At 36.8% G+C, this 72,089-nt stretch overlaps 4 protein-coding genes and 1 long non-coding RNA gene across 8 annotated transcripts; 1 reads left to right on the top strand and 4 right to left on the bottom strand.

The window, feature by feature from the left end:
• Positions 1 to 13,020: 13,020 nt before the first annotated feature.
• On the bottom strand, positions 13,021 to 26,856 carry LOC140837285 (DNA replication complex GINS protein SLD5-like). 3 transcript variants are annotated; one of them, XM_073203398.1, is made up of 6 exons: positions 25,667 to 26,853; positions 25,187 to 25,341; positions 24,843 to 24,925; positions 24,659 to 24,757; positions 13,556 to 13,631; positions 13,021 to 13,470 (listed from the first exon to the last, which is right to left on the bottom strand). In XM_073203398.1, exons 1-6 carry the CDS (start codon positions 25,835 to 25,837, stop codon positions 13,398 to 13,400), a joined length of 657 nt encoding a protein of 218 aa, XP_073059499.1. In that variant the 5' UTR covers positions 25,838 to 26,853; the 3' UTR covers positions 13,021 to 13,397. The 3 variants fall into 3 exon arrangements, with proteins under 3 accessions (XP_073059499.1, XP_073059500.1, XP_073059498.1); XM_073203399.1 differs by having other exon boundaries at positions 13,021 to 13,460; positions 13,545 to 13,631; positions 25,667 to 26,852; XM_073203397.1 differs by lacking the exons at positions 13,021 to 13,470; positions 13,556 to 13,631 and adding an exon at positions 14,200 to 14,527 and having other exon boundaries at positions 25,667 to 26,856.
• LOC140837308 (uncharacterized) lies at positions 19,384 to 23,662 on the bottom strand. The gene is made up of 3 exons (XM_073203438.1): positions 23,446 to 23,662; positions 19,730 to 21,003; positions 19,384 to 19,642 (listed from the first exon to the last, which is right to left on the bottom strand). Exons 1-3 carry the CDS (start codon positions 23,660 to 23,662, stop codon positions 19,388 to 19,390), a joined length of 1,746 nt encoding a protein of 581 aa, XP_073059539.1. The 3' UTR covers positions 19,384 to 19,387.
• A 1,314-nt stretch (positions 26,857 to 28,170) lies between the features above and the next one.
• LOC140837284 (uncharacterized) lies at positions 28,171 to 31,832 on the top strand. 2 transcript variants are annotated; one of them, XR_012119279.1, is made up of 3 exons: positions 28,171 to 29,565; positions 29,675 to 31,108; positions 31,187 to 31,832. It is a non-coding gene; the product is annotated as an uncharacterized lncRNA (long non-coding RNA). The 2 variants fall into 2 exon arrangements; XR_012119278.1 differs by having other exon boundaries at positions 29,675 to 31,832.
• Positions 31,833 to 54,633: 22,801 nt separating this feature from the next.
• On the bottom strand, positions 54,634 to 55,158 carry LOC140835745 (uncharacterized). The gene has a single exon (XM_073201151.1). It carries the CDS (start codon positions 55,156 to 55,158, stop codon positions 54,634 to 54,636), a length of 525 nt encoding a protein of 174 aa, XP_073057252.1.
• A 345-nt stretch (positions 55,159 to 55,503) lies between these two features.
• On the bottom strand, positions 55,504 to 57,072 carry LOC140835744 (uncharacterized). Its single transcript, XM_073201150.1, has one exon. It carries the CDS (start codon positions 57,070 to 57,072, stop codon positions 55,504 to 55,506), a length of 1,569 nt encoding a protein of 522 aa, XP_073057251.1.
• Positions 57,073 to 72,089: the final 15,017 nt, after the last annotated feature.

Here is a 72,089-nt window from a genome sequence, read left to right as displayed (position 1 = left end):
CTTACCATGTTTTATACTGGGATTTATTCTCACCGGAGTTATCCGGCTGTTGTCTTGTTTTGTATGTGTGCATGACAACAGGTGGGGCTGGTTCAGGGTCATGAGGATGATGAGAGAAGACGAGTTAGCGTGGTGATTCCGGACTTGTAGCAGACTTGGTTTATTACTTGAACTTAGTAACTGAACCTTAGACTTAAATTGTACAGTATTGTACTTTTATACTGAAATGTAGTTGTTTTTATACAGAGATGTATATTGTTAGATTCCATTACCTTCCGCAATTATATTTCAAAAAGAAAAAAAATTTTTTGACCCTGTTTATCAGAATTGATAATTGAATCCCAAAGATGATTAAGAAAATGATTAGCATCCGGGTCCCCACAACAGGTGGTATCAGAGCAATAGATCCTTTAGACTGAGATAGTCAGAACTGATAGAATTTACAGATTGAGTTAGAAGGGAATGAGCGGGGTAGATTGCATTTTCTTCCTTGCATGTGATTGCAAGCATGAGATTTATGTCAATGTTGACTTACATGATGTGTGCTAGCATGGTTTATCGCTTTCCCTAGTACATGTTGTATTATATCTGAATTGATTTCAGCATGTAAATACAAAGCCTGAATCAGAATCGATTCCAGATCAGAAGTATATGTTCAGAAGAGGGCTGAGATAGATTGTATAGATTGCGTACTAATCTGTTTGATATTCAGATATACCGCCTAGGAGAATTCCCGAAAGGGGCAGTACTTCGATTGAACAGATAGATGTATCAGAGACTCCGATAGAAACGCAAATGAAGAGATTTCAGTCGTTTCAACCGCCGATTCTGAAAGGAACTGAGACGTCAGTAGATTGTGAGAATTGGCTTGAGGAGACAGAAATGGTGTTTGAATTCCTTGGTTTCACAGATGAGTGTAGAGTTAACCTGATTGAGCACCAATTGCAAGAGACTGCAAGAAGATGGTGGTTACTAACCAAAGGAGCTTTAGAACAGAACCGTTCAGTGATTTCGTGGAAGATTTTTAAATTTGAATTCTATCAAAGATTCTTCCCTACATCGTACAGACAGGATAGAAGTGCAGAATTTGCAAACCTGAGACAGAATCAGATGAGTATTGATGAGTATTTGGCTCAGTTCTTCACCTTATTACGTTTTGCCCCTCTTGTGGCTAGGAATGATGATGCGATGTCTAGCCAGTTCATTCAGGGATTGAATCCAGAAATACGTACATTGGTGAGTGTGAAGCAATCGAATAGTTTTGCTGATACATTGAACAGAGCCAAAAGAGCAGAAACGGTTCTGATAGGACAACAGGGAGGATCGTTTGATCTTCCAGCACCGAATCCACAACAACTGCCTTCCAGAGTTGAGATTGGCAGTAGCAGTGGTAAAAAGAAAGAACCATTGAAGATCGAAAAGAAACAGTTTAAGAAATTAGGAGGTGGACAGAGTAGTTCATCTAGCTCCAGTGTTTCCAGTCCGAGTTATACTGGAGTATACTGCAGAACTTGCGGAGGAAGACATTCCACAGAACACTGTCAAGGAGTACTTAGTAGATGCAATGTCTGTAAACAGCCGGGACACTTTGCGAGAGTTTGTCCTCAAAGAAGTTCCCGAAGATTTTAGGGAACAGAATTGTCAAAGAATCACGACTGAGAAGTAGCTTCAGAACGCACAACATGTACTATTCTTTTATGATTATGATGCATATGTATTGATATATATACTAATGCATTTCATATGATTACATTTGATGGGGTAGCATGGAGATATGATGTATCTGTTGGGTTTGTTTGTACTGTAGTATTGATGTCCTTTCTTGTGGAGGAAATGATGATATCAGAAATTTCTGTATATATTGTATACTACAGTGAGATGAGAATGAAATAGAAATAGATTGTGATGTACTTGTGTTTCTGATTTGAACGCATTATTGATATGCATATGCTGAACAAGTACAGACATATTGTAGAATTTTTCCCGAAAATGGTAAGAGTCAGACCAGAGATGACTGATCAGTGGAAATACCACGATAAGGATGTTAGATTTAGAATTCCTTTGATATCTGTATTGTATATGTGACTCGATTAATGCAGAAAGGAGCAGATTGCATCCTTCTGTATTCAGTAGATCTACTGAGATCGAGCCTAGCATTGGCAGATTTGCCAGTGATATACGAGTTGGCTGATGTTTGCCCAGATGAGATTTTGGATTTGTTGTAATCTCAAAAGATAGACTTCAGAAATTGAATGTAGATCAGGTAGTGTGTGTATGTTAAATTCAATACAGAATGATATTGAATATACAGAATAATACATACCGAATTGAAAGAATTGAATATTTGAAGATTGTAGTGAATATTCTGAGAAGTAGGATTATTGTATACAGAAATTATTCAGATAAGAATTCCGCTTGAAACAGATTGTATTCAGAGTAAATGAGATCTGATGTTAGTATACAGATTGACTTTGACACAGTTGAGATTGCAATCAGTGACAGATAGGATATCGATATTAGAAAGGTCAGAAATTTCAGAAATGTCAGAATTGTCAGAAATGTATTATGTCTGATTTGACAGATTATCTTATTCGATTATTGCTTTATATCTGCAGTGTATTGTTATTGTTCTAAATCAGTATTCGTGATATCTTGTATTGGTTGGGGAGCATATTATATTGGCAGATGATATATAGCAGTTGATCAGAATGGCATGAAGATTTGATTGATTTGTCAGAATCGATAGTATTGTTAGAACTTACAATCCTATATATTGACTAGATTAGTATAGATTAGTGTTATTCTGAATCAGTATTGATACAGATTTTATGAACCGTTAAGAGTATATACAGTTCAGCTTGTATCAGAGATGAATTTGAGAATTTCAGCAGTTCAGAAACGTGATCAGAGTGGTCAGAACAGTATTTCGATAATCAGAGCAGAGTATCGGTCAGAGAAACCGATATGTGATTTTGTGGTCTGTATTAGACTGATTGTGTCATGATGTCAGAATGTTACAGAATTGATATTGATAGTCAGAGCCGAATACCAGGTAGGTATTTTTTCTTTATTTTATGTTATTAACTGATTTGTTTATACCGAGTCTGAAATCACAGATAGTGTCAGAAATGCATTGTAGTGGATTCAGTGTTCATTTTGCTGACTGAGAATGTAAAAGATTCGAACAGACAGGTATGATATAGACAGATTAGATCAGTCGTGACAGAATTTGTACAGAAATGTTGGCAGAAATTGTACTGATACGTCTGAATCGCTAACAGAGAATACAGAAAGAAAGAAATCAGAAGATTTATTACAGACTTAGTATATTTCTGATTCGACATGGGGAGTATATTTCGATGAATTTCGTAATAAGATTATCCCAATATTTTCCAGATTGTGATATAATATGATTATGATTGACAGATTGTTCAATCTATATCTATTAGTTTGTACAAGATGATGTACAAACAGAACCAAATGACACAGATTGATGTCAGAACATAGTCAGAGTGACTAGAATGTAGAAGTAGACTATATCAGATTGTGATTGTGATTAAGTTTGCAATTATGGCAGACCATACCATAAGTTATTTTGCAGATTATTCACAGATTGACAGACAGTCAGAGTGTATGATCCAGATATTGGAAGATATCCAGAGAATTGTGATGCTGGATGTTAGCACTAATTGATATGACTTATTATCACTGCGTGACAGTAACTATCAGCTTATCAGATGGGTAATGAGATAGTTATAGGCAAGACAGTATACGGTGAATACTACAGATTTCGTTTGAAGAAAATTCAAAAGAAGATAAAGATAGTTCAGAATGAACAGATTGAAGAAACCAACGTCGGATGATGACGATTGGTATTTGAAGCTGAAGATGGTATATGTCCTTGATTGGGATAAACAGACTGGATAACACTATTGGCATTGGGTTGTTATGAACTGTGATTGGTTTATACGGATGTTGTATAACCAACATGGCAAGATTGATTTTGTCAGAGTTACTTGAAGAAGTATTATGATAGCATACTTCATGAATTCGTATTCCAGATGGGGATCAGGGAGTTGAGTTTTGATTTAAACTCTAGTATACATTTCTTCTCGTATATCTCTAAATTGATTGTTTATGAGTTCGAGGACGAACTCAGATCTAAGAGGGGGAGAAATGTAATGCCCGAGAATTATCGAATTGATAAACCAAGATTAGTAATCTTCGTTAACGTGAGACTCGGAAGATATGAGACTGCATGACATGCATTGAGGGAAGAAAAGACAAGATTATAAGGTGTTGCAAAGATCAAAAAATTAGAAATTTAGAAGTTTGCAAGACCGCACCCGCAGTGCCAGCACGACCGCACCCGCAGTGCATGTGAAGAAAATGAAGTGCAATTTCCGTAGCCACACCGCACCCGCGGTGTTAGACGCAGCGCACCCGCGCTAAGAACACCGCACCTGCGGTGCAACCAAGACCGCACCCGCGGTCGATGCTCTTGATTTTGGATAATGCTGCCGAGAGCATGGCGCACCCGCGCTCATTAAGTTACCGCACCCGCGGTCTTACGTGCAACAAGAAAAACTATGCCACGTTTTATTCGGTTGCATGCAGTATATATATGATAGTTACACGTGGTGTCTCTCAGAATTTCAGAAAAGGGTCGAAGGTTGGAGAGGAAAAATCCTTACGCCTTTTAGATTTGTGATTTCGAAGAATCCGTGCATCAGAATTCGAATCCGAACGCAGTATCGAACTCCTCTCGACTCGAGCTACACAAGGACGTAAGTTTTATTACGTTTTGAGATGTTTTGTAATTATGATGTTGTCAGAATTGTATATGAATCAGATATGACGTTTCTGCTACCGTAAATATTGTATAATCGAAGTCAGACTGAAGAACAGATTGTTTCTGTATTTGTTATGAATTTCAGAGTTGAGTTGACTGAGATTTCATGTCAGATTTGTATTGTTATTGAGATTATGACTGATATTGTTATTGATTACGAAGTTTGATATTATACCTGTGATGTTTAGACTGACGGGGTTATCGAGACAGTATTGTTATGCCGTCGAAACATCAGTTAAATTAGATTGTTCAGATTCAGATATGAATTCGATTATATTGTGATATCATTGATATGAGTCAGATTGGATAGTGTTCAGATATTGATCAGATTTTGTACGGAATTGAGTATTGATCAGAACAGATTGTGAATTGAGTTAGTCATTGATACTATGTATTCGATATTGTCTTTTCAGATTGGATATGGACAGATTTGACTTCGAGACTTCGTCTTCGTCAGACCGGGACGACAAAGGTATAATTCATGTGATATCTGGGAAGATATAACTCAAATCAGATCTCATTTGAGTTTCCCAATAAAATCACATACTTGATTATTGTTTATCTTCTGAAATGATTATGATTTGTTTATAGACTTTATATTCAAATCTTTTGAAATGAACATGCTTTGTTTACAGATTGTTATACATTGCATTTGAGATAAGAAAGTTTGACAGACAGTCAGACTTCTAGACGTTCGGTGTATCGTTACATAGGAGCAGATACCCTCCTATTGTAGATTATTCGATACAGATATGATCGAAGTCTAGGAATAAGACGTACGTCGCCCCGATTGGGAGGGTAGGTGACAGACAGTGACGTCTTATTCACCCCGAGATCCCTAGAGTTATATTTGAGTCGAGTCTAGACATGATTTGACTAGAACTGCATGCGTTTATGGTTGTGATTTCATAGACCATGAAACCCATGTTTATTGCTTTCAGTTATGACAGCATGTTTATATGATTTGATTTAAATTGCATGTTTATCTGAATTGAGTTGCATGCTTATTTTGAGTTGATTTCATAGATTATGAAATCTATTACTTTAGAATATGATTATGATAGCATGTTTTAAGATTTAGATTGTTTCTATACATGCTTACCATGTTTTATACTGGGATTTACTCTCACCGGAGTTATCCGGCTGTTGTCTTGTTTTGTATGTGTGCATGACAACAGGTGGGGCTGGTTCAGGGTCATGAGGATGATGAGAGAAGACGAGTTAGCGTGGTGATTCCGGACTTGTAGCAGAATTGGTTTATTACTTGAACTTAGTAACTGAACCTTAGACTTAAATTGTACAGTATTGTACTTCTATACTGAAATGTAGTTGTTTTTATACAGAGATGTATATTGTTAGATTCCATTACCTTCCGCAATTATATTTCAAAAAGAAAAAAATTTTTTTGACCCTGTTTATCAGAATTGATAATTGAATCCCAAAGATGATTAAGAAAATGATTAGCGTCCGGGTCCCCACATGCTGTGTGAGTGTGTGAAAACTTATCTCTGAAAACTACCCGAAAGTGTTCTCAGACACTGAGGGAAATATGCTTCTAATCTAAGCTGATAACACGTTGAAGTGTTCCCTCTAGGCCGATTGCTTCTTCAAAGCTGATAAGCATTAAGCGTGTCCTTTCTTTTCTCAACTCTCCTCTTCACTCATCTTTTCACACTTTTTATCACTAAGCTTTAGCTTCTATTTATAGGCGTTTGGTTCAACGTTCAGTAAAACTCAGTGAATGAATCCGTTGCAGTTTGAATTTGTTCCCCCAAATAGATATATGGAACTTTTGGCTTTAAGCGCTGCTGTAACGTCACTTATTGTACCTTGGTTTTACAATAGCTTTTGTACCTTTGTTCACAGCTGGATTAAGCTTGTCGTATCTGCAAACTGGTTCGCTCCTAACTGATGTTCTGAACTGGTCAGTTGAACTGGCCTTGAACTGCTGAGGTGAAATCAGTCGACTCGTCATCTGAACTGATTTCACTGATTTAGTTGAACTGGTAAGTTGGGCTCTTCATCAGTTGAAAACTTCATCAGCTGGCCAAGCTTCTGAAGGTTTTCTGCTAAACCAACTATCAACTGGACAATCAGTTGAACTGTTCTTGATGCTTCAGTTGTATTGGTTCAGTTCGATCAACCAGTTGGAACTTTTAGTTAGCGTCTCGATAACTCCAGTTTAAGCTCGGTAACTGATCAGTTCGAAGCCTGATCAATTTTAGTTTCTGCGCACTTAGGTAAACTCATTAGAAAGAAAATAACAAGTTTTGTTAACATCAAAATCAAGATTGCGAGCATTAAATGTTCCAATAATCTCCCACTTTTTGATGATCACAAAATTTAAGCAATTAAAGAGAATTTAAAACTTTAAAATTTAACTGATTCTCCCCCTTTGTGAGAATCAAAAACATTTAAAACAATTAAAAATTGTAACGTCCGAAAAACCAACCTACGTAAACCACATGCATGAAATTATTTTAATTGCTTAATTGCTTTATTTAATTGATTTTAAATGCTAGCGTGATATTTATTAAATGATTAGAGGTATGATTGCATGATTAAATAATTATATGACATGTTTTCATGAAATTGAAGGATTTTACCTGAATATTAGATAATAGGCAGGGGAAAGGAGACAGGGGACGACCATGACAAGAATAGTTATTTTTCATTAAATAATTGCAAGGCTTCCTAATATGATTAAAAACGATTTAATTTTTCTAAAAATAGTAGAGTTCAAATTATTTTACGAGTCGAGCTAGATTTTTCTCGGGAAGCCGGTTTTGGGCAAACGACGAGTTATTAAAATACACAGTAGCACACACCAAAACTTCGAGATTTGGAGAAGAAAGAAAAGCAAGGATTCTTCGTTATGAGCAGCTTTCTCTCATACGTCATGAAATTCGAGATCCAGGGGGAAGGTCGGGCGCAATATTCGAGCGTTTTAAACGCCAATGCACGTTTTCTAAACTCTTTTATGCATCATTCAAATCATAATATGATTGTTTCAATTTTGTTGCACTAAAAATATTTATGTACGATGGTTTAAACGATATGATAATTATACTCAAAGTTTTCAAACATTTTTACGTATATATGATCGTATTATGATATCCAACGAGTACGGTGCCAAAGTAGGATGAAATATGAATGGAATATGATTAAATTCAAAAGAAAACAAGGCTGGAATTGTAGGTGACTAAAGGAATAACTTGCATAGGGTTTCTTGTTGAATTATTGAACCGGCTAGGGTGCATGTGGTGTTGGGGCTCGGCCAGGGCTGGTGGGGGCTTGGCTAGGATCTTGTACTAGGGTTAGGTAGAGTCCTAGCATGGCTAGGGCTCCAGGGGAGAGGATAGGGAAGAGACCACACGCACAAGGACTCTCCCCATGCATGCTCGCGGCTGGTGTGTTTCGGGAGAGAGTGCAGCATGGATAGGGGCTGGCCAAGCTGGTCAAGTAGGGTCTAGGGTAGAGGGGTAGGGTTCGGAACATGGTCTGGTGCAGCTAGGGTCGTGGTGGCTCGAGGGAATAAGGGTCGAGACTGGAGAGGCGCGCGACTCTTTTTCTGATGGAAGGCTTGCAGCGCCTATGTGCATGGTTCAGTGGCTTGGGCTAGGCTTGGTTGGGTCTGGGCGCGGTCCAGGGTCTTCAAGGGTCTGTTGGGCTCGGTTGTGGCTCGAGTATAAGAGTCCTAGTTGGCTAAGGAGTCCTAGGCGTGAGGAAAGGGTACACGTGCAGCTTTGCATCTTTTGTTCAGGAGAGTTTGCGTGAGCTAGGGTCAGGTTATAAGTGTCAGGGTTGGTCAAGAGGGTACCTAGATTGGTTGGCTAGGGTCTGGCTTGAGGTGGCTCGAGAGTGGCTCGGTGGAATTAGGAGATGGCTACGTGAGTTTTTTGCATGGGTCAATATTTCAAATTTAATGAACAAAATTGGAACCATGGGTCCACGGGCGTGGTTCATTGTCCACAAGGGTATTTGAGCTAATAAAAAGTCTATATTTAAAATTTGGGATCAAAATATTAAGTTTTGAATTTAATAAGGATTTAAACTCCTCACGAATTGTTAATTAAAGAATTAATTGAAAGCCTCGAATTAAGCTGAATAAATTATGAAAAATTATATTTAAGCTTAAATAATTATTTGGGATAAGCTCATGTCATTAAAAGTAAGAAAAAATTAAAATCGAGAAATTTTATGTCTAGGGGTAAAACGGTCACTTTTACACTTGGGAATTACATAAAAGCTTGACAGCGTCCCGATAGATCATAATGGTTGTTAAATGAATTAAAATGATGATTTTGATGAAAATATGTTATTTTATGATTTATGGTAAAGCTGTGTAATTTTTACTGCTAAAATGTTATTTTTGGAAAGCTATGATATTTTTCGGTTTAAAAGAAAAGGGAAAAATATTTTGAGGGATGTGAATTGACTGTGACCAATGATATATGATATGTTGGCGATCAGTTTTAAGAAAGAACGGTGAACTTACAATTTTGTGGAGATGTCGTGATGGAAAAGGCCCCAGAGGGAACCCATTTATGGGAAAAGGCCCCAAAGGGAGCCCGTCTATGGGAGAAGGCTCACAAGGGAGCCCGACGATCGTATTTCCATGGCGGAGCCTAGTGCCCGCCCCCTTGTGTCATGTGGAGCTGAAGACTGATCGGTCGACCGGAGGATAAAAGCTAATCACTTTCAAGGATCAAATTTCACCCAAAATGATAAAGAATTGAAAACTTTACGATTTTACGATTTATGATTTATTTATGCTTAACATTATTTTAAATGGTTTATTTATGCTCAAAATTTATTTTAAATAAAATTATGATTTTTAATGTATGTGATTGTATATGTATTATTTGCTATTCATGTTTAGAACGTGGTGAGTCATTAGACTCACTAGGTTTTTATGATGCATGATTTGATGATATTATGGGATGAGCTGATGATTGAGTAGATCGAGTGCGGCAGTACACTCCTGAGGGACATTTATTTTCCACACTAGCTTGTTGATTAAAGATTTATTTTAATGATTTTATTATAGATAATTGTATGCTTTATGTTATTGTTAGTTGATCTTTTTAAATGTCGACGTAGGATATTTTGGTTAGTTGACGATTTAGAGATTTTTCAACACTTGTGATTTCAAATGTTAAATTATTATGATTTATAATATGTTAAGTTATTTTGTTTAGTAATTTTCGAGTTCATGATTTATGCTTTAAAAAAAAAGTAGTGGACGTTTCAAAAAAGTTTATCAGTTCAAAGGATAAGAAAGCTCCCCCTCAAGAACTGACTTTAAAAACAAGTTAAAAACGAGTTTAAAACATTTTTCAGTTCGATGGATAATTTTAAAGAAAATTACCCCTCAAGAACTGAATCAAAAACTCCACCTCAAAAATATAATCGTTGCGCGGTTTTAAAGGAAGTTTAAGTAATAAACACTCAACAGTTAAGGCAACTATAAACTGGAAAAATCAGTTCAGTTACATTCAAACTAATTGGATACACAAGATGTTAATTTAATCCATTATGCGTCCCTTGTATTGATATGAAGCACACCATCTTATGTAAGGGCATTGCTACTACAGTTAGCAAATATCAAATATCATCAAGTGTCAGTCAGTTTATATGAAATAGAACTGAGTGTACCAATAATTGGTCGCCTAGAATGCTTGGAATGATGCATCGATTTTGAGTTTCTTTTGCCATAAGAACAACTAATTGCCTTGGATTTGATCTCTGTATTGGCTAACTGGTTTAACTGATGCAAATTGGACTCAACTGATGTTGAACCACAATGATCAACTACTAGGATCTGGTATGGCAATGAAGCGGCGGCACTTCTGATAATTAAGCTCCACTTAACTCATCAGTTTCAGCTGGTAGTTGGGTTTCTTCTGTTGATCAGTTGAACTGGTAAGCTGGCAACTGAAATCTTGTCTGCTGATCAGTTTAGTTATCCTGTTGTCAGTTGAACTCAAAAATCCTGCAAACAGCTAAACAATAAAAAAATCACAGCAAAAAAATACAATATTATCTGAGAGTTTTGAAAATCATTTTAAAACACATTTAAAAAGAATATCAGTTTTCAAATGTCCTTCTTAGAACAGCTAGCTCTGATACCAATTGATGTATCATGTGATGGGCACCTTCGAGGTGCTTCGAACACAATACTTCAATGAGCTGCAATAGCTCGTGTTCTAAGAATATTAAAACCGATTAATTAAATCGAGTTTGGTTTTAAACCAAGCAGAAAATACTCGAAGTAATCCTTCGTTAAGAAAACAGATCGGTTTTATATCATGTGCAACTGTATAACGGAAAATTACATGGGATCAGTTCTAGATTATATCAATTCAGTTTTGGACAGAACTAAACTGATATCAGCTAAACTGGTCAAATCAGTTGAGAACAAAAACAAGAAGTTAAACAGAAATAACACAAGATATGTTTATGGATGTTCGGAGACTTCAACTGCTCCTACGTCACCCCTTCTACCACCTTGGGAAGGATCTACAAACCCACCCAGCTTAGCACTTACCCACTTCCTAAATGAACTTCTAGTCTAGACTGAAGGCAGCACCTTCCAGCTCAACACTTCTTTAGCGTCTCTGTGTTAAAGACTACATACACAAGTTTAATGTCTTTATGCAAGACTATATTGGTATGTGTTTGTGTACAAGAACTGAACAAAGATGTTCTCACAAACTGAGGTAAAATAAGCTTCTAAACTAAGCTGATATGACTGTGAACAGTTTCCTATGGCTGATTGCTTTTGAAAGCTGATATGTAAAATGTGTGCCCTTTGTTTTCTTCACACTCTCTTGTATTTTGTTTTCTATCTCTTGAGTTTTCAATGATCTTCATCTTCTATTTATAGGCGAGAAGTTAGATCGTACAGTGAGACTCAATTATTGTATGCGTTGCATTTTGAATTCGTTACTTGGACTTTGTGTCTCGACTTTTCGACCGCCCTTCTGAAACGTTTGTCTTTAATATCTGATACAACGTTCATTATTGTCTTTTGACTGGACAATTGTTTTTTACATTTGTGCATAGCTGGAATCCACTAGAATGAGCTTGTCTTGATCTGCAACTGAAAGATTCTAACTGACGCTCTGAACTGGTTAGCTGAACTGATCTTCAGTTGGGTTAGTGAAATTCGTTGACTCGTCAGTTGAACTGATTTCACTCTCGTTCAGTTTGAACTGGTCAGCGGAGCTTTTCATCAGTTGAACACTCCTTTGGCTGGCCAAGCTTCTGAGGTTCTCCTGCTGAACCACCTATCAACTGGACAATCAGCTGAACTGCTTGTTTGACGTATCAGTTCGACTGATTCAATTTGTTCGATCAGTTGGGTCTTAAATTTGCGATATAAACAACTCGTAACTGATCCTAGCTTCTGCACACTAAGATAAATTATCATTAACACAAAATAATAAGTTTTGTTAACTTCAAAATCAAGATTGCGAACTTGAAAAGTTCCAACATATTTTAACACTTATTACAACATTCAGAGCACTGCCAAGAAATCTAACATTTTTCAGGTTTTGGATTAATGAATCTTTTGTTTCGAGCTCATGGAACAAAAGATGGATTGTAATTTCAACATGAATGGGTATAACACGAACTTGATACATAAAAGTTTTGCTTTTATTTTGAAGAAAATATGTGGACAGTAAATTTGCTAAACAATGTTTCATTTCAAATAAACCATGTCGTGATTAGTTTTAAAATAAGTTTTTTCAAGTTTAAAAAAATAATTTTTTTCAATTTAAACAAATTAGAAGACGTGACGTAAAATATGAAAGATAATAATCAAATATCATTTGATTTTAAAAAATTAGAAATGAAAATAAATTATCAAACAAAAATATCTATTAGTCAAAATAGGTAATATTTTTAATTTTATTAGCGTATTTCTTTTATTGCTGTTATCATTGCTGTGACACAAGCCAAAAATAATTGCTAGATTTGTAGCCATTTCATTTTTCTATCTACGATCTTATTTACAAAACTTACATAGTCCAGAACGTAGAAAAATATTTAAATCTAGTGAACTCCTATAAACATATAAGCTAAATATAGAACAGCGAAAAAAAAAAAATTAATGCATATATTCAAACTAAAATTTGTTTGGAGATATATATCAAAACAAGTTGAGCTAAATTTGGGGATGTTCCATTTCCAGTTTGTATAACGAGTTATTTGGTTACTTCCCATGAGGTTCAAGCCTACAAATTTTACATCATAAAAAATACAAAATAGGGAAAAAAATTCAAACCAAAAATTAAGAAAAACCGAGGAAAACATGGTCTAGTATCCAAAAAAAGCAGAACCATGAGGCCAAGTACATTACAAAATATGTCATGGTGGATAACAGTGGCTGAATACAATATCTTGGGTAGAAGATGCTGACTCGTCGCCTATACATCACCCAGTATTCCTTGCTTGCATGATAAAGTACCAATCTGCTTCCTCCCGAGGAACACGTAAGACACTTGATCAAGTTAGACTAGATCTATTTGCCCACTCTCTACAAGCGATTTAATAGATTTATAAGGCAAAGCATACAAATCATCGGCTTCAATGTTAACGGCTCTTCACCACTGTTGTGTTTCAAAAATTTGGACATATTAGCAAACCTCTAAACGAAAAACTAAAAGTATTACAAAAATGCTACCGTGGAGTCACCTGTCGTCAAGTAGGACAGCTCCTAAAAACTTCTTGCTTCTGCAGACAACGTATGTATCCAGCTTTGGCTTCGGAACTGAAAATACATATGTAAAAGAAACTGACCACTTGATTTACAACGTCAAAACTTTGGAAAAAACCAAAAGAGGCAAAACTGTATATAAGAATATAGCTGCTCTCTCACTAAACCTAAATGACTTATTTGGACTTTCGTATAAGATTTGTATTGTATAAGAATTGTCATCTACTCTAATACAACTTTTCGCCTAAGCCTAAACAGAAAATCGGTTGAAACTGTTACGTTTTATCTGAAGCTCCTCTTCAAGTAAAAAACACATATCACGATCAAAACAAACGAAACACAAGTTTTTCTAATGCTTCAACTGCATTGAAACTTTAAAAGTACTTCAACTACAAAATCACATAGAGTCAAGTTAGTATTTAGAATGGTCTTTACAAAACTCAATACAATTGTTTGTGGACCTTGAAGAACCTTTAATTTGCAAAGTGAAGAAGTTCAGTATGTGTACTGCAGAAATTAGGAGTAAGATTCAACTGCTAGTTGGATAATGTTACAACCACAGAATACTTAATACGAACAATGGAAAATAACAAAGGATTTAGGGTAATTTACTAGAATATACGTATTATAATTAACTAAAATCCTAGAGTTGAATACTCTGTAGAATATATCACAACATCCTTCCTTAGCCAAGGTAGTAACTTCATATTACAAACCAAGTTGCATGGAATTCTTCCAGGATCTTCCTTACCCAAGGTGACCCTTTGGGAAGCACAATCCATTGTTTAGTGTATATTGACATGTGGCAACCCCATCCATACTAATCTTCTGCTTGATAGCATTCAAAATAAGATCATTATCCGCAGCTTCCTTACTCTTATCAAACTCCAACCACAATGGCATAGAAATATTTTGCAACTCAACATATTCCTCTGTTCTAGACAGAGAATCTGCGACACCATTTTTGGCCTCAAATTAGATAGCCAATGCTGCTAGTCAGGTATAGTTATTAGTTGCGTGAATAAACTTTTTAGTGATCGATTATCAGTCAAAACAATAAACCTTTGGTCCAACAAGTAAGGCCTCCAATGTTGAATCGCTAACACAAAAGCCAGCAACTATTTTCACAAGTAGACTTGGCCAAAGCCCTATCCCCAATGCCTTGCTGTAAAATGCTATGGACTGCCCCTTTTGTGACAATACAGCTCCCACACCTTTTCCCGGTGCATTGCATTATATTACAAATTCTTCATTAAAATTAGGCATCCGCAACAATGATGCGAAACTAAGGGCATTCTTTAACATGTTGAATGCTTCTTGAGCCTATATATTCCAACCAAAACTTTTTTCACAATTTTCAAAAGATGAACAATAAGAATATACTATGAAATCGTATTGAAATGCAATTAGAGATAAACTCTGTACAAGAGGAACTCTCCTCTTCCCCAGCCTAAGCTAGTAAACCACTCATCAAAATAAAATACTCATTGCGTAACTCAAAACAACTTTTTCCTCTTATATTCCCTTTTCCCCTTCCCCAAGTTATAACTTCTAGAATTCACTTACTAACTAGAGAATGATTTTCGCCCATTTTATTAAAGCCCAATACAAAATAACTCAAGTCCATAACAGTACCACCATCTTGAAAATAAGCCTTGTTACAAGCATCTGTGACTTTCTTCAAAGGAATTCCATCTCTCTTGTCCACTCTCCTGATTAGTAGTGTTGAGATGATTTCCAAATTTTTCTTTCTACTTGTTATCCAACCCAAAACGTTTTTATCACAATGCCCATCTTCATGTTTTCCTCCGAGAGTAACCCAAAGGAATAACTCTGTACCTTCTTTAGTGTGTTTCCCAGTTGATCCCCGCATAAAAAATTCTGCAACTTTAGCTGCCAATTGTTGCTCAAAGGTGCTTTAATTTCCATGCCAACTGAGAAATGAAGATCCAAATTGCAGCAGAAAACATTCCTTCGAAAGCATGGATGTCGCCACAGATACAACTTGAATGACTTTTTTTTTTTGATAGGAAACTATTATATTAATATTAATAATTCAAGAATTACAGAGAAAGGTGGACCAGTGATCCACAATCAACGCCTGTAATCTAAAAAGAAAAAGTGAAACTCCTAGTACGCATTAACAAGAAATAAAACACCAATCCCTAACAAGATCTGAAAAAAATAAGTGCTTAAACGCCGGTATATTCAGAGTCCATCTTGCCACGCGGATTCTAATTGTTTCCCATAGGTTAAGTGGCAGTTCTTCTTCATCATTGAATAATCTGTTGTTGCGTTCGAGCCAAACGGACCAATATAAGCAGTGAATAATAATGCACCAGAATTGTCGAAGATTCTTTCCTATAAGGTAGCCATGTTCCGTAAGGAACATGTCTCTTGAGTTGAGAGGAAATGTCCATTGAAATCCCAGATGTTGCATGACCTTGATCCAAATACTTCTCGTGTAGGAGCAGTGGAGCAAAATGTGATCTTGATTTTCCTCTTCTTTTTTACACAATACGCACCATTGAGGACGAAGTGCGTAATTTGGATACCTTTCTGTACGTTGTCTGAAGTTTGCAATTTTCCCAACGCAACAATCCACGAGAACACTTTCACCTTATGTGGGAGTGGCACTTTCCAAATTTGAGTGATAAACGGGAAATCTGAAATTTGATGTAAGCTGAAAAAGGAGGAATACAAGGAATTGACAGAGAATAGACCCGAAGAGTCCCCTAGCCACACCCTAGTGTCCCTAACCCCCTCACTCAAAGAAACAGAGTCTAGTAAACCAGAAAGAGTTATGAACTCCTCCAATTCAGCGTCATTCAACCCTCTCCTAAAACAGACATCCCACTGAACTGACGAAAGACCCTGACTGACGTTGGCCGAGTAGAAAAAATTAACATTTTTGTGTTTAGAATCAGATAGTAAATACAAGAGAGGAAAACAATCTGAAAAAGGACTCAAACCCACCCATCTATCCTCCCAAAATCTTAAAATGTTCCCTCCCTTAAGCACCGTGCCAATCAGTTGCTGACAAAGAGGATGGGTCCGAGAGATATACTTCCACGGGCTTCTAAACGTTGAATTTGTTGCAAGTCTTAAATCCCAACCGTTATCTTGGAAGCCATATATACTACCCACAACTCGTTTCCACAAGGTTCTCTCCTCAGTAGCGCATCTCCACCACCACTTTCCGAGTAATGCCATATTCCTTAACCGAATGTTTCCTAATCCTAATCCCCCTTTCTCTTTCGGTTTGCAAACTTGTGTCCAGTTAATAACATGACAATGTGATTCCCCGTCAGGTCCATCCCACAAGAAATTTCTCATAAGTTTTTCCATAAGCCTCGCCACCCTCTTCGGCACCATGAATAAAGACATGAAATAGTTCGGTAAAGCGCTTAAAACCGACTGAATCAAAGTTAGACGACCACCTCTTGAAAGAAAGCCCTTTTTCCAGCTTGCCAACTTGATTGACATCTTCGATATAACAGGTATCCAAAAATCCAAACTATTTGGGTTTCCTCCTAAAGGTACGCCTAAGTACTTTATAGGCCAAATTTCTGACTTACAACCAATTGCCATTGCAACGCCCTCGATTGTCCCAACCGAATGATTCAACCCTATCAGCGAGCTCTTCTCCAGATTGATCTTCAGCCCAGATTTCGAGCAAAACAATTTAAGTATTTCGACGACAGCTTTCAGGTGACTCTCGGTTTGGACTAGGAATAAAGTATCGTCCGCAAATTGAATATGCGAGACTTGAATTTTGTTTCTCCCCACCTCAAGTCCTCTAACAGTGCTTGTAATTTTAGCTTGATCAACCATTCTTCCTAACCCATCAATCACTAAGTTAAATAAGAATGGGGATAAGGGATCCCCTTGTCTCAAACCTCTCTCGCCTTTAAATTTCCCTCTCGGTTTTCCATTAATGAAAATTGAATAGGAGACATTCGAGACACAACCTTTGATCCACTTTCTCCATCTATCACCGAAACCCTTCTTTTCAAGGACGAAATCTAGGAAACTCCAATCCACATTAATATTATCGTAAGCTTTTTCGAAGTCTACTTTCAGTATCCATCCATTCTTCATTTTCCTTCTATGCTCCTCAACTATTTCATTGGCTACCAAACAACAATCCGTGATTTGTCTTCCCCGAATGAAAGCACATTGATTTTCCGCCACTGTATTACTCATCACCTCCTTCAGTCTGTTTGTTAGGACTTTGGACAGGATTTTGTATAGACTGGTAATTAGGCTAATAGGTCTAAAATCTTTGATTTTCATTGCCTCTTGTTTTTTTGGGATGAGACACAGGTAAGTCTCGTTGGTGATCCCGTTTACAATGCCATCTCTGTAAAATTCAGCAAAAACAGCGCTTAAGTCATCCTTAACAATGTCCCAACATTTTTGAAAAAAAGCTAGAGTGAACCCATCCGGTCCCGGGTCCTTATTCCCATCACACTGAAACACTGCAATTTTAATCTCCTCTTCAGAAAATGGCTCTTCCAATTTAGAAGCTTCCTCGTGATTTATGGGCATCCATTCCAGACCTGCTAAGCCCTCCCCATTCCCCTCTGATTTACTGAACAATCTCTTATAATAATCAATGATGGCGTTAACAATTTCTGTTTCATCTACGATTACCGATCCATCCTCCATCTCAATCTTTTCGATAAGTGCCTTGTTTTTCCTGTTTTTTAACAACGAGTGGAAGAACTTAGAATTTTGGTCCCCCTCTTTCAGCCACTGAACGTTTGCTTTTTGTCCATCCATCTGAAGTTTCCGAATAGTTAAAGATTCCAGCTGTATTTTAGCAGCGCTGCGCTGTTCCTGTAATTCACTTGACCAGATACCCGATTCCTCCTTTGCATCTAATTCTGCTACCTTGAATTGTAACTCTCTGGTTTTGATATTAACATCACCGAATACTTCCTTATTCCAGATAGAGACCTTATTTTTTATTTCTTTTAATTTCGTCATAAATTTGTATCCTGCCCAACCCTGATAATTCCCATTCATCCACCACGAAGTCAGGGACTGTTTAAAACAATTGTGTGACAACCATACATTCTCGAAGCGGAATGGTGAAGGCCCCCATTTGAGCCTCTTTGTATCCAAAACGATTGGGTGATGATCGGAAGTTAATCTTGGAAGCACTAACTGTCTGCAAGTTGGGAATATATTTGACCAGCCCTCCGAGAATAGGAACCTATCTAATCTGCAACAGATTGGAATATCTCTGAAGTTGGACCAAGTGAACTTCGCATTCAATAAGGGTGGATCAATGAGGCACAGCTCTTCAATGAGAGCATCAAAGCATTTCATGCTAGTTGTTAGTGAATTGCTATTCAGTTTCTCATTCAAATTTCGAACTACATTAAAGTCGCCTCCAACACACCATCTGTCACCGCAAATTGAGTGCAATCCTGCTATTTCCTCCCAAAATGTTTCTCTATGTCGTGGCTTACATGGGCCATAAACTGCCGAGAACCACCAAGAGATACCACCCTGTCGTTTGATATGAATTGAAACCTAGTGATTCCCAATCATATTGTCGCACACCTCAACCACTCGAGGATCCCACAATACCAAAATACCACCCGATCTTCCTTCCGCCGGTAGACACACCCAATCAACAAATCTAGACTTCCAAAGACTTGTAACAAATCGCCAATCAGCTTTGATACTCTTAGTTTCCAATAACACTGCGATATCAGGATTTTCCTTTCGTATTATCATTCGTACTATTTCCCTTCTACGAGATGATCCTCCCCCTCTAATGTTCCAGGAACAAATCTTCATAACAAACGATTGGGCCCCTTCGAAGCTGATCCTTTCTCATAGTTGATTCCACTTTGCAACCTCACAAGCTCTCGACTAAGTTTACCCGAAGATTTGAGCACCTCCTTTTCCAATGACAGACTAACACGTTTTTTAGGAGGGCTTAATGGCTCCTTTATTTCATTTGACTCTCCCAACCGCAGCTGTATATCTCTCTCGGACCCCAATTTATCAGGAAACAATGATTGACCCCCACCTAAAAGCCCACTAGACTGACCCATAGCAAAAAAAGACGCGGGGAAGAAGTAATGAAGGGAAAAGGGGTGCATTGAATTCGAAGATTGGAAACAAGAAAGTACCTTACCCACAATAGGTTCAGTGCTTTCGAGAATCGCTGTTTGTTTGAGAGGTTCAACTTCCTCATTTTGCTGAAATAGTTCCTGTAAATCCAAATCTACTGCTTCTTGATTATGCCTCATCTCTGATTGTGAGGAGAAGATGCTGTCTGCTTCCGAGTAGTCGGAACCTTCTAGCATTTGGTCATCTTCTAATTGCTGTGAATCAAAATCTGCCGTATCATTAAAGTCACATTCTCCAGTCTTGCTAAGATCCTCCAATTCTTGAATAAAATCTGGATCCCCTCCGTTGCCTAACCCTGTAGAAAAGTTAATATTATTATTGAAATTTGATGTGTTATTGTGTACATCTTTGCTCTGTTTTGAATGAACATCGGCTGTTGACTTAGTATGATTCTCTTCTCCTTGACCATTAGACAGCGAGTGAATAGGAGAGCTGTTGAAATCCTCTATTTTTTTTGGAGATAACCGCTTCAAAATTTTTTCCACCTTTCTGTCCTTTAAATTGTCTGATCTCACAGAATTATGATTAGCTCTTTCCGTTGTTCTGATAGTTTGCCCTATATCCTCCACCTCTTGTCTGACTTCCGCGATGCACCGTGTAGGTTCTCCGCAACCCGGCTTATCTTTGTTAATATTATTATTTATCCCGCCTTCCGATGTCCTTTTCCCATTGATCAATGCTTGAGCGTAAGTCTGTTTACCATAGAGCTCGTACGCCTTACGATCGAAAGTATCAACGGTGTTAATAAATTCCTTAATGATCCCATTAATCGGCAGTCTAACTCGATTGGAAATGAAGCCATCTCTTTTTCCTTTGACCTTAATCTTAGCTGCTCCTAAATCTCTGAGTATGGTTGTATCTTTGCTGATCTCCAAAAGGCCCCCACATTGCTCCCCAATGATATTGAAGATGTCGGTTGTCCATAAATGCCAAGGTAGCCCTGCAATCTTGATCCAGCTATTGCAGCAGTTGAGAACCAATTCTGATGAATTGATGTCAGGTCTCCAGTTCTCGAAATCTAAAGCCACACCACCCTCGAAGAAACCTCTTTTTAGTTGAGTAAAATGCTCCCGTTCCTTCTGATGAGCGGGCCACCAGACCGCTTTATTAGCTTGGAAAGGAAGAATTTTAATCCTTCTCTTAACATCATTACCCAACACCCTGACAACCTGATCCCAAGACACATTCACCCTTCCTCTAGTGATGATAATAGCTTCATCCCAATTTGTCTTTGCTGAAATACAATAAGTAGCATCGTTGGGCTTGTTCGGAACTTGAGTAATACCCAGTCAAACCCAAAAAAACCCTCACACCTTTTGTCGATCGAGAGTTGGGTCAGGTGCTATTCCTTGGGGCTGCTATTCCTTAGGCTAATATAATATGGCCTAAATATTCACTCTATGATAGACCAAATTCTCATTTCTTCTTGTTCAAAACACACTGGTCCCTTCGCAAAATTCCAAAACAATTTGCGAGTGTAATAGGTGATCTGCCCATGCTGTACTACATATCAAAATATCATCAAAGAATACCAAAACAAATTTTTTGAGATATGGCCGAAATGCCTCATCCATCGCAGATGGGAAAGTGGCCAAGGCGTTCTCAAGTCCAAAAGTCATAACAAGAAATTTCAAATTTGTAATGCCTGGTACGAGTCCTAAAGTCGTTTTTGGCATATCCTCAGGTTTGACTCTAATTTGACGGTTCCCGGATTTAAGATCCTGCTAGGAGAAAAAACAAGCCCCAATAGCTCATCGATCATTGGAATGGGATATTGGTCCGCAACAGTAGCTTCATTAACAGCCCTGTAATCTAAGCAAAAACGCCAACTCCCATCTTTTTTTAAACCAAAATGACTTGACTAGAAAAGGGGTTGTCACTGCTTGGTATCACTCTTGTCAATAACATCTCATTTAGCAACCGTTCCATCTCCTCTTTCTAAAAATTTGTGTATCGATATGGCCTTACATTAACTGGTCCCGTCCCATTTTGTAAGATGAATTGTATAATCTTTCCTTCAGATTGGCAGCAGCCGTTAGGGGCTCAAACACATTTTCAAATTTTCACAACAATGCTCTCAATTCATTTTGTATTGCCAATCCACTGCCCTTATGTTCTACACCCTCTGATGACTCACATGTAGCCCAAACTGCCCCCACAAAACTCTACATCAATTGCCTTTGTGACTGAACGTAAAGAAACCAGAGAACGGTTCAATGTAGGATCCACATATAACACCACTTCCTTATATTGTTTCTGAAAACTCATTTGAATTCGACCCCAATCCATTCTGAATTCTCCAAAAATGTGTAACAAATGAATCTCAAGAATAAGATTCAGACCCCCATTTACACAAATAACCATCAATGGTTTATTACTTTATTGACACACATTCAGGTTCACTTTAAGCGACCTACAAACCTCTCCACAAGAAATTCTGCATCAGTCACCCAAATACACTCCAAAAGTCGAAACGCACCCCATCATCCAGCTACAACTCTAATTCTTTGACCAGCCCTTTTAAAACGAAGTTATGACTTGCACCGCTATTGATCATCACTATAATTTCAGTATTAAGCAGCTTACCTTTTAATTCATGTTCTAGAGTTGAGAAATTCTACCCACCAAATACAACGTCAATTCCAGGGTAGTGCATTCATCGGTATGCAATCCTGATTGATCATCCAACTCATTACTCTATGTAGCACAGATACTTCTAAAAGAAAAAATTTTAAGTATCGGACATGGATACGAGTACGACACCACATTCGATTGTCGGATACGGCAAAATCCTTGTCGTTAACTTTTATAGATTTGTCCAATCGGATACGTCTTGGACACGGCTAAGATCGACATGGAAATGGCAGCGATACTTTTTTGGATACGTTACTTTTTCTTCTTAAATCACTCAAGTTGTACCATGTATATTTTTACATAAATATAATATATATATATATATATATCTACAACTTATTTATATAAATATATATCCCTACAATTTTTAATTTTTAATACTAAATTTATATAAATATATATTTTTTATAAATATATTCAATAATTGTCGTATCCTAGCAGTATAGTGTCTTATATTTCAAAATATGTCGTATCGCCATATCATATCGTATTCGATACGATGCTCGTATTTGTATCCATGCAACATAGTCAGTTACCTTTTCTCTCGTCCTCGGCCATTATGGTCATCCTTAGCCATTATGGCCGCTCTCATTGACTTAGAGGCGCACCTATGCAATGGATTGCGGGGTTCTCCACACTTAAAAAACAATCTCTTCTCCTTCCTAAGCATATACTCTTAGGAGAATAAATATGTCCTTGTGATTTTTGGTTCACCCCACTCCCAGCCATGCTTTTCTCAAACCCAGAATTAACCCCTCCCATGGTTGGTTGTCGCGAGTTGCTGGCATGAGTGTAAGTTGGAACTCTACATATGTTTTGCTTTCCAATCCTGCATTACGACGTATGTCAACTAAGGTTGAATTGACTTTGTACGGTCTTTGTCCACGCAGAATAGCCCAATCTTCGATCTAATTTGTGGCCCAATGCAGTATAATTGTTGCTTTGGTCCAAATTATCCTTATAAAGTTCCTCTTCAATGTTCTGGGCAAGATCCATTGCATGAATTACAATTCTAGGCCCATGGGTTCTGACTCGTCGTCTTATATCATCGCGAGCAATCCACTGATGAAGTAACTCAAACCTTGAACTTCTGGTAAATCGCCGATTTGGGATAAGAGCGCCTCGAATTGTTCGACATAGGTTTCCACTGGCTTTTGATTTTGTTTTAAAGAAGCTAACAGTTCAACTGGGTTAGCCGCTTTTCTTCCACTGTATCGTTTAATATGCCCCTCTGCAAATCTCTCCCATGTGAGGTTGGAATTCTTCACCTTCATCCACCTGAACCAATGGACCGACATCCCTTCCATACAAATCTAAGTAATTTTAATCTTATTTTGGGAGTAGTACCATGAATTTCAAAATATTGCTCTGCTATTCCCAACCACCCCAATGGGTCAGTGCCATGAAAACATGGTAGTTCTATGCTCTTAATAAAGTGTCGAACCTCCTCATTCTCTGTATATCTGTCAAATTTGAAAATTTGTCTCATCGACAATATGCTCTTGGAAAATCGAATCCTGAACTTCATTTGTGTTATCCTCTTCTTTGTGCATCCTCTTCATCTCAGTCATCTCACTCATTGTTTTGTTGAGTGAATCCAGGTTATACTGCATGTTAACTATTTTTCAGGTGCTTCAACTTTTGCTTCAGAACGTGTGGTTGCCATAAATCAGTCTCGGTCTTGAGATCCGGCAGGTCGGACCAATCACAACCACGGAATACTTAATGTACGAACAATGGAAACGAACAATGGATTTAAGGTAATTCACTAGAATATATGTGCTTGTAATTGACTAAAATCCCAGAGTTTAGTAATCTGTACAATATTTCACAATATCCTTCCCTAGTAAAGCTAGTAACTTCCATTACAAACTGAACAAAAGACACAACGACTAATCATTCCCAACCTCCCCGACTACATTCCCCCTTTTATTTTCTATTCCTTATAGAATAGTCGGGATAAATAATGGGCTTCTCAATATCTTCAAGGACACCTTTTTACACCCAAAAACCGGAATGAAAAAAAATACATCATCAAAATAAACAAGATTTAAAATTGAGAGTACTAATTTTACTTGCACAATAAATGAGAGAAACTGAGGCACCCAATTTAGACAATAAAAGTTCTAAGACTAAGGCATAGCTTGCAAAATTGAGTGACTGAGGGAGAGGGAGAGGGAGAGAGAGAGAGAGAGAGAGAGAGAGATTAACTAATTAAAAACATGAAAGAAAACTAAGGAAAAAAATGAAAGAAGCAAATAGTGAAAAAATAGTGATAACAGTGAGAAGCTCACCCATGTCATCCTCTTCAGAGGCAGAAGATTGCTTCAAGTGGGACTGATATTGATTCGGCAATTTTGTGAGTACGGATTCTTTGAGATGATGTTTTAGATCTTCAGCACAACTATAATCATTGTCAGCTATAAAAATGATAATTTTCCGAGCAAGATCTTTGTTAAAAATCCAAATAGAGTTCACCTGCGGGCAAACTTCTGTTCCTGCCTAGAAAGTTGATTCCAAAGTTCCGTAGTCTTTTGAATGTGAAATACATATTTTTCAATCTATCAAGAGGTTGATCAGAAATCAACAACGTTAGTAATATATTAAGCATCTCATGCAGAGACTAAATAATGTACTTCCAAAGCTGTGAACCAAGAGTTTTGTCTGTTTTCTCATATCTATGAGAATTTATAGACACACTCAAAAAAAGAATAAGAAAAAACGAACAAGAAGAAGAAGAATTTAGGAGAATCCTAACACTAGAATAATATATTGAAACTTCATCCGACACAATAAAGCGGAAAGGCTCGATCAACAATCACCTTTTGAAGGCGGGTTCGAAGATAAGATCTGAGCAAGAACATAGTCCTATCCAAGTCCATTTGATAAAGAGACACAGTAAGAGAATCAACACCACTTTTGTTAAAATCTTCCAGTCTCTTCCTAAAACATAAGTAAAGTGAAGTGGGTTCATCAACTGTGACAAGTAAGCAAAAAATACAAATAAACAAAAGATCAATATTAAGTAAGAAACAACATTTAGTCATATCACAAAGTGGTCGAATTTCAATTAAAACTATAAGACAACCCGAATTTTTATCCACAATCAGTTCATAAAGTTACGATAGTCGCTGAGATGAGCATCAGTGGCATTAAGAAAAAGAGAAGTAATGCAAAAATCCTACACATTTAAATCAATCTGCCACTAGCAACTGGCCAAAATCGATAATGAATTCACAAAATAATTGAAAAAGGACAATTCCAAGACTCGCATTGGCCAAGAAATGGATAACATCTACTACCATCAATTGGATCTGCTGACGAGATCTATGAATCAATGTGGCCTCAAATTTAAGAATCTCCGGCGAGGCCTTCTCGTTCTTCCAAGCTCGCTTCAACATCTCAGCATCTGTGGTCGAAAGTAGTGACTCGTAATCATCTGCCAATGACCTCTCTCCGACGCTCGACTCCATTTGCTAATTTGACAATTGATTCAAAGACCCTAAAACCTAAAATACATGAGAAATTATTGTATTTGCGCAGTTGGTCGGAGTGTATCATTAGCATGTTGACTTTGGTATTTTGGCGAGTAAATAGCATATCTTCACACACAATATTTTATCCAATTAAAGATACTTTTGATATGTATATTATATATATTATTCTATAATATATTATTAAATTTGAGATTATTAAGTTTAAAGTAACTAATTTTTAGTGTCATGATATGTTTTAAAAATTATATACATTAATAAAGTTTAAAAATTTAATATAAATCACATGTAATTTAATTAGTGGATATAGTTTTATTTTCTAAATATTAGGTTTAACTCCTTCTTTTCTTCTTTTTTTCTTTTTTTTATTTATTTTTTAATTTACGTATCAAAATTATTATATAGTTTCTCACTATTTCTTATAATTACATTATGATCACCATTAAATATAACACAAATAAATTATAAAAAAATATTCTAAAAAAACGCAACGCGTTAGCGTCCATCAATGTGCTAGTATCTTATTAAAATTTAGTGATGATTACTTACAAATCTTAAAACCTAAAATTTTCAACTTCACACTTTTATTTTCGAACATTTACATTTTTTATTTTTCAACTTCCTCACAAACTATAAATTTACTATAAATCTATTATCTTCTTTGAAAACATAATATTTTGCAAATATTTATTTCGTCAAAACATTGAGTCAATTTTCTAATCAAAATCCGCCCACTACTTTAGTTCGCAGTTCACCCAAACAACATATAGTGTTATTGAATACGTGGAATGATCAAAAAGATGGATGGTAATATGAATTATTAAAAAATAAAATTAAATATTAAATTTTCTGTAATGAAAATGCTTTGAAAACCTGACGCGAAGATATGCAGATCTACGTAACGCTAAAAGATCACACCAACAAGCAAATCTACGAAATTAATACAAAAAAATGTTAGTACAAAGTAAAAAAACCGAAACTGCGAAAAAATTGATAGAATTTCGCTCTTTTCTTACCAGAGAAGAAAGGCGAAAATCGCTGAAGAAAATTTCGCGAACTTGACATACATAGAACAATAGCGACGGTTTAAGCATATACCGTCGCCATTCGCGACGGTTAAATATAAACCGTCGCCACTAGCGACAGTATTTAGCAAACCGTGGCCGATCTATTCGACGACGGTTGTTAAAACCGTCGCCATTAGCAACCTTATTGAACTTACACCGTCGCAAATAGCGACCTTTTGTATATACTGTCGCTAACAGCGACGGTTTGCATAAACCGTCGCTGGACAAAGTCTACAAAACGACGCCTTTAGCGACTGTGCGCCAGTTGTATAACTGTGGACAAGGTCTACAAAACCCGTCGCCGAATATTGTGACGGGATCTATCACAGCTGAAGAGCTTGTGTGTGTTGGTTACTTCAGTTCTTTGAATCCAACAATTGTTCTGTTCATGATTTTCATCTTTAAATATATTGGTGCTCGTGACATAGTCTGTAACTCTCTATATTCGACGACTGTTCCTACTGTACCAAAATGAGTTTTTCCAGCTTACTTATGTCCTTACTCACATGCACCATACAAAACTTCTCAAGGGGTCACTCATCCCAGAATTAACTCAAGTTAAGCACGTTAACTTGGGAGTTCTTATGTAATGAGCTCTCGAAAAATACACATTCTTGATATTAGTAGTACCTATCAAATCTTTTAAACATTTTTCAATTACGCAGTCTCCTATCTGATCAATTTTTGAATCCCTGTCATTCCATTGAAAGATCGGTTCATTCGTGTTCATTTTGCCTAGAACCCTGTCAGGGGCCACTCATTGTCCATGTAACCTCATGATATCGACGATCGCTCCCTGTCTTCTTTGAACCCGAATGTCACATTATCCGACTTTCCAATGTTCTTAGTTTAATGCATTTTTCTCTATGCTCACCAAGATTTATGGTTGATCTTCCCATGATTGTAAACTTAAGTCATAACATGCAGATATCCATTGAATGCAAGATTATATTATTGTTTCCTTTTAACAATTTGATGGTTTTGTTTAAAAAAATCTTCAGAGACTTTGCTAGAAGCGGACCATATTAAATTCATCTCTTCAAGAAGCTTTGAGATTCATGAATATAGCTCAGTGAACATGCTCAAGGCGGGGATTTGTAACTGACAATGCACTCTATTTTCATGAGCATGCCTGTATCCACATGCTTCATATAAAAGTTCTCTTTTTTCCTTTAATATATTCCAGAAGAAACATAAAAAACAACAACAATTATCAACAATCAAGTCCTTGGTCGATTTTTCCGGAACCGGAACGCTACCTACCTTGACGGAGTTCCGGTGTTTGGAGGTATATGATGTGGGTCGGCGTTCCATGCATGAAGAACGACGATTTAACGGGAAAACGGAACGGGCCATGCTCGGAACGGAATGGAACAGATTGTTGTTTGGAGAATAGCAATTTTAAAAATAAAAAAGAAGAGGCTTTGTCTTGTGCTCCAATAATTGCTTCGTATAGCATTATTGGTTAGTCCAGCTTTCTACAGCTTCGTCCAAGTCCCTTCTCTTTGTTCATCTCTCTCGGCTTTCTCGACCCTTTGTTCAATCTCCACCGTGCGCAGCTGGTAAGGGGTCAGCCGGCATATCCTCTCCTCTTCTAAGTCTTAACCCATGACCTGTGTTGAACCTTAAAGAAAAGAAAAGAAAAGAAGCTTGAAGTGGTTGTTCTCTCCATCTCCGTGAGTTTTATTGCTACTATTCTTTCGATTTATATCAATTCTTCGTTGATTAATTGCTATATGCATTCGATTAATTTCTATATGTTATATCTGAAGCCTAAGAAAATTTTAAATAGATGAATATTGTGAATTTGGGAATTTTTGTTGAATATCACTTGTATGCATTCGACCCAAAATTTTGAGAAAGCTGAAATTATGTGGTGATCAAAATTATATGATATGGAATTTTTGTGCTAAGTTTTGAAGTAATTTTATTTCTTTCTCCTTTGTATTTACAATTTCAAACGTCAAAATTGAGAAATAGTTTGGGTTGTTGGTTCCTTTGATTTTTTTATTTTATATAACTCACTATATTTATTTTAAATCATTGCCTAAAATTTTATGGGACTGCTAGAGATTATAAATTGAATATTTGCTTTAATTCATTCAAAGGTACGATATTTTCCTTATAATTTACTTTTAATTTGCAAAAAATTTCTTTTTCAAATGATCTAAATATAAAGTGTGAATCAGTAAATCTTTTGAACAATGGCTCCAAAACTCGATATTGGTTGGGAGTTTGGTAAATCCATCGGAGGTGATAGAAAGACAATACAATGTGTATTTTGTGGGAAAGTTATAACTGGTGGAATTACAAGATTAAAACAACATATTGCTCATGTTGCTGAAAATGTTGAGTCATGCACTAAAGCTCCAAAGGATATATTATTGATGTTACGGAAACATCTTCAAGATACTAAGTCTGACAGAAATTTAATCAAAAAGAAAAAAGAAATTGCATTAAATGCAATTCAGCAGAGCATACATGGACTTGATAGTGTCAGTGACAGTGGAGATGATAAATTTGATGATACCAATGAAGAAATTTTACCAGATATGGAATATAGGGCATTGCGAAAAGCAATGAAAGAAAGTCGTAGAACAAGAGCATTTTAGGAAGAGATGCATAATCGATATGGTTCAGGTAAATAAATATGTTATTTTTGTAGTCTCAATTAGTTAACTATTTTAAAAAATTCTTTTTTATTTTAGTACAATTAAAATTCTGATTAGTTTGTATCCTTTAATTTCAGGAAATGTTGGTGGTAGTTCATCATCACTTGGTGCAAATCTCAATTTAAGAAAACAAATGTCCTCGTAGCTTTAGCGTAAGAGAGGGAGCTCAACTACCATCGAAAGGGATTGATTATTACATGTTTCCATCAAAACGAAAGAGTATAAAAAATTGGTTTGCTCTTGAAAAAGTCAAAGATGTTGGGAAGGCTATTTCAAAATGGTTTATATACAATGCAATTCCATTTCATGCAGCAGATAGTGGTCCATACTACCAAGCAATGATTAATACCATCGCCGATGTTGGACCTGGAGTACAAGGTCCTTCTGGACGTCAAATAGGTGGTGTTTTCTTGGAAGAGGAGGTGGAAGATATTACTGCATATTTAAATACATTAGAATCAAAATGGCCAAAATATGGATGTACAATAATGTGTGATGGTTGGAGCACACGCAATAAGCATCCTATCATTAATTTTATGATATATTGTGATCGCAACATGATATTTCATAGTTCAGTGGATTGCACAAACCAAAGAAAGACAGCCGATTTTATATTATCTCTTTTGAATAAAGTTATTGACGAGATTGGAGAGGAAAACATTGTTCATGTGGTTACAGATAGTGAAAGTGAAAATAAGGCTGCTGGACAGAAATTGATGATTGAAATACCTCACATGTTTTGGTCATGTTGTGCTGCACACTGCATTTTTCTTATGCTTGAAGATATTGGTAAGATGGCAAAGGTAAAGAGGTGCATTGATGAAGCAAAGCAAATAACAAGTTTTATATACAATAGTGACAAAGTTGTGAACTTAATGAAAATCTATACAAATGACCGTGAATTGTTGAGACCTGGAATCACTCACTTTGCTATAGAATTTATCTCTTTAGAAATTCTCGTCCGATATTCTCAAGATTTGAAGAGATTGTGCACTTCAATTGAGTGGCAAGATTACAACAATACAAGCAAGAGATGAAAGGATGCCGAAAAAATTACAGCGATAATTTTGGATGTAAAATTTTGGAAGTCGGCTCGTGGCATATGCGCAGCAATGGAACCTCTCGTAAAAGTTTTGAAGTTGGTTGACCAAGACAATAAGCCAACTCAGTCAATTATATATGAAACAATGGATTGAGCTAAATTATGTATACAACAAAGTGAAAAAGACTGGAAACTGTATTGGGATGTGATTGATGAGCGTTGGTATAATCAATTACACCAACATCTACATCCTGCAGGTAAAATGAGATTATATTTACATAAAATAAATTCATTGTTGTGGTTATTGTCATATATTTTAAAATTTTTGTGTTTTTTAGCATATTTTCTCAATCCAATGCTCCAATATTCTGAAACTTGTGTTTATACGGATGAAGTAAGACGAGGATTGAAGACAATAATCAAGAGACTAGAACCTGATTTAAATGCACAAGCTTCAATGATTAATGAGGTATGATATTTATAAATTTTACATAACATATTTTATATCCAATATACTATAGTTTTATCAAACATATATGTTTTGCAGATTAAATTGTTCACGGAACAAATTGGAGAGTTTGGATCCCCACTTGCAAAAATGGCAGTTAAAAGAAGTCTTCCAGGTTTGAACTTCTTTATGTTTCTCATAAATATTAATGTTATACAATATATATAAATATATATATATATCATATATTCTTTCTCAGCTGAATGGTGGAATGAGTATGGTGAAAAAGCTCCCCACTTGAGAAAAATTGCAATTAAAGTCCTTAGCCAGACATGTTCATCTTCTGGCTATGAAAGAAATTGGAGTACATGGTCTTTAATACATACTAAGCTTCGAAACCGTTTGGCAATGGAAAAGTTGCATAAATTGGTATATGTCCATTACAATATGCGATTAAGAGTACGAAATTTGATGCATAAAAGTGGAGATGATGATTACTACATTCCTATAGATCTTGATCACATATTCACATATGATGATATTTTAAATGAATGAACAAGAGATAATGAACCCTCTGTTTTGCAAGACGATGACTTAGAATGGTTAGATCAAGGCCATGAAATTTCAAATGCCCAAGAGCGCAACAAGACACTTGCTGGTCAAAGTTACTCTAAGAACAAAAACAATGAGGGCAGCTCAAGATTATCAAAAAGCCAAGGAATCATATTGAGTGAAAGTGATGAAACTGAAGATGACGACAAAAGTGACGACATTAATGATAGTGGTGATGGGAACAATCGAGAAAGTGGCAAAAAACATCACGATGATGATCAAGAACGTCAAGATGATCAACATGATACTGGCATGTCATGGGCACGGGGGAAAGAGAATTATTATGCCACACAGGATACTGATCATGGGTATCGCCCTGGGATAGAGGAACAACGTCGTTTTTTAGCAAGTTTGTCGAGTGCTGAAGATGATGAACATTTTAGTGGATCTTCACATTCATATATGGCTGTCGAAGAGCATATAAAAAATCTTGGCTTGGGGGGACACCATCAATTTCAATTTGAAGGGTATTCTAATAGTCGACGATATCGTAACCCTCAATCACCCGCAGCAACTGGTATTAGACATGATGACCATAGATACACATCTTCAAGTGAGGCTAGTAATTCTTTGGGATATCAAGAATTTGGAGGCTACCATCGTCGTGACGAAACCTTATTAAATCCACATTCATTACACCATGTCTATTTCGTTTCAATCCCCTATTCAATGAATATCCACGTGGGCAATTTAACACTTGTTTATATCAACAACCATATGGTGGAGATCAATTTTCTCAACTGAATCCCCGATGAAGAGTACACTGATGATTTCGTTCCTCCACGTCATTCCTCATGGTATTAGTCTGTATTATATAAAATTTACAGGTACTTTTCTATGTAAATATTATTCTTCATCAGCTTATATTTAATTTATTATTGTTATTTTATTCTAGTATGATAGTAATATATGTGAGTCAAGCAGTAGTTATGAAACTATTTGATAAATTACATAGTGATTTGCTTTGATAATCCTATTGCTTCAATATTCCTATATTCATCAATTTGTGATAATTCATGTGTAATTAAGATTCTTCGAGAATTAATTTGTCTAAGTTCAGATTTTGATTACATTTGGTGTTTGGATCCACTTTAAAATTACGAGAAAAAAAATCATAATAACTTGAAATTAATTCCAAAAATTCATAAATTTTCACAGCAGGTGTACTTTGTAAAATGCTATAACTTTTGTATAAAAGGTTTTTTGTAATGCTAAAATCATACTACTGATCGAGCTAAACTTGCACTGTGGAATCCTCAATATAAATATGGTTTTATATGCTCAATAATTAATCGCAAGTGTACGATGTCAAGTAATAGTATGATGTACGAGAGTACGAGTATCGTTCTACTGGAGACTGTATTTTACAATTATTATTTCTAGTTATCAAATCTTTAGCAACAAAATTTGAATGGTTATTTATGACTACTAAAATTAAATAAAACTCAAAAATAAAATTCAAGAATTAAATAATGAGATATAGAATCTAGACAAATTAAATAAATTTCAATGAGAAATGAGTTTCTTGGAAATATTGGTACACCTACCCCTCATTAATTAATTAATTCGTTCGATAGTGATTTATGCTTCCGACAGGATTTCTTATTCAATGGAACACGTCCTCTCAAGCTATGCCAAAATAATTCTACTCAGTGAAGTAATTAAATGTCTTTAATTCTTTATCAAGAGTGAATCTCATATCGATTTATGAAATCCCCTAGTTTTCGACCTTTAGGACTATAACTATCAACATGTATCCAATTTCATATTTCTATGTAAATTGTAGATCCACGGACTATACTACTCCATCATATCACAAGCTATTCACTCGAACTCACTCACGATATGAGACTATTATTAAAGTTAGCTACACTTTAATAATTGTAATGAAAGAAAGTAGTATAATCAAGAATAAATCAACATCAACATCTGAATTAATCAAATCAATGTTCGGGGTAGGATATCCTTAAATCCCGACAAATATTTAAGTTTAGATACTAGAATTCATAGTAACAATAAACGAAACAATGTTTAAACGATAAAACTAGATTAGAATTACTATTTGTGATGAAAGTCCTAGGAACGATGCCCGAAAATCTTCGAATCTTCAACTCCAAGCAATTGCTGCAAGCTTTTTCTCCCTTATTCTCCTCCCTAGGAAGCTGAATTATGTCTCAATCCCCTAAAAATCGTCCCAAAATACTGTCCATATAACCTCCTTTAGAAAATAAGGGAAGAAATCGACAAAGAATCTTTCCAAAAAATCAACTCCGCCCGGGCTGATATAAATTTCCACCCGGGCGGATGGTTTTCGCAAATCCTGTATTTCAATTTTTCTTTGACGTGCTCGGGCGGACATAAGTTTCTGCCCGAGCAGATGGCTTTCGCAAAAAATCTTCTTTTTTTCCAACTTGCAGGCGCCCGGGCGAGTATAACTGTGCGCCCAGCGGATAGCTCTTGAAAATTTCCCATTATTTTCAGTTTACCCACGAATTGCCTACATTTTCAACCAAGAGGCTTATGAGCAAGTAAAATCCACCTATATCAACCCCCCAATACTAACCTTTTGCTCGCCCTCGAGCAAAACAGGTGACACAACAAAAAGAGCATGACTTAAAGTAGCTCGACAGTCTATTCATAGTTATCAATTAGCCTCAGTGAAACTCAACATATTCTCTTGTTGATCAATGTAAAAGCACAACTCTTCAAACTTTTCTTGGTCAAGACATTGTTTCAAATAAAACATGAACGTTGTGTCGTTATTCCTAGAATCATATATGATAGAGGGATCCATTCTCAACCATTTTCAGAGATTTCGATCTGCCTGTTAGTGTAAATCTTACTCTCTTCTATTCCTATGCACTCAGTAACCACCATCATCATTTTTTTGTCGATTGAATTGGAATACAGTAATAAAAGGACTATATGAGAACCTTTCATTTCGGATTCAAATCCATGTGTTTTACATTTTTAGCCAGAAATAGGATTTCATTCCTTTATTCGCTCCCCAACAACTTACATCTCCAACTTTAGCCAGGAATATGATTTCATTCCTTTATTCGTCTCCCCCTCACCTTACATCTCCATCTTTCTATTTTTTTGTTTTTATTTTTAACGCTGCTGATAGATACCTCGATTCAAGAGAATGTAGTCAATCTCAATTCACACCTTCAAACCTCTATTTTCCCCACTTTAGTTTTAATTTTCCACCATCTTATCATGCATGCTTCTTGTTCTAACATTCGTGCAAGGAGAATTCAGCGTTTTAAATGAAATTTTATGTCTTTACCACAGTATGTGCTAAAGAAATAAGAGTATATGATAGACAGAGAATGTCTCATCACCTCTTAATCATCCCTGGCTAACAAGTACTACTTCGAACACTGTCGGCAGACACACACACTAATGCGAAACGACTAAAACTAAATGCCAACGAATAAAACTAACAAAGCACCAAAAAGAAACACACAAAAAAACACCCATCCACCCCCAATACGAAAGAAGAGCAGTGTCCCCAATGCAACAGACGATAGAAAAAGAGACAAATAGTGCAAAACACAATGGATGCAATAGAACTTAATCATGCAACGTTAACATAAATAAATAAAATGATCGAAATGAAACTCAAGAAATAAAAGAAGGGATAGAAGTGACTTCACTCTCGATGATCATCCTCCTCGTGCTCCTCTGGGGGAATGACGCCAGCTTCCGGCTCTGGTGCATCAGTGTAGTGAAGCTGAAACAACGGCGGGAAAGCTGGCATAGGTGGTGGCATAAGGGCCGGGTCAATACCACTGTGGCTATGGGATAGAGGCAGCATGACATCAGTAGTGGTCTGATATGTCTAACTCACAGCCTGCCACTGTAACTGAGGGTCAGCAAATGCAGCAAATTCGTCCATCCGGTCCTGAAGAAGGCGATGTGGAGTTTGCGGGGCAAGTGGTGGGGGCTGCTGTGGCAGTGGATCGAAAGTCAAGCTGTCCCAAATAGGGCCAAACTGAGGTAAAGCCTTCTGCCGGACTGCGGTCTTCTGTAGCCAGCTAGCGTCATCAAGGGCCTTGGTCAGTGGCAACCATTCATCATCATCCTGAAAAATGACCCCAGCTCCTGCACACAGCTCGATGATAATATGGGGAAAGAATAATGCTACATTCGGATTTTGAATACTCAGATGGATCTGTGAATCAATAATTTGCCCCACATTGATTGGCATATGGGTTATCAGTGTGTAAAGAAACACTCCCCTCTCCCTCTGTACGTCGCTAGTGTACCCGATTGGCATCAATCGTGTGGCCAAAAATGAATACCATGTTGCAGCCGGGACTAAAAAATATTTCTCGGTGAAACAAGTGTATGAACCAGGTGTCTTCCACGGAGACCTCGGATAGCAGATTATGCGCATCATCAAGTCTAATTCGGGGTCTGCAGCCCATGCCATATACACCGAATCATCCACAACCGGTGTCTCAAGCACACTATTAATCTCAATCAAACTAAAATCTACCAGCTTCCCCTCTCACAATTGCTTTATTATCGCTCCTCTTAGCTGCATCACACTACTGGCTCCACCGCGGCTTGCGGTTGGGTATAAAATTTTCCCCATCCTCTATTTTCAGTTTGATTTATAATAAAAATTTTTAGGATCGGTTAACGTATCAAGAGTGTTTAGAAGGAGGGGGGTTGAATAAACACTCTCAATTAAAATTGATCTTTTCGAATTTTGAGTTCAGTCTGGTGACAAACTGATTCTCGGAATCTTGTTGGTCAATATCAATCTGTTAAACTGAATCAGTTGCGGAAAGTAACTGACTGAAAGATAGAATACAAAAATAAAATGCTCAAGAGTTGTTTTTGCATGTTCGGAGATTTCAATTACTCCTACGTCACCCCTTCTATCACAAGGATAGGATCTCCACTAAAAGACTTTGATCAAATACAAGGATTGTACTAACCCACTTCAGCTTGGACTTAACAATGCCAAAAACTGAAACTCTTAGTATACAGAATGTTCTCAATGCTTAACTGATCTTTGAACTAACGAATCTCAATGATTGTTACAACTTGCTTGTAAGCTCAAATTGTAGCCTTAATTGCTACGAATAAATCAAGTAAGAGGTGAGCTGATATTTCAATAGTGTAACAGCAAGCTTTTGAATAGTATTCACTTCGTTGTTGTTTTTCAGCTTATCTTCTGTCATATTTATAATCTTCCCTTCCAACGGTAACTTGAGGTAAATTTGAATCTTGTATCCGTTGAATTCTTCTTGATTATTCCTTGGGCATTGTTTACTTCATTTATTGTGATGCGGCGTCTTTATTACTTTCGCCGAAATGCGTTGTTCCAAGCTGTATTGATTTTAGTGCGTCGTTGCAATCTTCTATGTCTCTTGATGGTTGATTGTTCTTTCCCGAGACACGTTCAGTTGAAGAGTGCTTAGCATCCGACTGAATATATCTACTGGTCAGTTTCCAACTGATCAGTCAGTTGATTTTAGTTATTAAGTCCAGCTGCTGAATTCAGTTTGCTTGTTCAGTTTGCTCGATCAGTTGTTTCGTATTTTCAGTTGGTTGATTAGTTTGTCAAACTCCAGAATTTTGTTTCCAACAATTTCCCCCTTTATGGTGTTTGACAAAACTAAGTAACTGAATGATTGATTGGACTCTTTGTAGATAAAATAAGAAACTGATCAATTGAATTTCACGATTGATTGGACTCTTTGTAGATAAAATAAGAAATTGATCAACTGAATCAGTAACTTGATGAGTACAGTGAAAACGGCTACTAAAAAGAGAATTTCTTCTGTCGTTCTAGCATTCCTTTGATTTCTTCCCCCTTTTTGTCAAACAACTCCATCTTCTCAGATAATTTTCGAACATCAGTTGAAAGAATTTTGACATCTGCTGAGATACTTGAGACAGTAGTTTGTAAACAGGTCTGCAGCAATTCCATTTTATTAGAAACAGAAGTTTCCAATCGTTGAACTCGTTGAATAACTAACTATGTCTTGAGTTGTTAATAGGCTTTGAGCAGAGTCATATTCAATTTAAGAATCCAATTTGACAGTGTGAGATAATTGTGTAGATTGAATCTTCTTGATCTCAGTAATTATCTGTTGCATATTGTGCTGCATATTTTGAATTTCTTCAAGAACAAGATCCATGTATGTGGATTGAGGAGGAGGTGACTGATGAGAAGATTCAGGTTGTCTTGTGGGTTGATCAAATATAACCAACTCTTGATTAGTTGCTACTGTTTTAGCAACATTCTGAACTGAAGTGATTGGTGCAGCAATGTCTTCTGAAATTTGAGATGGAGAGAGTGGATTTTGATCAGCGGATGAACTGCCTGGAAGAATAACAGAATCTGATGAAGCCAAAATTGGTGTCTTTAAAGGATGATCTTGGGAATCTATTGGCACATCAGTTTAAATAGTTTGGTCAGCAGATAACACTTGGTCAGTTTCCATTGGTGTCTCTTGTTGAGAGTTTACTAAACTTGGTTCTGATTCTTTTGTTTGAATGATCAATTGACTCTTCACATTTTCAGCAACTGCTTGACTTGGAGATTTTTCGAGTTCATCAGTTTGAGTAACTTGTTCAGCATAGATTTCTAGATGAACTGGTGCTTCTTGTTGTTCTTGTATTGAATTTGAGACTGGTTCTTCATCAGCAAGTGGTTCAACTATTTCTTTAGATGGTGACTGAATATCTTGTTCTGGTTCTTCAGTTAACGGAGCAACTGATTCAGAATGCATTTCTTCTAGCTGAGCTTCCAGAGCTACGGCCTGAATGATTTAATCAATGTTTGCAAAAGATAGTTCAGTTTCTGAATAAAGTTGATGTTCAACCTGAGAAGATTGAGGCACGTCTTGAGCTGGCTCTTCAGCAGCCGGTTGTGAAGATGACTCTTTCTGTTGGGAGGAGGGTGAATCTTTTTCTGCTTTTGAATTTAAGGATATGTCAGGAAGAACCAATTCCTGATCTTGTTCCCGAAATTTGATTTCACTTTGTAGATTTCTGAGATCTGTGTCCAGTTGGGTGAACACAGCTCTATCATTGTATGCAGTGGACTGATAGGGTTGTAATTTTGCCTAAGCTCAGCAACAACTTGCTGCAGCTTCTTTTCTCTTGAGAGATCAAAGAAATACTTCTTCCTCGGCAAAGCTTGATGAATTGAAGAAGCCTTGACCATCTTTAGCACTGCTCTTTCCAGAGCAATGAATCTTTTTAGCTTAGATTTTTTGAGTAGGTCCTTGGCAAAAACATGAACTCTGAAGTTCATCCATTCTTCAAAAACTTGAAGTTTTTCTTCAGCGAAGTGATTTACCTCTTGCCAAATCAGATCAATATGAGTTTGAATGGCATTTGTAGGTCGAGGTTCCTCTTGAATTTTACCCTTGCCCTTGGAATCAGTTAGAATGTGAGGGATGGACAATCCAGATGTAGTAGCATCAATCCTTTCTCTGAGTACAACTCCAGTTGGTCTAGGAAAAGGTAAAGAAGTATGACGAGTGATTTGAATAAGTGGAGCTTTTACTCCAGCAATTCTGGTCGTATCACTAGATTCAGTGTCTTTCATCTTTGACAGTGTGGAGAGCAAAGTTGATTGTCCTTCAGTTGAATGCTCAGCTGAGATTGCTTTCAAGGGAACAGCTGGTATTGGCTGTTCAGCGTTTGATTTTAATAATTTATCAGTTGGGATGAATTCAACTGTTGTTATTGATTTGGTTCTTTGCGTCCTTGGTCTCTTGACAAGTTTAGGAGAAGGAGTTTTCTCTGAATCTGTTTCACTGATAATCAGTTTTCGTTTTGCAGTCTTCCATTGAGCCAAGTTTTTGGCCTTCTTTACTGGTGTTGGAGTAGACTGTTTGGAAAAAATATCTAGTTTGGTCTTTAGAGGTAAGATGTTTTTTGCAGTGAATATTTTGAACTTGGATGATTTTCCAGCATTGTCAGCTACCAATCCCTTAATTTTCAAGAGATAACTGATTGGAATGGCATAGCCTCTTGATTGTTTGGCAGATTTAAGCATATTCTTCAGAATTTTGAAAATAATATGCCTCCAGTTAGCTTTCTTTCCTCCCATTATGATGGTCATCACTTGAAATTTTTCAAGAGTAATGGCAGCATAAGATCCTGCCTTAGCCAATATGCCCTTTGCCACAATATCAGCCAATAATTGAATTTTTTATTTCAGTTCTTTCTTTGGATCGGAAACTTTGATTTTCCGTCCATCATCAAACAGTAAAGATTGCATCTCCTCAATATCAGATGTTTTAACTTCATAAAAGTTTGCATACCCGTCAGTTGGTAAGGAGAATATTTCTCCAAAAGTCTCTTCAGTTAGGATCAACAGCTGATTATTGATAGTTATAGAGATACTTCCATCAACAGTGACATACCCGTTCAGATAGAACTCATTTACTTCCTTGGTGTATATCTCCTGCGAAGATTGTCCGAAGAACATCTTGAGACCAGCATTTTCAATTTTCAGAAAAACGTTCCTAACATCAGCTTCTTGAATTGATAGAACTGAGTCAAAATCAATGGCCATGGCATTCATCATATGAGCAGGGATCTGATTTTCCATTGTTGAGAGTAAGGAAACCTGAAATTTTGCGAAATATAAGCTCGAAATGTATGAATTTGTTCTGAGATGATGTACGCATAGAAAAGAAAAACTGAATTGAAGCGGGCTTAGTACAGTTGTTCGTGACTGTTTAAATTCGGGACACGTGTCAATCCATTAAAATTTTTGAATAAAGACGTGTGTACGTGTTCTATAAGCGTGTGTTCAATTTAAATGGTTCAAATGTTTCCACGTTTTCAAAATGAGATTCATCATTAGATAGTAGACAGTCACGTCACTTGATTTGGAATATAATTTGTTTTAATTAGTTAACTTATATGAGAAGATTAGGTGAAATTCCCAACTGAACGATCAGTTGTAAAACTGTGTCCTTTCAGTTGAGAGTTTACTGACATTTGTCTTCTTAGTTAACTTCTTAAAACCATTATTCCCCCTTAATTAGTGCATAAAATAATTAAAGCGAATAAATTTAAAGATAAGAAAAATTATCATTTGATGAAATGTTGATGACCCTTCAGATTCCTTGATATTCTGCTATAAATAGAGATAACACGGTTAGTTTCAGTCATATTAGTAAAAAATATTCAAGACGAGAAAAATGGCAGATGCGAGTAGTTCGAGTGCTTCGCCTTTTTCTCTGGAAGCTAGAAAGGCTGCTATAGAAGACGAAGTCTTCTACACAAGTCTTCCCTACTGGGAAAAGTTACAGGAGCTTGCGTTCATGTATAATTCTGGAGAGGCTACCACTCCCAAACTGATGGCAGAGTTGAGAGAGGTGCGAGAGGATTTCCACATAGCTGTGTGGGTGGACATCTTTACAGATGGTCATATCTATCAGCTGATTCTTCGAAAGGAACTGGAGATCCTTAATCGCATAGCTTCTTCTCACAGCTTTTGCAAGACATATTCCTCAGCTCTATCTGTTTGGTTGAGAATGTGGAAAGATGATATAGAAGAAAAATATGAAAATGTAGTTCAAGCAAACATTTATCGTTGAATGAAGTATTTATTCTGGCTTTTCTTTGTTTTTATTTTTCCTGCAAATAATAAATTTCATTATATGAATTACGATTATAAACAGATGAACTGATGATTGGTTAAGCATTAAATAGTCAATGTCAAACTGATATCAGTTGATAATGATCAACTGATAATTAAGAAGTCTATGTAAATGAGAAAAACGTTTCGGTTGAATTGAGTCTCTTCGGTTCCTTCAGCATTTAAATTCTATCGAATGTGAAACAATAACAATTCAGTATGTCGGACTCTGATGCATGCAGCAGTACACACATTCATGTCACTGAACAATCGAATCCTCATTTAGAGGAGATGAAATGAAGGATGGAAGACTATGTTTTCAAAAAAGTGATGTCAACATGGTCTAAGATTCATGAGTTGCAGAGGGTGAGTAGAAGTGGTGCAATTCCTACTCGTGCTCAAGCAGCAACAACAAGAAAATATCTTGAACGTTTTGAAGTTAGGCATGTTACAGATTTGATTGAGGACAAGTGTCTGTTGGAAGCAATGTTATGGAAGGAGTGGCATGCGGTTGATAAGATTTCTAAAACTAGGGCTTTTTCTAGAATTCGAATTTATGAGATGAATGATAGGGTTAGAGAATGGTTAGATACAGTTGGTTCTATGATTTCTTCTGTAAATTGGGATCGGTGGTATTCTTAATGGAATATTATTTTCAATTTGTTGTGTTCGTATTTTCTGCTGATAATTCTGTTAGTAAAGTAACATTAGTGATAATTTTAAGACAAATCAATTAAACCAAGAATATTGCGAAAGTAAGAAAACTTAGTCTCAGGTAATGGTTTGGGAAGATGTCAGCTGCTTGTTGTTCAGTTGATATATACTCCAATTTAATGTTCTTCTTCAAAGCATGATCTCTGATGAAGTGGTGTCTGACATCTATATGCTTTGTCCTTGAGTGAAGAACTGGATTATAAGCGATGGAAATTGTACTCGTGTTGCCACAAAATATGGGTGAATTATTTTTAATTACTCCATAATCTTTCAGTTGTTGCTGGATCCAGATCAGTTGTGCACAACAACTACCAGCAGCAAGATATTCTGCTTCAGTTGTTGAGGTAGCTACGGATGTTTGCTTCTTGCTGAACCAAGAGATCAGTCTGTCTCCTAGAAACTGACAAGATCTACTTGTGCTTTTGCTATCAAGCTTACATCCTGCATAATCTGCATCTGAATATCCAACTAAATTGAAAGTAGAGTCTTTAGAATACCATAACCCAACAGTTTGTGTGCCCTTAAGATATCTCAAAATTCTTTTAGCAGCTGAGAGGTGTGATTGCTTAGGATTTGCTTGAAATCTAGCACTAATACACACAGCAAATACAATATCAGGGCGACTGGCAGTTAGGTATAATAATGACCCTATTAAACCTCGATATAGTGTCGCCTCAACTGATATTCCCCCTTGATCAGTGTCCAATTTTACCGATGAGCTCATGGGAGTATTTGCAGCTGAACATGATTCCATGCCAAATTTCTTCAGCAGCTCCTTTGTATATTTAGTCTGACTGATGAATGTACCAGTCTCCAGTTGCTTCACTTGCAGTCCAAGAAAGAATGTCAGTTCACCCATCATGCTCATTTCAAACTTATCCTGCTTCAGCTTAGCAAACTTTTCGCATAATTTGGGGTTAGTTGACCCAAATACGATATTATCAACATAAATTTAAACTAATAAAATGTGATAATTTTTAGTGAATTTGAACAATGTCTTATCAACTGAACCAACAAAAAAATCATGATCAGTTAGGAATTTTGAAAGTGTTTCATACCAAGCTCTGGAAGCTTGTTTAAGACCATATAAGGCTTTGTTCAAATGATATACATGATTAGGAAAGTTGTGATTTTCAAAACCTGGGGGTTGTTCAACATATTCTTCCTCTTGTAGTTGACCATTTAAGAATGCGCTTTTGACATCCATTTGATAGACTTTGAAGTTTTTGAACGAAGCATATGCAAAGAATATTCTGATTGCTTCCAGTCTTGCAACTGGTGCATATGTTTCATCGTAATCAATTCCTTCCTCTTGCCTGTATCTTTGTGCTACTAGTCTCGCTTTATTGCGCACAACTGAACCATCCTCGTTTAGTTTGTTCCTGTACACCCATTTTGTACCTATGACAGTTTTTGAAACTGGTCTTGGAACTAAGTTCCAGACATTGTTATGAGTGAACTGATTTAGCTCTTCTTGCATTGCATTTACCCAGTTAAGGTCAGCAAGAGCTTCATCAGTTTTCTTTGGTTCCAGTTGTGAAACAAAAGCTGAACAGATAAATAGATTTAGCATTTGGTTGCGAGTTCTTACTGGATCAGATGGATTTCCTATTACCAATTCAGGTGGATGTGATTTTCTCCATCTGTACTCAGTATTTGTTGTATCAGCAATTTCTTCAGTTGGTAACTGAATATCATCAGTTTGCTCTATCAACTGATCATTAGAAATGGCTTCTGGTTCAACTGATTGATCTGACACTTCTGGTTCGGGTGTTTGAAGAGTGTTTTGATTAATATGATTGTCTTCTTCATTATCATACTCCAAACTGATATCTGTCAGTCGATCAACTAGCTCAACTTGATCAGTTAGCTTATCAGTTAGTTCAGTTTCATCGAAATCAACATGAGCAGATTCTTCAACATTTAGGGTTTTCTTGTTGAAGACTCTATAAGCTATACTAACTGATGAGTATCCAAGAAATATTCCCTTTGTAAATTTAGCATCAAACACTCTTAAATAATTTTTACCATTATCAAGGATAAAACATCTGCAACCGAATATTTTGAAGTAAGTAATTATACTTATTCTTCCATGCCAGATCTCATATGGTGTTTTCATATGATTCTTATTAATCATTGATCTGTTCTTAGTATAACACGCAGTGTTTACTACCTCTGCCCAAAACCTTTGAGAAATACCTGAATCAGCAAGCATTGTTCTAGCAGCTTCTTTAAGGGTCCGATTTCTTCTCTTAGCTACACCATTTTGCTGAGGAGTTCTAGCTGCTGAGAGCTCATGCTTGATTCCAGCATTTTCTAGAAAATTTGAAAGAGTTTGATTGATAAATTCAGTTCCTCGATCTGATCTGATTCGATCAATTCCAAATGATTTTTCATTTAAAAGTCTTCTGAAAAGCTTGATCAGTTGTCAGCAGTTTGGTCTTTTGATTTGAGAAAGATAACCCAAGTAAATCTTGAAAAATCATGAACAATCACCAAGGTGTATTTCATTCCCCCTAAACTCATGACTGGTATAGGACCAAAGAGATCCATGTGCAATAGTTCTAAGCATCGGGATGAAGATTTACAGCCCTTGTTTTTAAAAGACGATTTTACTTGTTTTCCAAACTGACATGCTGAGCAAAGTTTTTCTTTTGAAAATTCTATTTTGGGCAAACCAGTTACAACTTCATGTTTACTCAGATAGGCAATGGATTTAAAATTTAAGTGACTTAGTCTCTTGTGCCACAACTAGTTTTTAGATGATTTGGAAGCTATAAAACAAACTGGTGCATTAGTTTGATCATTCCAACTGACTTTATATGTGTTTCCATATCGTTTGCCAGTTAGTATGATTTCATCAGTTGAAGTTTTAATTGAGCATGAGTTTTTGTCAAAATGTACTGAAAATCCACTGTCGCATAATTGACTGATGCTGATCAAGTTATACTTCAGTTTTTCTACTAATAGAACATCTTTAAAAGTAAAATTACCATGGATAAGCTTATACTTACCCACAGTTCTACCTTTGGAATTGTCCCCGAAACTGATATTTGGACCACTGTATTTGATCAGTTGAGATAGCACACTTGCATCTCCTGTCATATGTCGCGAACATCCACTGTCCAAATACCATATTGAGTTCTTGTTTGTACCTGTTACCTGCAGTCACACACATAATATAATTTGGTACCCGTATTTATTTGGGTCCTGAACTGATTAGTCCCTTAGGAACCCATACTTGGATTAGTCTAACAGACTTTCCAGTAGCTGTATTTCAAATAGTTTTTCTCGGCTTTTGTGTGCTTGTGTGGTGTACGGATGATACAATATGAATTTTAGCTTTATTCAACTGATTGTTCAATCTATATCTCTTCTTAACTGGCTTGCAGTTATAGTAATTGGAATAGCCTTTAGAATAGTTTTTGTAAAAGCTTTTTGGTGACTGACTGCATGAATCAGTTACCACTTTTGGGCTATAACCAATACCATATCTTTTCCCTTGTTCATACTTTCAGTTGGCTTTTCAACCAGTTTACTTGGCTCTGATTGTTCTTGTACCATAACTGATTTGACAAAGTGAATGTATTTCCCTTTGCTCATATTCAGTTTTTGTTGAGTATCATTGGTTGGTATTTCATCTTGGTTACAGAACCCCAAACCAGTTTTATCAGTTATTGATTTTTGGGAGTTCTGTATATCAGTCAATGCAATAGATGATTTGTTCCACGACTGAATAAGCTCAGTCTGTTTTGTGTTTTCAAGCATCAACTTTTGTATTAATGACTGATTTTTGTTTCTTTCTGCTTTTAGCTCAGTAATTTCCCTTTTAGACTTAACCCTTCAACTTATTCATCAGTTTTGGTTTTATCATCTGTGGGATCAGTTTGCTTTGCTTTGAGTTTTTCAAATGATTATGCAAGTTTCTGATACTCATCTACCATGTCATGTAGTGTGAGAATGAGTTCTTCTCGTGTAAAATCAGTTGAACTGAAATCAAATACATGTTGGCTAGATGACTCTTCTGCTGCATCATTAGCCATTAAGCACTTTACTTCCTCATCATCACTAGAACTGCATGAGCTTTCTGGTTCTGACTCTTCACTGTCAGTTTCTGCCCATTTAGATTTGTTTTCTTCAGCTAAGAGCACTTCATGTTTCTTTCTGAAGAACTTTTTATCTTCATTGGGTCTTCTTTTGTGTTCATATGATTTCTTTCTTCTGTCAGTTGAGCCTTGGATATCCTTCTTAGGTTTAGGAAAATCAGCAATAAAGTGTCATGATTTGCCACAATTGTAGCATGCATTTGATTCATCCTTGGAGTTGTTTCTTTGATATGGTTTCTGGAAGTTTTCTTGATTCTTTCTCATAAATCTTCCAAATTTTTTGATAAACAATGACATAGCAGCGTTACTCAACTGAGCAGCAGATTTTTCAACTGAACTGATTTGTTCAGTTCTGACAGCAGCTAGAGCAGTTGTGGCTGCAGAAGTAGATGGTTCTCCTTATCTAGTTTGCAGCTCAAATTCGTAGGCCTTTAAATCAGCAAACAGATCATGGAGTTCGATTTGGTTCAGATCTTTTGACTCTCTCATTGCCATGGTCTTGACATCCCATTCTTTGGGAAGACCTCTCATTACCTTCAGTGCAATTTCTTTGTTGGTATACACTTTTCCAAGTGCATTTAGCTCATTGATGATACTACTTACTCTTTCATCATACTCGTGCATCGATTCTCCTGCTTTCATTTTGATGTTATCAAACTTCTGCACAGCAACAGAAAGTTTATTTTCTTTGGTTTGATCATTTCCTTCACAAAACTGGATCAGCTTTTCCCAAATTTCTTTGGCAGTTTTACACATCTTTATTTTGCTGAAAGTTGCTTTGTCCAGTGTTTTGTACAGAATGTCTTTGGCCACATTATCAGGATTTGCTTTTCTTTTATCTTCAGTTGTCCATTCATCTCTGGGCTTTTCTATTCTTTGTGGTGCCCCTTCTGTGATGTCAACTGCTGTATTTGCTTTTAGAATCTTCATGGGTCCATCAGTTATGATATACCCACATGTCATCATCTTGTGCCGCTAAATGAGATTGCATTCTGATTTTCCAATCATCGAATTCTTCTCTGGAGAACATAGGAATTTTGTTGAATGAAGTTATGCTATCAAGTTTTGTAGATCAAAAGTATTCAAGAACAAGATTCACCCGCTCTGATACCGCTTGTTAGGATCGGTTAACGTATCAAGAGTGTTCAGAAGGGGGGGTTTGAATAAACACTCTCAATTAAAATTGATCTTTTCGAATTTTGAGTTCAGTCTGGTGACAAACTGATTCTCGGAATCTTGTTGGTCAATATCAATCAGTTAAACTGAATCAGTTGCGAAAAGTAACTGACTGAAAGATATAATACAAAAATAAAATGCTCAAGAGTTGTTTCTGGATGTTCGGAGATTTCAATTACTTCTACGTCACCCCTTCTATCACAAGGATAGGATATCCACTAAAAGACTTTGATCAAATACAAGGATTGTACTGACCCACTTCAGCTTGGACTTAACACTGCCAAAAACTGAAACTCATAGTATACAGAATGTTCTCAATGCTTAACTGATCTTTGAACTAACGAATCTCAACGATTGTTACAACTTGCTTGTAAGCTCAAATTGTAGCCTTAATTGCTACGAATAAATCAAGTAAGAGGTGAGCTGGTATTTCAACAGAGTAACAGCAAGCTTTTGAATAGTATTCACTTCGTTGTTGTTTTTCAGCTTCTCTTCTGTCATATTTATAATCTTCCCCTCCAACGGTAACTTGAGGTAAATTTGAATCTTGTATCCGTTGAATTCTTCTTGATTATTCCTTGGGCATTGTTTACTTCATTTATTGTGATGCGGCGTCTTAATTACTTTCGCCGAAATGCGTTGTTCCAAGCTGTATTGATTTTAGTTCGTCGTTGCAATCTTCTATGTCTCTTGACGGTTGATTGTTCTTTCCCGAGACACGTTCAGTTGAAGAGTGCTTAGCATCCGACTGAATATATCTACTGGTCAGTTTCCAACTGATCACTCAGTTGATTTTAGTTATTAAGTCCAGCTGCTGAGTTCAGTTTGCTTTTTCAGTTTGCTCGATCAGTTGGTTCGTATTTTCAGTTGGTTGATTAGTTTGTCAAACTCCAGAATTTTGTTTCCAGCAAAAATGTTTTGCACAAGCTGGAAATCAGGCTCTTGAATTGGAGCTCGATGTATTTTTAAATGTTCATAGCGTTCCTTAGCTGCATTTTTCACAAACAAATGGGAATTACGAGATGATGACGAAGAAGCATCGTGACTTACTCGAGCTTTCTTAGGCGGCATCGTTGATGATTTGTGAAGAACAAGAAGCCCGGAGTAGGAGGTGTGTTGCCGGAACTAGGATTCCGAGATAGGAAGCGTCGTAGAATGACAGTAGTGGTCGGAAAGTTACAGCGGTGGCTGGAGAAACAAAGGGATGGCGGGAAATTGTAGTGGTGGCCGGAAAATTGACACCCTTGGTGTTTGGTGAAGGTGGTGACACAAGATTTGACCTGAAATCGGCACAAAAAACAACTTACTTGAGCGAGATTGAGAGTGGAGGCGGCGGAATTTCGAAGGGAAAAGGGTAGGGTTTGAATGGGGAAGAGAAAAGGAGAGTCTGCACATTTAAAATCTCCGCGACCCGCCCAGGTGGACATGAGTTGCCGCTCATGAGGATGACTTGCAGCTTTTATTTTTTATTTTGAAAAAGGGGCGCGCCCGGGCGGAAGCTTGACGGCTTTTAATTAAGAAAATTTCGCCCAGTTCGCCCGAGCGGACCAAAGTGTTGGCACGGGTGGACCTCGTGCGCTGCCCCCAAATTTTTTATTTTTTTGTAAAAATTAAGTAGAATAAATAAATAACTAAAATAGTAAAATCGAATTAATTAAGGAAAAGAGGTGGTTCTCAATTATAGTCGAGAGCTTGACTGTCGGTCAGTTTCAGTTCAGATTGTCTTGGAACCGGGTGATTCCAAGTTGTGGCTCAATTGTGCTACCCATGTAGTGCTTCAGTCGCTGGGCATTGATCATAAATGTCCCATCCTTTCCATCTTGCAGTTCCACAGCTCCCGATGGGTAAACTTTAGAAATCCCGAATGGACCAGACCATCGTGACTTCAATTTTCGGGGAAACAGTCGCAACCAGGAGTTGTAGAGTAGGACATTTTCGCCTTTCTTGAATTCCCTTTTGATGATTCGCCTGTCCTGAGCCCTCTTTGTCTTCTCCTTGTATGATAATACGAGATCATATGCCAGATTCCAGAATTCTTCCAACTGATCTAGTTGAAGCAGACGTCGTTCACCTGCATCAGTAAAGTTAAAGTTTAGTGCTTTTGTTGCCCAGTATGTCTGATGCTCTAACTCTACAGGTAAATGGCATGCTTTATCAAATAGTAGCCTATATGGTGTAGTGCTTATATGTGTTTTAAAAGCAGTCCTATATGCCAAAAGAGCATCATCTAACCTCACATACCAATCTTTTTTACTGACACCTACCACTTTTTCCAAAATCCGCTTGATCTCTCGGTTAGACACTTCCACTTGACCACTTGTCTGGGGTGATAAGGGGTGGAGATTTTATGTGTGAAACCGTATTCGCTCAAAAGTTTTTCAAATAATTTGTTGCAAAAATGGGTGCCACCATCACCAATGATAGCTCTTGGTGTTCCAAATCTATTAAAAACATGTTTCTTTAAAAATTTCAGGACCACTTGAGCATCATTAGTGGCATATGCTTCTGCCCTACCCATTTAGACACATAGTCAACCTCAACCAAAATATATTTTTTCGTGAACGAACTGGGAAACGGTCCCATGAAGTCAATCCCCCACACATCAAAAACCTCACACTCAATGATATTATTTAATGGCATTTCATGACGGTTAGAGATGTTACATGTCTGCTGGCATTTATCACATGCTAGCACATAAGAACGAGCATCTTTAGAGAGGGTTGGCCAATAAAAGCCACATTCAAGTACCTTATATGCCGTCTTTGTTGGTCCAAAATGATCACATACCTCACGGTCATGGCAATGGTTGAGAATTTGACCAAACTCTTCCTCTACAACACACCTTCTTATCATGGAATCTGCATAAATCTTAAACAAATATGGTTCCTCCCAAAAATAATGTTTCACGTCAGAGAAGAATTTATTTCGTTGGTGAAACGATAGATTTGGTTGTGGTGTGCCTGTGACAAGAAAGTTAGAAAAATTTGCATAACAAGGATAGTGTTTCACCTCAAATAGCTGCTCTTCAGGAAACCAATGGTTAATAGCATGATCTACACAGTCAGTACTAATCAGCTCCAATCTAGACAAGTGATCTGCTACCACATTCTCAACACCCTTCTAATCCTTTATTTGTAGATCAAATTCTTGTAACAATAAAATTCACCTAAGTAGGCGTGGCTTTGCATCTTTCTTAGCAAGTAAATATTTAATTGCAGAATGGTCTGTGTAAACAATGAATTTGGACAAAACAAGATATGAATGAAATTTATTAAGCGCGAATACTACTGCAAGTAATTCCTTTTCAGTGGTTGCATAATTCAATTGAGCCTCATCTAAGGTTTTACTTGCGTAGTATATTGTATGAAATACCTTGTTTTGCAGCTGGCCAAGAACATCGCGAACCGCAATATCGCTGGCATCGCACATGACCTCGAAGGGTAGATCCAAATCCGGTGCCACCAAAACAGGAGCCGTCACCAAGCGCTCCTTTAAATCCTCTTATGGCTACAGACAGTTAGAACTAAAATAAAAAGGCACATCTTTCATAAGTAAAGAAGACGGACGATTGGCAATTTTTGAAAAAATCTTTGATAAAATGCAGATAAAAACCGATGTGGCCTAGGAAACTTCTAACTCCCTTTATGGATGTCGAGGGTGGTAAGTTCTTGATAACTTCCACTTTTGCCTTATCCACCTCTATTCCATGCTCCGAAATCTTGTATCATAGGACAATTCCCTCTTGTGCCATTAAGTGGAACTTCTCCCAATTCAGCACCAGGTTCGTCTCCTCACATCTCATCAACACCACCTTCAAATTCTGCAAACTGTCATCAAAAGAAGAGCCAAATATCGAGAAGTAATCCATAAATATTTCAAGGAAATTTTCTATCATGTCCTGAAATATAGTGGTCATGCATCGCTGAAAAGTGGCAGGGGCATTGCACAAACCAAAGGGCATCCGTCTAAAAGAAAAAGTGTCATAAGAACAAGTGAAAGTGGTTTTCTCTTGGTCCCTCGGGCGCAATCATGATTTGGTTATACCCTGAATACCCATCCAAAAAACCATAAAACTCATGACCCGCTAACCTATCAAGCATTTGATCAATGAAGGGCAGCAAAAGGTGATCTTTACGGGTAGCATCATTTAATTTCCTAAAGTCAATGCACACACGCCATCCCGTCACAGTCCTAGTGGGTATTAATTCGTTTTGTTCATTTGTGATAACATTAATCCCACCCTTTTATGGCACACATTGAACAGGACTTACCCATGCACTATCAGATATAGGATAGATAATACCTTCATCAAGGAGTTTGATAGTTTCTGCTTTTACTACCTCTTGCGCCTTTGTATTCAATCTTCTCTGAGGTTGCACAAAGAGTGAGTACTTTTCTTCAATCAATAACTTGTGCATACAGACTGATAGATTGATCCTTTGATATCTGCCACTTTCCATGTAAATGCACTCTTGTGCGCTTTCAAGACTTTCAGCAGTTTGTCCTCCATCACAGCTGTCAAATAAGAAGAAATAATCAAGGGAAGTTTATTATTCTCACCTAGATAGACGTATTTCAGATGTGGAGGTAATAGCTTGAGCTCCAGAGTTAGTGGATCCTCTAGGCTTGACTTCAGAGGGATCAAGTCTCTTCGATCCCCAAGTCCTCTAATCTCATCCTTATTTGCCTCTTCCATGGCTGGTTGGCATTGCGGTATGCGACTATTTCGGCTTTCTCTACATCCAATTCGTCTTCTCTTAATTCAGTAGTGAGAGTGGCTTCCAAAGGGTCCCTAAGAGTATCCTGCACATAGTTAGACACAAGAGAATCAAAAGCATCAATTCTATAACAACTATCAGAATGCAGTGTGTGCTTAAGTGCATTAAAAACGTCAAAAGTAATCTCCTCTTCTCCCACTCTCAATCTCAACTTCCCTTCCGCACATCAATTAGAGCCTTGCCAGTTGTAAGGAACGGTCTCCCCAAAATCAAAGGCATCTCCATATCCTCCTCCATGTCGAGCACCACTAAATCTGCAGGAAAAATGAATTTGTCCACTTTCACTAGCACATCCTCAATAACTCCCCGTGGATACTTGACAGATCTGTCTGCTAGCTATAAAGACATCCTCCTTGGCTTAGGTTCTCCCAATCCAAGTTTCGTAAACAAAGACAAAGGCATAAGATTAATACTCACACCAAGATCACACAAATCTTTACGAAAAACAATATCACCAATCATGCAAGGAATAGAAAAACTCCCTGGGTCTTTAAGTTTTAGTAGGATTTTGTTTTGCACCAAAGTGGAGCAATTTTCAGTTAGATTTACCGTCATGTGATCCTCCAATTTTCTCTTGTTTGCTAAGATATCCTTCAAAAATTTAGCATAACTAGACATTTGCATCAAATCATGGCAAAAGGAATATTGATATGCAATTTTTTAAACACCTCAAGAAACTTACCGAATTGCGCATCAAGTTTTGCTTTTTTCAATGCTGCAGGGAAAGGAGGAGGTATAACAATTTTTGATTGTGCAGTGGGTGCTGGTGTAGTGTTAGAAGACTTAACTTTAGATGTCTCAGTCAGTTCATCCGGTACTTGACTTTTTTTGCTTTTCTCTAGACTCTAAAATTTTTCCTCTCTTCAACTCGATGGCCTTCATTTGCTCTTTTGGATTTGTCTATGTGTTACTTGGTAAGATGCCCTGCTCTCTACTTGCTATCATCTTTGCTAATTGTCCAATCTGATTCTCTAGCCCCTTTATCTATGCATCTTGGTTTTGGAGTCTAGTTTCAATGGACGAGATAAACTTAGACATCATTTTGAAACATTTGCTACTCGTTTTCTTAAAACGTGCTAAAAAGAATTTTTTATCCATAATCTCCATAATTAAAATATACATATATATATATACCTTAAAATATCTTGTCACAATTTTAAAAATAAGCATCCAACTAATCATTTAAAAATCCAAAGGAAAATATTTTGAAGCATAAAATCGTCCAATGTTTTACCAACCTAAAATCATTATTTGAAATGTATAGCACATACTATTACCTCTCAAAAATATCTCATAACATAAATAAAGTCGTAAAAATATCTTTAACATAACTTGAAATCATAAATCATAACTAGTGCGGAAAGCTAGCGTCGGTCATCGGATTATGTGCACCTTCAGTCCAGCAAAGTGAACCATCAAGACCTCCATTAATATTATTATCATAATCACTTGCATCAATCACACCCAGTGAGTTTAAAGACTCAACACACCATAATCTTGATAACAAGTAATACATATAGATCACATACAACAATGAAAAATACTCGTACTTAAAATATCGTTTTCTTGAAGATGCATAAACTTTATGCAATAACATTTTCATGACGTATGAACTTTAAACAAATTTGCATAATGATGCATCAACTTTACACATAGACATTTTCATAAACATTTTCGTAAACCTTTTCATATTATTCTCAACATATTCATATGCACATGCATAACATAAACCTCAACATTTTCTTTTTCCTCATTTCATAACATAAATCTTTTTATCATGAGAATAAGCATATGTCCTTTTTATTGAATTCAGATCGTTAATTGTGACTTTCCTCAAACCTCAAAAAGTCGATGGATCCATCTACATGTAACCAAAGTACTGGGCGGCGAGCACATCAGCGACGATCTCTCGTCAACTGAGCCTTGGCCTATCCTCATCGAATGAAAATATGATCGTTGGGCCTTCGTCGGGAGCCTTCTCCCATAGACGGGCTTCCTCTGGGGCCTTTTCCCACGCATGGGTTCCTTCTAGGGCCTTCTCCCGAAAATAGGCTCCATCTGGGCCTTTTCCCCTCACGATATCCCCATTCTTATCATCATATCCTCAATAGTCACAATTACTTAACCTTCTCCAATGTTTCACATTTTCATCAATTTATAAAAATCATGAATTTAATATCCCTTTCTTTTTAAAAGCAAGCATGCAACATATCTTTTAATGTTATCGTTTCCTCATAAAAATCCATAAATGTTTTAAAAGAAACATTTTACATATAAAAATCCACAAATCTTTTAAATAGACCTTTCAACATCATAAACATTTAAAATAACATATTTTTGACATTTTAAATCATAAATATTTAAAATAAGCCTTTTGACATAAAAATCCTTAAACACAGGGGCGGATCTAGGATTTCGACATTGGGGGGGCCGCTTACAAAAGACAAACAAAAATTTAGAATGGAAAAGACAAAAATTCTACGGGTTATATTGAACAAAACATCAACCGTACGTTTCTTAACAAAAGTATTTCTAACTAAAAGGAATTCGACGTTCCTTAAAGTTTTCAAAATCTTCAATGATAGTATCAATACAAATATTTTTAGCAATTTCTCTTTCAATAAATATCATCAATGCATCCGAGAGAAAAGCATCCTCCATTTTGCTCCAAAGCCGAGTTTTGACGATATTCATAGCTGAGAATGATCGTTCTGTAGTAGTTGTAGAAACTGGAAGAGTCAACACAAGCACGATCGCTCTAAAAACAATGTCGTATATATCAGCTTTTTTAGTCTTCACCAACCATTGACACAACTCAGAAAGAGTTGAAAGACTTTTGTAGTATAGCCCTATAACTACATTATGCTCATAATGCTTCAACTGCATCTCTAGTCGCTCTTTTTCGTCACTAGTAAAATCTTGTGGATAAAACTTTTCAACCAATTTGCATATATCCAGATATCTCAATGAGTCACATGCATTTTGAGGATTTAAGGCAGAACTAAGCATAAGTAACTCCACCGCATCTTCATTAAAACGCACATTAATTTCTTGCATTTGTGAATCTATCGTAGCATAAAATAAGTCTACCCGATAATGATGCTCAATGGTGAAATTGCCTTGATGACGACGAGCTCTACCTCACCTATCAACATATTGAGCACTAAAATCAGGAACATCAATATTACGAGCCACACAAAAAGACTTCACTTTTTCAAGCAAATCATCCCATTTGTCATCCCTTAGCTCTTGAAGTAATTTTTTTGTAGATGACACTAGCTCCATTGCATTCAAAATGTCTTGAGACTTACGTTGCAATGTCTGACAAAGAACATCTGTGATCTCCATAATTTCTCTCATAAGATGCAAGATGAATACAAAATCAAATGAAGTCATTTCATCTTAAACAGATGTTGCATCTGCTCGTTGGGAAGGAAGCCCATCTTCCATAACTTTGAGCAATACCGTACATGATGCACTAAACATCTTGATCAAGCTCCACACAGATCTAAAATGAGAACTCCAACGCGTGTCAGCTGCTCGTTGTAAAGTGCACAACTGATTAAGTCCACGCCCTGTCTCAAGTTCATTAATAGAAATCAAGTGAGCAATGTCATCTGTGTGAGCTTCCTTCAATTCATCATTACGCTTGCACGAAGCACCAACAATATTAACTATGAAAGTTAATTTATCGAAAAACTGATGAATGGGAGTTACATTTTTTGCTGCTCCAACAAGAGCCAACTGCAGTCTATGGGCAAAGCAATGAACATAATAAGCCGACTTACAATCTTTCAAAATCAAAGCTTGCAATCCATTGAACTCACCCCTCATATTGCTAGCACCATCATAACCTTGACCTATAATATTTTGAACATCCAAATTGTAATGTGCCAAAGAAGAATATATAGCATTCTTTAATGTCAAAGCTGTCGTATCTGACACATGAACAAGCCCAAAAAAACGTTCTTGTATGCATCCATCTTTGTCCACAAACCTCAACACTATAGACAATTGTTCTGTTTTCGACTCATCACGAGCTTCATCGACGAATATGCAATACTTGCTCCCTGCAATTTCTTCACGAATTATATTTTTCATTCGGATTGAGAACATGTGAAGTATTTGCTTTTGAATATCATGGCATGTGTACTTGGCATTTTTCGGGGCTTTCTCTATTGCACATGAAAGTTCATCATTATACAAAGCCACAATATCAAGAAATTCAAGAAAATTTCCACGATTAGATGAATTAGAGCTCTCATCATGACCTCGAAAAGGAACGCCTTGAAGTGCAAGCAACCGAACTACATGTATACCAACTTTCAACCGAAGACGATTTCTTGCAACTGTTTCTGAGCTAACTTTGTCGAAAAATCTTTGTATATGTCGAGGTTGGTTCATTAAATCATCACATGCCTTTTCTGCAATACGATGGGGTGATGATACATTATCTTTTCCAATATGGCATTGGAAAGAACATGTTTTTCCACTTCGAACCTTCTTCCAATTATCAAATCCATCAACTGTAAATGCAGTTTGCTTCGGACATCCAGATGGCTTGTTAAAGATAAAGCATGGAAAGCAGAAAGCTTTATTTTTTGCTAGGGAATACTCTAACCAAGGAAAAAGCTCATACCAGGACGATTGAAACCTGCGAGGATGAAGACTGTTCTTGTTTAGTGGGTATTCTGAAAGTATTGGCTGAAATGATTTCAGATTTAGATAAGCTCGACGAATTTCCTCTTGCTCATTGGGAGAGTATTCCCATATTTGTCGACGCAATCCTGGATCACGCTCTAACAAGTTAAGATCAACCTCGGTATTTTCAACCTTTCTAAACTTTTGAGACTCAACCTCAGGTGGAAGATTATCATCCGAGGCTATGGACTGAGCTGTAGAGTTGGGTGAATCTAATTGATTTGGTATCTTCCTCTTAAAGAATTTATCAATTATACCAGATTTTCCCATTTATGAAAAAAAAACTACACATGAAACAATAAATAAAATCTGATCATTTAAATCAACTAACATCATAACACAATAAAATCTCATAAATCAAACATGAATTCAATAATCCATAAGTTCAAGAGGATGTAGAATTACCTTCTTTCTGAAAATAAGTATGAGTACTGTCAATTATTTCCAGCAATAATTACCAAAAACGCAGCTGAATCCAGTTGTTACCTGACCCGGGACGGCGGCTCGCCGAAGAAGACGCCGGGGAGCTTTGCCGGTGACTGGAAATAGTGAGGAAATCAATCTGGAAACAAGTGGAACAAATTAATTAATTACAGCAATAAAACAAAGAGCAAAATATTAAAAGATGGAACAAACTAATTAATTACAACAATACATCCCACGAAGAACCAGATGGAAGATCACATCGACGAGCAAATCTACGAGATAAATACAAAACAATGTCAGTACAAAATAAAAAAAATCGATACTCCGAAAAAATTGATAAGAGTATAACAACTACCTGATATGGACGAAATCGTTTAAGAAAATGTTCGGCAAGGGCGGTATATATAGAAAAATAGCGACGGTTTTACTAAGAACCGTCGCTATATACCGACGGTTTTGACAAGAACCGTCACCGATCTTGATCGGCGACGGTTTTTGCAAACCCGTCGCTATATTGCGACGGGTTTAACCAAACCGTCGCCGAAAACGACGGTTTTAACAAAACCGTCGCTATGGTGTCCGTTTTTTTGTAGTGATCAGGTTTCGAAATCGGGTGGAGCAATTGTTATAATTGGCTTTAGCCACTGAGATACATGGACGTATCTTTCATTTTTGGGGGGGCCACACACATATATATATATATATATATATATATATATATATATATATATATATATATATATATATATATATATATATTTGTTTATATATTTAGTTTAAAAAAAATTAATATATACTAAAATTTTTTTTAAAATTTTTTGGGGGGGCCGTGGCTCCCGTTCGCCCTACACTAAATCCGTCCCTGCTTAAACATATAAAATTCTATAAACATTTAAAATAATCTTTTTAACGTAGAAAATCATCACATTTAAAATAACCTGTGACATGTACAAATCCTTAAACATATAAAATAGGCATTTTTGACATATAAAAATCTTTAAACATTTAAAATACCTATTTTATCATATAAAGGTGCAAAAAAATTTCAAATAATCATATTAGCATATAGAACAACATTTAGGACACTGCCATGACGTTTACAAATTTTCGGGTGTAAAATGATTGTTTTACCCTTAGACGTAAAATTTCACGTTTTTGACTTTTTGTTAATTCGTTGACTCTAACATGTCTCAAATAATTATTTAAGTTTACATGAATTTTCCCATATTATTATTTAGCTTAAATAAGGACTTTTAAATTAATCTTTAAATATGAAGTATAACTGCGTTTTAATCCCGAATTAAACCAAACCTTAATATAAAATTCTCAAATTAAAAACTTAGGCTTTAATAATTATTTAAGTTTAAATATAAATTTTCATAATTTTATAAGGCTCAAAACTAGGCTTTTTAATTAACTCGTAAATTAGTGTTTCGTGTGGCGATTAAATCCCGAATAAATCCAAAACTCGTTATTTTGATCTCAAATTTTAAACATATCATTTTTATTATTTATCCTACCCTTCCAAGTTATAAGACACACCCGTAAACCCGTGGATTCATTTTTAGCCTTTTAATTTTCGAAATAGACACCTTATCGAACCACCCGAGCCATCTCCCAATTTACTCGAGCCATGCCCGAGCCACCTCAAGCCAAAACCTAGCCAACCGACCTAGGAACCCTCCTGATTAAGCCCAGCCCGTAAAACCATCCATGGCCTGCACAAAATACTTCTGAAACTTGACCCAACATTCTGCACTCTCCTAAACTTACGCTAGAAGACTCCTAATCATCCTAAGTCACCTCCAGCCGATCCACCCCCAAACCCAGCCAACCCTGACCACCCTTGGACCTCGCCTAGACCATGAACAAATAGCCCCAAGCCCCTGAACCCACGCAGCAGCCAGGCGAACCAGCACCAACGCCGCGCGACCCCTATTGTGCGCAAGAGTCATCCTTTGCGTGGGACTCTTTGCAGCCGCCATCACCGAGCCCTAGCCTCCCTGACCCACTCTGAACCACCTTGAGCCATCACCTCGACCACCCTAGCCAAGCCCTTAACCCCTCGAAAGTTTGCAGCACTCGGCTGCACCAAACACACGTGAGGGAAGAGTCCATGTGATCATGGGCTCTTCCTAATTGCCTAGCCATGCGGCTAGGACCCTACCAGACCCTAAATTGAGACCACCCTGACACTGGCCCTGACCCAGCCCTAGCCAAGCCCCTACCAGCCCATGCACAGAACCGAGCCCACATGACACTTACTTGCCAACACACCTTCGGTTCCTATCTTTTGTGGTGCCTACGGTTTCAGTTTTGGTTCTTCCTGATTTGCAACGTTTTTGGTGTGTTTTAGGAGTCTTTTAAACATGTAAAAACATCCCCTAACCATTCCTAATCATGGCAGTCCCTTTGACTGTTGGGACATCGTATTCTCTCACCCAAGACGCAACGCAAGTTAAAATTTTTTGTTCTTGGGCGTCGTGTGTTTAAAAACATTCATAAGGCGTTTAGGATCATACCATTGCGTTCTTAACGATTGACTCCAAACTATTCCGATGTTTAAACGGATATAGTCCTTCTTGTAAATCCCTACAAACGGCTCTTCAAATTTGTTCGTCTAATTAGGTCCACGATCAGAAACTTTGTTCCTCGTTTTGGTTGCACTAGAAATCACAAATGATTTGTGCGTTGAAACTGTTGCCTCCAGATTTCAAAAATTCGGAGTCGGTGCGGCGCGGCGTGGAAGAAACTAATGGGCCGAAATTTCATCACCAAAATTTGTGAGATGGCCGTGGGTCTCATGATTCTCAATCATGATTTTGTGCTAATTGATTATTAACCAATAATTAACAATTAATTATTGATTTTTATCAACAATTAAACAAATCAATTTTCCAAAATTCCTTCACACAATTTTCTATGTCTTGGCCGTGACTTTACCTTAGGAATTGGAGAGAATTTTTTATTGTTTTGTGTGCCAAAACTTCATCATCAACGAATGAGCCCTAATGTTGTATTTATAAAATGAGACTCCTAATCTAATTAGGAGTCCCTCTCCCACAAAGACTCTTATAATTTCATTATATTTAAACTTTCATATAATTAATATATAATGTATTTATTAACCTTTAATAATACATGAGATAATAATATCATATACACAAATTTTATATCAACATATAAAATATATACATGTATATGAATAATAAATTAAATAACCATTATTTAATTTATAAACTAACATCTTGGTTAATTTAATTCTAGACTCCTCTAGAATATTTATGGGAATTTGTGCATGTTAGTAGTCACCACTACTAGTACAATCATTTAATTAGTAAATTCCAAATTCACTAAAAAATGATTCCGAACTCATTATAACCCCGATCGACAATCCGAGAGCGCCGATGTAAAAAATATACAAATCTTGTTCTTATAATGAAAATTGAAAATTTCGAAGATCAAAATTTTCATTGACCAAATTTGGAACTTTCCATATATAGCAGTTACAATATTTGCCAGCTGCCAGTTTTAGTGAACTCCTTCAAAAAACAGGCAGTTCGACTCTCCTTCTTTATTTAGCGATCATTCTAACTTCCATTTCTTCCATCCTATGGAGTCAGCTCATAAAATCTTTTATAATCTTCTTGTTTGATCTCCATCAAACTATAGTCGCCAAATTCCAACTCCTTGAAATTTGACTATCTAAACAGGAACACAGAATCCAATACTTGTGTGACCCTATATGGTTTAGGGATACAGTTAGCCGTGGGTTCACATCTTCATGTGATTCAGAATAACATTTATTCTTATTCGGGTTTACCCTAGTTAACCCCATTATTTTCATCAACTCCTTGATCAAGAATGTCAGAACTCATTTCTGATTGTACCCATCGGATCATGGTAAGAGCGTCTAGTAGCATCGCCCCATGATACCCTAGGTATCACTGATAGTGTCTACATGAACCTTTAGTCATGGTTAGTATACAGTACGGTGTCTTCAACACATATCCTGATCGAATCTGCAACCATTGGTATATCGAGAGTTGCATATGAATTCGATAACGATGCGATTTATCTTTGAGTACTAATAGTGGCATGGCATGAGCAACTAGGAAAACACCTTTCCCTAAAGCACATTTCTTGCTCTGGCCAGAGACAATGGACATCTCCATGCCCTTGCCAATGAAACATGGCGTTTACACCACATATGATTGTCTCAAGCTCGAGCGACCTTTATCCTTGTTTTAGGCAGCTCATTCGACTTGGAACCTGTTGAGAATATATGGTACACTTCCTAATGAGTTTAATGATCTTAGTCATGTTACCTATTGTATTTTCAAGAACTTTATCTATGCAGCTTGCATAGGTATACTGATAAAGCATAATGTCATAATCATAAAATATTATTAAAATAAAGAATGTTTTACATTAGAGTCAATAAAGCCCGAGCCACAAGTTGGCTTGTCGGGCACCTACTCTAACAATCTTCCACTTGCCCTAGAGCCAACTACCCATAGATCTTAGACTCATTGCTTCGCGATTCTAATCAAACAATGGTCCTGGCAGGGGCTGCGTCAGTGGATCAACAATGTTATCGGCGGAGGAGACTCTCTCTACCGAAATGTCTCCTCTTCCCACAATCTCCCGGATTATGTGGAACTTCCTCAATATATGTTTGGATCGCTGATGAGACCTCGGTTCCTTCGCTTCCGCTACGGCATCGGTGTTGTCACAATAGACCGGGACTTGATCAACTGTTTGAGGATGACACCCAACTCTTGGATGAAATTCCTCATCCAAACACCCTCCTTAGCTGCAGCCGATGCAGCTATGTATTCGGCCTCAATGGTTGAATCCGCTATGGTATCTTTCTTGGAACTCTTCCAAGAGACATCACCACCATTGAGCTTGAATACAAACCCAGAAGTCGATTTTGAATCATCCACGTCTGATAGGAAGCTAGAATCAGTGTAGCCTTCCAATTTTAGTTCTCCACTCCCATATGCCAAGAAAAAATTATTAGTTTTTCTCAAGTACTTAAGAATGTTCTTCACTTCTTTTCAATGCAGTGTACCGGGATTCGACTGATATCGGGTTACATCACTCAGTGCATATGCAATGTCAGGTAGAGTAGATATCATACCATACATAATACTGCCTATGGCAGACGCATATAGAATGCGGCTCATGGTTTCTATCTCTTCATTAATCTTAGGGCACATACGCTTGGATAGATTCACACCATGAGTCATTGGGAGATATCCTCTCATGGACTCCTCCAAAGAGAATCTCCTCAGTGTGGTATTGATATATGTGGATTGGGTGAGCCATAGCATTCTCTTTTATCTATCCCTATAAATCTGTATTCCTAATACATATGATGCTTCACCCATATCCTTCATGGAGAACTTACCTACTAACCATACTTTAGTTGGCTGCAACATCCCTACATCATTCCCAATAAGTAGTATGTCATCAACATAAAGCACTAGGAATGTCACTGCACTGCAACTAACCTTCTGGTATACACAAGGTTCCTCAGGATTTTTTGCAAAATCAAACTCTTTGATAGTATTGTCAAATCTGAGGTTCCAGCTCCTCGATGCCTTCTCGAGTCCATAAATAGATCTTTGAATTTTGCATACCTTATGCTCACTTTTGACTGATGCGAATCCTTCAGGTTGAGACATGTAAATCTCTTCCTTAATATCCCCATTAAGAACGTTGTCTTCACATCCATCTACCATATTTCTTAGTCATACTATGCTGCTATGGCTAGCAGTATCCTAATGGACTTGAACATTGCGACTGGAGAAAAGTTTCCTCATAGTCAACACATTGTCTTTGATTATATCCTTTTGCTACCAGTCTAGCTTTGAAGGTCACCACCTTCCCATCCGCTCCAAGTTTCCTTTTTGTAAATCTATTTGCATCCTATGGGAACAATTCACTTAGGTGGATCTACTAAGTACCATACTTGGTTCGAATACATGGAGTCCATCTCGAACCGCATGACTTCAAGACATTTAGATGAATAAGCATTAGACAATGCTTCCTTGAAATTTCTTGGATCACATCTAGGAATGGTCTCATCTTGGCCCTTTTCAAGAAGCAGGCTCAACCTATTAGGCGGTCTTGTGATCCATTCAGATCTCCTAGGAGCTTGTGTTTCTTTGATTGGCTGTTTGGGTGTGGATTCTACTACTTGTGTAGTGGGTGGTTCTCGAATCTATTCGAGTTCTATCATCCTGCCTTTTCTATCTAATAGAAACTCCTTCTCTAGGAATGTGGCATTCCTGGAAACAAACCCCTTTGTTTCACTAGGATAAATAGAAGTAGTATCCAACAGAGTTATTTGGATATCCCGCAAAGTAGCACAAATTGTCTCTACTATCCAATTTGTCTTTCACTGCCTGCTTTACGTAAGCAAGGCATCCCCATATTCTTAAGCAAGAATATTTGGGCGGCTTTCTCATCCATATCTCATACCTTTGTATGTACTTGATTCAAAAACCTTGCCGCTATGTCAAACACATATCCCCAAAGGGATGGCAGCAACTCAGTGAATCACATCATAGATCGGACCATATCCATCAAGGTCCGATTAGGACGTTCTGACTCACCATTCAACTATGGTGTGGCAGGCGGAGTCCAATGTGAAAGAATCTCATTCTCTTTAAGGTAGTCTTGAAACTTAGTATTCAAGTATTCTCCACCTCGATCTAATCGTAGTGTTTTAATACTCTTTCATAACTGTTTCTCTACTTCTGCTCTGAATTCTTTAAACTTTTCAAAAGTTTCAGACTTTTATTTCATCAAATACACATACTCAAACCTCGAAGGGTCATCAGTAAAGGTGATGAAGTCGGAATGGACATATCTCACACTAACACTTAGCGGGCCACACACATCTATTTGGATCAAATCCAACAGATTATGCGAACGTTCCACTTTTGCTAGGAAAAGGGCCTTGGTCATTTTTCCTTTCAAACAAGACTCACATGTCTCTTAGAGAGTTTATGTCTGACAAGTCAAACATGCCGCCCTCTCCCAATAGCTTGTGGATCATTCTTTGGGAAATATGTCCTAGCCTAACGTGCCGCAAGTGTGCTTGGTTTAGACTATATTGTTTTCTTTTGGTTGTTGTTGAAATCATGTTTATTTGGACATTCACTTATCATTGCCAAAATATTTCTGACTCAGGTAATTTCTTATGTCCAGATTCCTTGCAGTGAAATAAACATGTTCTGACTTATCGGACTTTGTCAAATTCCAGGTCCACCACCTTCTCATTAGGCCCAATCATACTTACACCATGCTCATGGACAAGAGCCCCATCTTGCATGTAACGCCCCGAAAAATTTAAAGGTCCACGCGAATCACATGCATGCAATTATTAAATTTTTTTTTATTTTAATTAATTGTTTTAATTGCATTAATTAATTATGTTGTGCATATTTACATTTTAAAATATATTTTTCTACATGATTGCATTAAAACGTATTTTAAAGGTTATTCGAGTTGCGATCGAGGAACGGAGACCGAGGGCTGAAAAATAGAAAATGTTTTTATTAAATAATTGTTTTTAATTATTCAAAATATGGGTGATGCTTTTTCATATTTTTGAAAATAAGGGGTTTTGAGGTGATTTTATATACCGGGACATAATTTTTATCGGTGTTAGATTTTCAACAAAAATGCAGACGTTTTGGCAACTCGGCTAATAAATTCACAAACTTATTTTTACCAAAACCATTTTAATATTATAACTAAATCCTAATTGAGGCTAATGGTCCTAATTTGTTGGATTAATATGCCTAAAGCCTTGTTAGTGATTTAATTAGTATAAAATACACCGATCCCACCCCAAACCCTACCATTGTACACGCCTCTCTTTCATTAAAAAAATTCAGAAATTCTCCCCACCCTAGACAAGGCACACACGATAGTTGTAAGGGAGAAAACAAGCAAGGTTTGGAAGAAAATCATCCTAGGGTCTCCTACGTCAAAGTTCCTCGCATCGTCAACGTTTAATCGTGCTTTTAAAAATCAAAGGCATGCCATAATTCTTCCTTTTCTTGTGTTTCACACCATAGTAAATAATTGAAATCGTTTTGCATGAATAAACAAGGAGCACTTGATTATATTTCGTATTTCAAGCATATGTGATGTTAAAACATGATTTATGATTCAAATAACTTGTATATTATTTGGTTAAGGGGCTGCCATGATGTAAGTTAATATCAAGAGTGGCTTACACCTGTTTTAGAGTCACACACACATGCCTAAACCACCTCAAAGTCGAAGGAAATAAGCACCATGTGAGAATCGATAGTTGCGGTCATGGGGTGTTGAGTTCGGTTTTTCTTTCTAAGTTGTTGGTTTGGGTCTTGGCATGGGATCAAGGCTGGCCAGGTGCTGGGTTGAGTCAAGGGTAGAGTCCTAGCCAAGCTAGGACTCGGGTACAAGGGCTGGGAGGAGTCCTTGTACACAAGGATTGCTACCCGAGATTCTCGTGCAGAATCGTACATGGGGTGCGCAGCTTGTGTATGGGAAGGGGGCTCGGTCCAGGGCTCATGGGCTGGGCTAGGTTAGGTCCTTAGGGTCTTGAGAGGTTGCATGAGGGGCTGGTTCAAGGGCAGGCTCGTGGGTTAGGTGGCTAAGCCAGGAAACAAATTAAAGGTCTTTGTCAAGTGGGTCTTCTCGATTGTGTTACTGCAGCTTATGTTGTGTCTTCGGTTTCAGGGGCTGGGGTCGATTCATAGGTTCTAAGGGTTAAGTAGGATCCATAGGAGGTCTGGGTTGAGGTTGGCTCAAGAGGGTTCACAGCTGGCTCAGCTGGAGGTGGAAAACTTGAGGGAGAAGCTCTTGGCAGCAAGTTAGGCGTGAAGTTGCTGTCATGTAGTCCCGTGGTTCGCAGCTTGAGTTCTAGGGGCTGAGTTGGTCTGGGCTTGGGCTGGACGTGGTCTAGGGGAGGTTAGGGTCATGAGGGGTCAAGTGGTTAGGGGTTGGAAGTGTCCTAGTTGGGCTAGGAGTCCTAAATATCCAAGGAGAATCACACACAAAACATGCAGTATTTTGAGTCAAGTTCCAGCAGGGATTGTGCGACATAGGGGCTGGTTCTATGGGCTGGGCTTGGTCAGTAGGGTCCCTAGGTTGGTTGGCTAGGTTTTTACTTGAGATGGCTCGGGCGTGGCTCGAGTAAATCGGGAGATGGCTTGGGTGGTTCATTAATGTGTCAATTTTGAATTTTAAAGATAAAAATTGAATCCATGGGTCCACAGGTGTGGATCATGACTTGGAAGGGTAGAATAAATAATAAAAATGTTATGTTTAAAATTTTGGATCAAAATATAGAGTTTTGGATTTATCCGGGATTTTATCGCCGCACGAAACGTTAATGAAAGAATCAATTGAAAAGCCTAGTTTTAAGCTTTATAAAATTATAAAAAATTATATTTAAGCTTAAATAATTATTATAAGTCTAATTTTTTAATTCGGAGAATTTAATATTAAGGTTTGGTTTAATTCAGGATTAAAACGCAGTAATAGGCTATATTTAAAGAATAAATTAAAAGTCCTCGATTTAAGCTAAATAAAAATATGTGAAAATTCATGTAAGCTTAAATAATTATTTGGGACATGTTAGAGTCAATGAAAGTAAGAAAAAGTCAAAAACATGGAATTTTACGTCCAAATATAAAACGATCTTTTTACACCTAGAAATTACTAAACATCATGGAAGTGTCCTAAATGTTGTTTTACATGCTAATATGATTATTACAAGTGTTTATGAATTTTTATGACATCGATTTCAAATGTTTACAATTTATTATGTCAAAATGTTATTTTAAAAGGTTATGATTTAAAATGTTAAAATGTTTATTTTAAATGTTTATGATTTAAATACATATTTTAAATGTTTATGATGTTGAAATGTTTATTTAAAATATTTATGGATTTTTATATGTTAAAAAGATTTCTTTTAAAATATTTTATGAGAAAACGATAACGTTAAAAGATATGTTGAATGTTTGTTTTTAAAAGGAAAAAGATATTAAATGCAAGATTTTTATAAAGTAATGAGATTGTAAAACGTTGAAGGAAGTGAAGTAATTGTGGTTAAATATGTTAGAGATATCGTGATGGTTATGATCCAGTGGGAGTCCGAAAATCGTATTTCCATTGATAATATGAGGTTTGAGGTAAGAATGAGAATATCGTAAGGGGAGAAGGCCCCAGAGGTGTAGAACCCGTAAATTAGACTACGTATAAGCCATGCATAATTCTAGTATTTAAATTAAAATGATTTTTATTGCATGAGTATTTAAATTCTCTTCTTTAAATTTATTTATTTTATGCAATAATTTAATTATTAGTTTTTCAGTTAGTTAAGTGAGGCCGGACTGGATTTGGAGTAAAGAGATAAATTTTAATATTTAGAAAAAATTCCTAGAATTTATTTAAGTTAAATAATAATTTTATTTAATGTAAAAGAATAGTTAAAGAATTATTTAAATAATTTGAGATAAGTAGTAAATAAAGTTCAATAATTAATTTCTTAATTCCCTAAAATAAATAATGGGTAGATAAAACACTAGAGATTTAAAATTCAATAATTAAGAAATATTTTCCCCTCCATTTCATTAAAAATTTCGGCCACCCCTTCTAATTTTTCTAAAGATTTAGTTCTTTGATTTACAACTCATTTCCTTATCCATTTTATTGGGAGATAATTCTATCACACTAAATCTTCAATAATTAATAATTAAGCAATCTCCTACCCTATTTTAATTATCAAAAATCGGCCCCTCAACTAACTTTAAAAGATTTCATTAGTTGGACAATTTATTTTCTAACTATCTTTCCATAACTTTTTCTAGGTGGATAATCCCTCAACTTTAAATCACCAACAATTAAATAATTAAATACTTTTTTCTACCTTATTTTGATTGAAATTTTCGGCCATCACCCTTGCTAGACTCAAAAGATTTGCAACTCATTCCTTGATTCACTTCCTCAATTTTTTTTTTCTAGGAAAATATTCTCCCCACTTTTAAATCACTATCAAATAATTAATTAAGCAATTTTCCCTTGTACCTAGACACTAGAATTCGTCCCTCACCCTAGAAAATATTCCTCGAAATCTTTTTGATAGCAAATCGATTCCTCATCTCACCAACTCACTAGGATAGCAAGATTCACTCTTCCTTTATCTTGCAAATTTCCTTCATCATTCCTAGCCATCTCCCCTCTCCCATTCTCGAAATTTCAGAGTAAAAATAGAGTGAAAATCCGTGAGTTCTAGGGAGGAAATAAGAGAGAAAAATAAAGTTTAGCAAGAAAGAAAACAAGGAAGGAAGAACACTCCGCCTCTTCCACGCCGCGTCGTCGTTTCTTTTTGTTTTCTTCAAAACAAAATATCCAGGCATGTATATATTCTTATAGCCATGGTTAGAACACCTCTCTATCATGTCTAAGACGTGACCAAGTTGCCCTTTTGAGGCTTGTTCCATGGTGAATCTGTTTTCAAATCAAAAGAAACAAGAACAGCCCACGGCCCCTTCCCCTTATTGCATGTGTTGTTCGGTTTTTGTGGAGTGGTGTGGATCTTGGTTGGCCTCTGGCCCCTAACCACGGTTCATACCACACCCCTGGATGTTTAGATCGTGTCATGGTCAATCAAATGGCCAGTGGAACGATCCATGAAAGTAAAACAATAGCAATGCCCCATGCGCGCAGGTTTGCTTTCGGCTAGGAGTGTTGTCGCATTTCATGGAGTGGTTCGAATTGTGGTTGGCCTAGGGCCCTTAGACATGGTTCAAATCATTCCTTAGGATTTTGGTAAGAGGTTTTGGTCGGTGGTTCAAGCCCCAATGGCGGGTAGCCTCGAAACAACGCAAGGAATTGAGCGCGCTGCTGCAGTATTTTGACAGCAAGCGGTGTCGCGATTCAGAGGTGAATTTCGGGTTCTTGGTTGGCTTTTGGCCTATGACCTTGGACTGGAAAGTACCTCATCATGTTGGGAAGGTCATGTTTTTGGCCGTTCTAATTTGGTCAAGTTTAGAGGTCGTACGGGAATTTACGGTGCAATGTGCCAAAGTGACTCTCGAAAGAGTGTTTCATGTTTTGGCCTCCATTCACCAAAATTTCGAGCACTGAAATTTTCGGAGCATTATTTCATCATTTTAGGGGTATTTTAATCATGACTAAATGATGGTTCGGTGTTGGTTCGGGTTGGTACAGAGTCATGATTAAATACAAAGTCGTTGGGTGTAATTGTCTCGTTTTTGGATTCAATTACAAAGTTTGGTCAAATTAAATCATTTGCATATTTCCCATCTATAACTAGGTTGCAGCGAGCCTGGGAACGGTCCAACCCATATGGTAAAATTAATACAAGACATTTAATTACGTTAGTTAATTATATTACGTGCAAAAATATAAAATATTCATTTTTGGAGATTTATGCGATATTGCTTGTGGCTACTTCACTATTATGGTTTCACCCAGTGTTCACTTACCGGTTCAGTTCAGTTCATCCCGGTGGTCACTTACCGGTCCCAACCAGTATATTGTGGCAATAGTCTGATCAGACGATTATTACTTCACCTGGTGGTCACTTACCGGTCAGTTCAGTTCAGTTTAGTGCAGGGGCCACTTGCGTAGACCATAATCTCACCAGGAAATTATCACATGCTATTTCATTACAAGGCTCAATTGAGCAAACATTTCACTTATGATTTTCAGTTCAGTAATGCACGTATTATAATTGCTAATGATAAGACATTTTCACGTTATACCTCATGACATGATTTTCACTAGCATGGGATTTTATTTTTTATTTACTCGTTATTTACGATATATGCATGCTGAGTCTTTAGACTCACTAGACTTGATTGTTGTAGGTACTGATGAGGTCGGGATCGAGGGCGGGGACCAGTGAGCTAGCTTGGGTCGGCAGTAGTGGAACCCGAGGACCTCATTTTCATCATTTATTATTATTGCTCCAACATTTTTATCTATCGTTGGGTAAATTTTTAACTGTTATTTCACTAACATTAATTTATTCCGCTGGTATTTTGAACATTAAGCTTGATTTATCAGTTTATTTTATGAATGAGGCATTTTAATTATTTTTTTTAAAAAAAGAAAATTTTAAATTTTTCCGCAAATTTCCAAACACGAATTTTCGGGGCTTTATAAAAGGAGCCCATTTATGGGAAAAGGCCTTAGAGGGAGCCCCGACGATCGTAATTTCATTCGATGAGGATAGGCCAAGGCTCAGTTGACGGGAGAGAGTGTCGCTGACGTCTCCGCTGCCCAGTACTGTGGTTACATGTAGATGGATCCATCGACTTTTTGAGGATTGAGGAAAGTCACAATTAACGATCTGAATTCAACAAAAGAAAAGGAAAAAAAAATGTTATAATCATGATAAAAGGTTTTATGTTATGTTTTGAGGAAAATGAAAATGTTAAGATTTATGTTATGCAGGTCATTAAAACGTTTATGCTTAAAGTTCATCATTATGAAAATGTTTCTATTTAAAGTTCATGCATCATAAAAAGGTCTATGAAAATTTTCATGTTTGAAGTCTATGCATCTTCATGAAAACGATATTTTAAGTACAAGTATTTTTCACAGTTCCTTGTCGTTTTATACGTATTACTCGTTATCAAGAATATGATGTGTCGAGTCTTTATGCTGACTATGTGTGATTGATGCAAATTATTCTGATAATTATGATAATGAAGTTCTTGATGGCCGGTTGACTTTGCTGGACTGAAGGTGTTCATAACCTGAGGACCGACGCTATTTTTCCGCACTAGTTATGATTTATGATTTTAAGTTAAGTTAAAGATATTTTTACGACTTTTTATTTATGTTTATGAGAGATTTTTGAGAGGTTATAATATGTGCTATACTTTTCAAACAATGTTTTTAGGTTGGTAAAACGTTTGACGATTTTATGCTTTAAAATATTTTCCTTTGGATTTTTAAATGGTAGTTGGATATTTATTTTTAAAATGGTGACAAGATATTTTAAAGTATTTATATATATGTATATTTTTAATAATGGAGATTAAGGAGAGTTTTTTTTCTAGTACTTTTAAAACAATAAAAAGGACAGACGTTTCATTGCACGCGTGTAGTCATGTGTTCCTTGAAAGTGGCGTGTATCATTATGCGAGTTTCATGCACTATGCAACTCTTGCGTGTGTATTTGAATGTCAACAACATTCAAAATTTTCTCAAATTGTCTCTATAATTCATTTGACATAGAAGCAAGCATATTAAACTTTAGCTTGCATCATATGGTCCTACCATCTTGCATGCTTTGTCAGTTCAGCAAGACTGACATTAGTTTGTATGCTATTTTCTCCGAATTTAGAACAATTTTCTCAGCCAATCTTGTAAAGTAGTGTTCGGTTAGCTTGTTTTAATGATAAAATGTATTACGTGACGAAATCATAAATATATTGATATGGAAACAGAATAAATGTTACCGACTATTTTAAAATATTTTGTAAGACGTAAAATATTGACTTTTGTTTTTACGAATTGCCTCTCATTATTTTGACAATTTCACCACCCTCTGATGAAAAACGGGAAAACCCATTTCCTTAGTGAGTACGCAAGGCCCAATTGCAAAATTATGATCCCGAATAATATCAGCCAATCATAACTTCCAAAAGATAGAGCCTAATTGCAACTCCTTGCAACCCTTACATAATTTTGTCTCACGTTTGAGGAAGGTCCAATAATATGATCCCTTTTCTGTTCACGTGTCAAGCCCGACCCATCAATGTTGAACCTTAATGGACGGTCGTCATGAGATCCCCCAATAATATGAG

This window comes from Primulina eburnea, chromosome 7, assembly GCF_022965805.1.
Source record: "Primulina eburnea isolate SZY01 chromosome 7, ASM2296580v1, whole genome shotgun sequence".
In the NCBI taxonomy this organism is placed as follows: domain Eukaryota; kingdom Viridiplantae; phylum Streptophyta; class Magnoliopsida; order Lamiales; family Gesneriaceae; genus Primulina; species Primulina eburnea.
This window is presented reverse-complemented; position numbering and strand designations above follow the sequence as displayed.

Excerpts from the sequence above, each read along its gene's own strand:
- LOC140837308 (XM_073203438.1), bottom strand. The coding sequence starts at position 23,662 with ATGTCGGTCCATTGGTTCAGGTGGATGAAGGTGAAGAATTCCAACCTC. Across the intron at positions 21,004-23,445 it reads CGATTTACCAGAAGTTCAAG|TTCCGAACAAGCCCAACGAT; the intron begins GTTTGAGTTACT and ends GTATTACTCAAG. Across the intron at positions 19,643-19,729 it reads CTGAACCTATTGTGGGTAAG|TCTAGTGGGCTTTTAGGTGG; the intron begins GTACTTTCTTGT and ends GCTATGGGTCAG.
- LOC140835744 (XM_073201150.1), bottom strand. The coding sequence starts at position 57,072 with ATGGGAAAATCTGGTATAATTGATAAATTCTTTAAGAGGAAGATACCA.
- LOC140835745 (XM_073201151.1), bottom strand. The coding sequence starts at position 55,158 with ATGCAAGAAATTAATGTGCGTTTTAATGAAGATGCGGTGGAGTTACTT.
- LOC140837285 (XM_073203397.1), bottom strand. The coding sequence starts at position 25,837 with ATGGAGTCGAGCGTCGGAGAGAGGTCATTGGCAGATGATTACGAGTCA. Across the intron at positions 25,342-25,666 it reads GTCAGCAGATCCAATTGATG|TTGATGAACCCACTTCACTT; the intron begins GTAGTAGATGTT and ends TACTTGTCACAG. Across the intron at positions 24,926-25,186 it reads TTCGAACCCGCCTTCAAAAG|ATTGAAAAATATGTATTTCA; the intron begins GTGATTGTTGAT and ends ACCTCTTGATAG.